This window comes from Lolium perenne, chromosome 4, assembly GCF_019359855.2.
Source record: "Lolium perenne isolate Kyuss_39 chromosome 4, Kyuss_2.0, whole genome shotgun sequence".
Taxonomy (NCBI): domain Eukaryota; kingdom Viridiplantae; phylum Streptophyta; class Magnoliopsida; order Poales; family Poaceae; genus Lolium; species Lolium perenne.
Genome location: NC_067247.2, coordinates 49991595 through 50062061, shown reverse-complemented (window position 1 = coordinate 50062061; position 70467 = coordinate 49991595). Strand labels below are relative to the sequence as shown.

At 43.8% G+C, this 70467-nt stretch overlaps 6 protein-coding genes and 1 non-coding gene across 8 annotated transcripts; 3 read left to right on the top strand and 4 right to left on the bottom strand.

Annotated features, from left to right (window-relative positions):
- The first annotated feature begins 32025 nt into the window (after window positions 1-32025).
- On the top strand, window positions 32026-35068 carry LOC127292474 (zinc finger A20 and AN1 domain-containing stress-associated protein 6-like). The gene is made up of 2 exons (XM_051321878.1): window positions 32026-32194; window positions 34276-35068. Exon 2 carries the CDS (start codon window positions 34277-34279, stop codon window positions 34751-34753), a length of 477 nt encoding a protein of 158 aa, XP_051177838.1. The 5' UTR covers window positions 32026-32194; window position 34276; the 3' UTR covers window positions 34754-35068.
- A 969-nt stretch (window positions 35069-36037) lies between these two features.
- LOC127292473 (glucan endo-1,3-beta-glucosidase 8) lies at window positions 36038-37903 on the bottom strand. The gene is made up of 2 exons (XM_051321877.2): window positions 37425-37903; window positions 36038-37329 (listed from the first exon to the last, which is right to left on the bottom strand). Exons 1-2 carry the CDS (start codon window positions 37760-37762, stop codon window positions 36201-36203), a joined length of 1467 nt encoding a protein of 488 aa, XP_051177837.1. The 5' UTR covers window positions 37763-37903; the 3' UTR covers window positions 36038-36200.
- A 4840-nt stretch (window positions 37904-42743) lies between these two features.
- Window positions 42744-43749, top strand: LOC139830840 (uncharacterized). The gene is made up of 4 exons (XM_071819642.1): window positions 42744-42847; window positions 42929-43027; window positions 43099-43188; window positions 43267-43749. Exons 2-4 carry the CDS (start codon window positions 42968-42970, stop codon window positions 43660-43662), a joined length of 546 nt encoding a protein of 181 aa, XP_071675743.1. The 5' UTR covers window positions 42744-42847; window positions 42929-42967; the 3' UTR covers window positions 43663-43749.
- A 1561-nt stretch (window positions 43750-45310) lies between these two features.
- TRNAG-GCC (transfer RNA glycine (anticodon GCC)) lies at window positions 45311-45381 on the bottom strand. The gene has a single exon. It is a non-coding gene; the product is annotated as a tRNA-Gly (tRNA).
- Window positions 45382-46839: 1458 nt separating this feature from the next.
- LOC127292472 (replication factor C subunit 5) lies at window positions 46840-51580 on the top strand. The gene is made up of 11 exons (XM_051321876.2): window positions 46840-47088; window positions 47186-47296; window positions 47414-47446; window positions 47791-47959; window positions 48758-48939; window positions 49320-49456; window positions 49612-49710; window positions 50254-50323; window positions 50413-50487; window positions 50713-50758; window positions 51379-51580. The coding sequence occupies exons 1-11, from the start codon at window positions 47005-47007 to the stop codon at window positions 51435-51437; spliced, it is 1065 nt and encodes a 354-aa protein (XP_051177836.1). The 5' UTR covers window positions 46840-47004; the 3' UTR covers window positions 51438-51580.
- A 1404-nt stretch (window positions 51581-52984) lies between these two features.
- LOC127292471 (BTB/POZ and MATH domain-containing protein 5) lies at window positions 52985-57401 on the bottom strand. 2 transcript variants are annotated; one of them, XM_051321873.2, is made up of 4 exons: window positions 56772-57397; window positions 54223-54598; window positions 53852-54125; window positions 52985-53280 (listed from the first exon to the last, which is right to left on the bottom strand). In XM_051321873.2, the coding sequence occupies exons 1-4, from the start codon at window positions 57242-57244 to the stop codon at window positions 53096-53098; spliced, it is 1308 nt and encodes a 435-aa protein (XP_051177833.1). In that variant the 5' UTR covers window positions 57245-57397; the 3' UTR covers window positions 52985-53095. The 2 variants fall into 2 exon arrangements, with proteins under 2 accessions (XP_051177833.1, XP_051177834.1); XM_051321874.2 differs by having other exon boundaries at window positions 53139-53300; window positions 56772-57401.
- Window positions 57402-57769: 368 nt separating this feature from the next.
- LOC127292470 (probable zinc metalloprotease EGY1, chloroplastic) lies at window positions 57770-65826 on the bottom strand. The gene is made up of 10 exons (XM_051321872.2): window positions 65368-65826; window positions 63693-64163; window positions 63465-63608; window positions 62827-62928; window positions 62105-62316; window positions 61300-61350; window positions 61148-61217; window positions 59050-59118; window positions 58375-58425; window positions 57770-58272 (listed from the first exon to the last, which is right to left on the bottom strand). The coding sequence occupies exons 1-10, from the start codon at window positions 65713-65715 to the stop codon at window positions 58114-58116; spliced, it is 1677 nt and encodes a 558-aa protein (XP_051177832.1). The 5' UTR covers window positions 65716-65826; the 3' UTR covers window positions 57770-58113.
- Window positions 65827-70467: the final 4641 nt, after the last annotated feature.

Below are 70467 nucleotides of genomic sequence, written 5' to 3'. Positions count from 1 at the left end.
AGTTTAAGCTTGAGGATGCCCCCGTGGTTCATCCCTGCATATTTCAAGAAGACTCAAGCATCTAAGCTTGGGGATGCCCAAGGCATCCCCTTCTTCATCGACAACTTATCAGGTTTCTTCTCTTGAAACTATATTTTTATTCGGTCACATCTTATGTACTTTACTTGGAGCGTCTGTTTGTTTTTGTTTCTGTTTTTGTTTGAATAAATGCTTGTGTGGGAGAGATACACGCTCCGCTGGTTCGTATGAACACATGTGTTCTTAGCTTTTAATGTTCATGGCGAAGGTTGAAACTGCTTCGTTAATTGTTATATGGTTGGAAACAGAAAATGCTGCATGTGGTAATTGGTATAATGTCTTGAATAATTTGATACTTGGCAATTGTTGTGCTCATATAGATCATGTTTAAGCTCTTCCATCATGTACTTTGTACCCATTAATGAAGAACTACATAGAGCTTGTTAAAATTTGGTTTGCATGATTGTTCTCTAGAGTCTAGATATTTTCTGGTTAAGGTGTTTGAACAACAAGGAAGACGATGTAAAGTCTTATAATGCTTACAATATGTTCATATGTGAGTCTTGCTGCACCGTTTTATACTTGAGTTTGCTTCAAACAACCTTGCTAGCCTAGCCTTGTATTGAGAGGAATTCTTCTCATGCATCCAAATCCTTGAGCCAAAAACTATGCCATTTGTGTCCACCATACCTACATACCACATGGTATTTCTCTGCCATTCCAAGCAAATACTTCATGTGCTACCTTTAAACAATTCAAAAGCTATTATCTCGTATTTGTGTCAATGTTTTATAGCTCATGAGGAAGTATGTGGTGTTTTATCTTTCGATCTTGTCATTTACTTTTGACAGACTTTCACAATGGACTAGTGGCTCATCCGCTTATCCAATAATTTTGCAAAAAGAGCTGGCAATGGGGTTCCCAGCCCCAATTAATTAACTTGCATTAATAATTATCTTCACATGTTTTGCTCTGATTCATCAGTAAGCAACTTAATTTTGCAAATAGACACTCCTCCATGGTATGTGATTGATTGGAAGGCACCCGAGGATTCGGTTAGCCATGGTTTGAGAAAGCAAAGGTTGGGAGGAGTGTCATCTAAAAAATAAAAAATGTATAAACTAAACTAAAGTACATGTGTAAACAAAAGAGAAGAGGGATGATCTACCTTGCTGGTAGAGATAACGTCCTTCATGGGAGCCGCTCTTGAAAGTCTGGTTGATAAGGTAGTTAGAGTACCCATTACCATTCGTTGACAACAACAAACACCTCTCAAAACTTTACTTTTATGCTCTCTATATGATTTCAAAACTTGAAAAGCTCTAGCACATGATTTAATCCCTGCTTCCTGATACGTCTCCAACGTATCGATAATTTCTTATGTTCCATGCCACATTATTGATGTTATCTACATGTTTTATGCACACTTTATGTCATATTCGTGCATTTTCTGGAACTAACCTATTAACAAGATGCCGAAGTGCCGATTCTTTGTTTTGCTGTTTTTGGTTTCAGAAATCCTAGTAACGAAATATTCTCGGAATTGGACGAAATCAACGCCCAGGGTCCTATTTCGCCATGAAGCTTCCAGAAGACCGAAGAGGAGACGAAGTGGGGCCACGAGGTGGCCACACCCTAGGGCGGCGCGGCCCCCCCTTAGCCGCGCGGCCCTGTGGTGTGGGCCCCTCGTGCCGCCTCCTGACCTGCCCTTCCGCCTACTTAAAGCCTCCGTCGCGAAACCCCCAGTACCGAGAGCCACGATACGGAAAACCTTACTGAGACGCCGCCGCCGCCAATCCCATCTCGGGGGATTCAGGAGATCGCCTCCGGCACCCTGCCGGAGAGGGGATCCCGGAGGACTCTACGCCGCCATGGTCGCCTCCGGAGTGATGTATGAGTAGTCTACCCCTGGACTATGGGTCCATAGCAGTAGCTAGATGGTTGTCTTCTCCCCATTGTGCTTAATTGTCGGATCTTGTGAGCTGCCTAACATGATCAAGATCATCTATCTGTAATTCTATATGTTGCGTTTGTTGGGATCCGATGAATAGAGAATACTTGTTATGTTGATTATCAAAGTTATGTCTATGTGTTGTTTATGATCTTGCATGCTCTCCGTTATTAGTAGATGCTCTGGCCAAGTTGATGCTAGTAACTCCAAGAGGGGGTATTTATGCTCGATAGTGGGTTCATGTCTCCGTGAATGCGGAGGGTGACAAGAACCTCTAAGGTTATGGATGTGCTTTGTTGCCACTAGGGATAAAACATTGGTGCTATGTTCAAGGATGTAGTCACTGATTACATTTCGCGCAATACTTAATGCAATTGTCATTGTTAGCAACTTAATACCGGAGGGTTCGGATGATAACCTGAAGGTGGACTTTTTAGGCATAGATGCATGCTGGATAGCGGTCTATGTACTTTGTCGTAATGCCCAATTAAATCTCACTATACTCATCATAATATGTATGTGCATGGTCATGCCCTCTCTATTTGTCAATTGCCCAACTGTAATTTGTTCACCCAACATGCTGTTTATCTTATGGGAGAGACACCTCTAGTGAACTGTGGACCCGGTCCAATTCTCTATACTGAAATACAATCTACTGCAATATTGTTCTACTGTTTTCTGCAAACAATCATCTTCCACATAATACGGTTAATCCTTTGTTACAGCAAGCCGGTGAGATTGACAACCTCACTGTTTCGTTGGGGCAAAGTACTTTGGTTGTGTTGTGCAGGTTCCACGTTGGCGCCGGAATCTCTGGTGTTGCGCCGCACTACATCCCGCCGCCATCAACCTTCAACGTGCTTCTTGGCTCCTACTGGTTCGATAAACCTTGGTTTCATACTGAGGGAAAACTTGCCGCTATACGCATCACACCTTCCTCTTGGGGTTCCCAACGGACGCGTGTTGTACGCGTATCAAGCAACTTTTTCTGGCGCCGTTGCCGGGGAGATCAAGACACGCTGCAAGGGGAGTCTCCACTTCCCAGTCTCTTTACTTTGTTTTTGTCTTGCTTAGTTTTATTTACTACTTTGTTTGCTGCACTAAATCAAAATACAAAAAAATTAGTTGCTAGTTTTACTTTATTTGCTATCTTGTTTGCTATATCAAAAACACAAAAAAATTAGTTACTTGCATTTACTTTATCTAGTTTGCTTTATTTACTGTTGCTAAAATGGCCACCCCTGAAAATACTAAGTTGTGTGACTTCACAACCACAAATAATAATGATTTCTTATGCACACCTATTGCTCCACCTGCTACTACAGCAGAATTCTTTGAAATTAAACCTGCTTTACTGAATCTTGTTATGCGAGAGCAATTTTCAGTGTTAGTTAGATGATGCTGCTGCCCATCTTAATAATTTTGTTGAATTGTGTGAGATGCAAAAGTATAAAGATGTAGATGGTGACATTATAAAATTAAAATTGTTCCCTTTCTCATTAAGAGGAAGAGCTAAAGATTGGTTGCTATCTCTGCCTAAGAATAGTATTGATTCATGGACTAAATGCAAGGATGCTTTTATTGGTAGATATTATCCCCCTGCTAAAATTATATCTTTGAGAAGTAGCATAATGAATTTTAAACAATTAGATACTGAACATGTTGCACAAGCATGGGAAAGAATGAAATCTCTGGTTAAAAATTGCCCAACCCATGGGTGACTACTTGGATGATCATCCAAACCTTCTATGCAGGACTAAATTTTTCTTCGCGGAATTTATTGGATTCAGCTGCTGGAGGTACCTTTATGTCCATCACTCTTGGTGAAGCAACAAAGCTTCTTGATAATATGATGATCAACTACTCTGAATGGCACACGGAAAGAGCTCCACAAGGTAAGAAGGTAAATTCTGTCGAAGAAACCTCTTCCTTGAGTGATAAGATTGATGCTATTATGTCTATGCTTGTGAATGATAGGACTAATGTTGATCCTAATAATGTTCCGTTAGCTTCATTGGTTGCACAAGAAGAACATGTTGATGAAAACTTCATTAAAAATAATAATTTCAACAACAATGCTTACCGGAACAATTCTAGTAACAACTATAGGCCATATCCTTATAATAATGGCAACGGCTATGGTAATTCTTATGGGAATTCTTACAACAATAATAGGAACACACCCCCTGGACTTGAAGCCATGCTTAAAGAATTTATTAGTACACAAACTGCTTTTAACAAATCTGTTGAAGAAAAGCTTGGGAAAATTGATATACTTGCTTCTAAAGTCGATAGTCTTGCTGCTGATGTAGATCTTTTGAAATCGAAAGTTATGCCTAATAGGGATATTGAAAATAAAATTACTACTACAGCAAATGCCATCCAAGTTAGAATTAATGAGAATATAAGATTGATGGCTGAACTGCGTGCTAGGTGGGATAGAGAAGAAAATGAAAAACTAGCTAAAGAGAAGAATGTAGCTAAAGTTTGGACTATTACCACGACTAGTAATGCTAATGCTACACATGTTGCTGCACCTCCTACTATTAATAATAAAAGAATTGGTGTTAGCAATGTTTCCACTTCTAATGCAAAGCGAGAAAGCACTGAAATTGCTAAAGCTGCTTGAAACACGTGATAAAACTGCTGAAATTTTTTTCCAACATTGGGGATGATGATCCCATTGCTTTAGATTATAATGGTTTGAATTTTGATGATTGCCACATCTCTGAAGTTATAAAGTTCTTGCAAAAACTTGCTAAAAGTCCTAATGCTAGTGCTATAAATTTGGCTTTCACGCAACATATTACAAATGCTCTCATAAAAGCTAGAGAAGAGAAACTAGAGCGCAAAGCCTCTATTCCTAGAAAGCTAGAGGATGGTTGGGAGCCCATCATTAAGATGAAGGTTAAAGATTTTGATTGTAATGCTTTATGTGATCTTGGTGCAAGTATTTCTGTTATGCCTAAGAAAATTTATAATATGCTTGACTTGCCATCGCTGAAAAATTGTTATTTGGATGTTAATCTTGCTGATCATTCTACAAAGAAACCTTTGGGGAAAGTTGATAATGTTCGCATTACCGTTAACAATAACCTTGTCCCCGTTGATTTTGTTGTCTTGGATATTGAATGCAATGCATCTTGTCCCATTATATTGGGAAGACCTTTTCTTCGAACTGTTGGTGCCACTATTGATATGAAGGAAGGTAATATAAAATATCAATTTCCTCTCAAGAAAGGTATGGAACACTTCCCTAGAAAGAGAATGAAGTTACCTTTTGATTCTATTATTAGAACAAATTATGATGTTGACACTTCGTCTCTTGATAATACTTGATACACACTTTCTGCGCCTAGCTGAAAGGCGATAAAGAAAAGCGCTTATGGGAGACAACCCATGTTTTTACCTACAGTACTTTGTTTTTATTTTGTGTCTTGGAAGTTGTTTACTACTGTAGCAACCTCTCCTTATCTTAGTTTAGTGTTTTATTGTGCCAAGTAAAGTCGTTGATAGTAAAGTTCATACTAGATTTGGATTACTGCGCAGAAACAGATTTCTTTGCTGTCACGAATCTGGGCTGTTTTCTCTGTAGGTAACTCAGAAAATTATGCCAATTTACGTGAGTGATCCTAAGATATGTACGCAACTTTCATTCAGTTTGAGCATTTTCATTTGAGCAAGTCTGGTGCCTCGATAAAATTCGTCAATACGAACTGTTCTGTTTTGACAGATTCTGCCTTTTATTTCGCATTGCCTCTTTTGCTATGTTGGATGAATTTCTTTGATCCATTAATGTCCAGTAGCTTTATGCAATGTCCAGAAGTGTTAAGAATGATTGAGTCACCTCTGAACATGTTAATTTTTATTGTCGCTAACCCTCTAATGAGTTGTTCTAAGTTTGGTGTGGAGGAAGTTTTCAAGGATCAAGAGAGGAGTATGATGCAACATGATCAAGGAGAGTGAAAGCTCTAAGCTTGGGGATGCCCCGGTGGTTCACCCCTGCATATTCTAAGAAGACTCAAGCATCTAAGCTTGGGGATGCCCAAGGCATCCCCTTCTTCATCGACAACATTATCAGGTTCCTCCCCTGAAACTATATTTTTATTCCATCACTTCTTATGTGCTTTGCTTGGAGCGTCGGTTTGTTTTTGTTTTTGTTTTGTTTGAATAAAATGGATCCTAGCATTCACTTTATGGGAGAGAGACACGCTCCGCTGTAGCATATGGACAAGTATGTCCTTAGTTTCTACTCATAGTATTCATGGCGAAGTTTCTTCTTCGTTAAATTGTTATATGGTTGGAATTGGAAAATGATACATGTAGTAAATTGCTATAATGTCTTGGGTAATGTGATACTTGGCAATTGTTGTGCTCATGTTTAAGCTCTTGCATCATATGCTTTGCACCTATTAATGAAGAAATACATAGAGCATGCTAAAATTTGGTTTGCATATTTGGTCTCTCTAAGGTCTAGATAATTCTAGTATTGAGTTTGAACAACAAGGAAGACGGTGTAGAGTCGTATAATGTTTTCAATATGTCTTTTATGTGAGTTTTGCTGCACCGGTTCATCCTTGTGTTTGTTTCAAATAAGCCTTGCTAGCCTAAGCCTTGTATCGAGAGGGATTACCTCTCATGCATCCAAAATACTTGAGCCAACCACTATGCCATTTGTGTCCACCATACCTACCTACTACATGGTATTTTCCGCCATTCCAAAGTAAATTGCTTGAGTGCTACCTTTAAAATTCCATCATTCACCTTTGCAATATATATCTCATGGGACAAATAGCTTAAAAACTATTGTGGTATTGAATATGTACTTATGCACTTTATCTCTTATTAAGTTGCTTGTTGTGCGATAACCATGTTCACTGGGGACGCCATCAACTACTCTTTGTTGAATTTCATGTGAGTTGCTATGCATGTTCGTCTTGTCTGAAGTAAGAGAGATCTACCACCTTATGGTTAAGCATGCATATTGTTAGAGAAGAACATTGGGCCGCTAACTAAAGCCATGATCCATGGTGGAAGTTTCAGTTTTGGACAATATCCTCAATCTCATATGAGAAAATTATTAATTGTTGTTACATGCTTATGCATAAAAGAGGAGTCCATTATCTGTTGTCTATGTTGTCCCGGTATGGATGTCTAAGTTGAGAATAATCAATAGCGAGAAATCCAATGCGAGCTTTCTCCTTAGACCTTTGTACAAAGTGACATAGAGGTACCCCTTTGTGACACTTGGTTAAAACATGTGCATTGTGATGATCCGGTAGTCCAAGCTAATTAGGACAAGGTGCGGGCACTATTAGTATACTATGCATGAGGCTTGCAACTTGTAAGATATAATTTACATGATACATATGCTTTATTACTACCGTTGACAAAATTGTTTCATGTTTTCAAAATCAAAGCTCTAGCACAAATATAGCAATCGATGCTTTTCCTCTATGGAGGACCATTCTTTTACTTTCAATGTTGAGTCAGTTCACCTATTTCTCTCCACCTCAAGAAGCAAACACTTGTGTGAACTGTGCATTGATTCCTACATACTTGCATATTGCACTTATTATATTACTCTATGTTGACAATATCCATGAGATATACATGTTACAAGTTGAAAGCAACCGCTGAAACTTAATCTTCCTTTGTGTTGCTTCAATGCCTTTACTTTGATTTATTGCTTTATGAGTTAACTCTTATGCAAGACTTATTAATGCTTGTCTTGAAGTACTATTCATGAAAAGTCTTTGCTATATGATTCACTTGTTTACTCATGTCATATACATTGTTTTGATCGCTGCATTCACTACATATGCTTTACAAATAGTATGATCAAGGTTATGATGGCATGTCACTCCAGAAATTATCTTTGTTATCGTTTTACCTGCTCGGAATGACGAGAACTAAACAGGGATGCTGATACGTCTCCGACGTATCGATAATTTCTTATGTTCCATGCCACATTATTGATGTTATCTACATGTTTTATGCACATTTTATGTCATATTCGTGCATTTTACGGAACTAACCTATTAACAAGATGCCGAAGTGCCGATTCTTTGTTCTGCTGTTTTTGGTTTCAGAAATCCTAGTAAGGAAATATTCTCGGAATTGGACGAAATCAACGCCCGGGGTCCTATTTTTCCACGAAGCTTCCGAAGTGCGAAGACGAAACGAGGTGGGGCCACAGGGTGCCCAACCCCTAGGGCGGCGCGGCCCCCCCTGGCCGCGCCGGCCTATGGTGTGGGGCCCCTGTGCCCCCTCCTGACTTGCCCTTCCGCCTACTTAAAGCCTCCGTGATGAAACCCCCAGTACCGAGAGCCACGATACGGAAAACCTTCCAGAGACGCCGCCAACGCCGATCCCATCTCGGGGGATCCAGGAGATCACCTCCGGCACCCTGCCGGAGAGGGGAATCATCTCCCGGAGGACTCTACGCCGCCATGGTCGCCTCCGGTGTGATGTGTGAGTAGTCTACCCCTGGACTATGGGTCCATAGCAGTAGCTAGATGGTTGTCTTCTCCCCATTGTGCTATCATTGTCGGATCTTGTGAGCTGCCTAACATGATCAAGATCATCTATCTGTAATTCTATATGTTGCGTTTGTTGGGATCCGATGAATAGAGAATACTTATTATGTTGATTATCAAAGTTATGTCTATGTGTTGTTTATGATCTTGCATGCTCTCCGTTATTAGTAGATGCTCTGGCCAAGTTGATGCTAGTAACTCCAAAAGGGAGTATTTATGCTCGATAGTGGGTTCATGTCTCCGTGAATCTGGAGGGGTGACAAGAACCTCTAAGGTTATGGATGTCTTTGTTGCCACTAGGGATAAAACATTGGTGCTATGTTCAAGGATGTAGTCACTGATTACATTACGCGCAATACTTAATGCAATTGTACATGTTGTTAGCAACTTAATACGGAGGGTTCGGATGATAACCTGAAGGTGGACTTTTTAGGCATAGATGCATGCTGGATAGCGGTCTATGTACTTTGTCGTAATGCCCAATTAAATCTCACTATACTCATCATAATATGTATGTGCATGGTCATGCCCTCTCTATTTGTCAATTGCCCAACTGTAATTTGTTCACCCAACATGCTGTTTATCTTATGGGAGAGACACCTCTAGTGAACTGTGGACCTCGGTCCAATTCTCTATACTGAAATACAATCTCTTGCCATCTTGTTCTCTTGTTTTCTGCAAACAATCATCTTCCACACAATACGGTTAATCCTTTGTTACAGCAAGCCGGTGAGATTGACAACCTCACTGTTTCGTTGGGGCAAAGTACTTTGGTTGTGTTGTGCAGGTTCCACGTTGGCGCCGGAATCTCTGGTGTTGCGCCGCACTACATCCCGCCGCCATCAACCTTCAACGTGCTTCTTGGCTCCTACTGGTTCGAAACCTTGGTTTCATACTGAGGGAAAACTTGCCACTGTATGCATCACACCTTCCTCTTAGGGTTCCCAACGGACGCGTGTTGTACGGGTATCAAGCACTTCCCCTTGCGAAGGGCCATTCTTTTACTTTATTGTTGAGTCAGTTTACCTATTCTTTCTATCTTAGAAGCAAACACTTGTGTCAACTGTGTGCATTGATTCTTACATATCTACCTATTGCACTTGTTATATTGCTTTATGTTGACAACTATCCATGAGATATACATGTTACAAGTTGAAAGCAATTGCTGAAACTTAATCATCCTTTGTGTTGCTTCAATGCCTTCTACTTTGAATCTATTGCTTTATGAGTAACTCCTATGCAAGTCTTATTGATGCTTGTCTTGAAAGTACTATTCATGAAAAGTCTTTGCTATATGATTCAGTTGTTTACTCATTGTCTTTACCATTGCTTTGAATCGCTGCATTCATCTCATATGCTTTACAATAATGTTGATCAAGATTATGCTGGTAGCATGTCACTTAAGAAATTATCATTGTTATCGTTTACCTACTCGAGGGCGAGTAGGAACTAAGCTTGGGGATGCTTGATACGTCTCAAACGTATCTATAATTTCTTATGTTCCATGCTAGTTTTATGACAATACCTACATGTTTTGTTCACACTTTATATCATTTTGATGCGTTTTCCGGAACTAACCTATTGACGAGATGCCGAAGTGCCAGTTCCTGTTTTCTGCTGTTTTTGGTTTCAGAAATCCTAGTAAGGAAATATTCTCGGAATCGGACGAAATCAATGCCCAGCATCCTATTTTTCCACGAAGCTTACAGAACACCCGAGAGCCGCCAGAGAGGAGCCCTGGGGGGGCCACACGCCAGGCCGGCGCGGCCCAGGCCATGGCCGCGCCGCCCTACTGTGTGGTGGCCCCGTCAGCCTTCCGACTCCATCTCTTCGCCTATAAGAAGGTCCCTGACCTAAATCTTCGAGACGGAAAAGCCACGGTACGAGAAACCTTCCAGAGTCACCGCCATCGCGAAGCCAAGATCTGGGGGATAGGAGTCTCTGTTCCGGCACGCCGCCAGGACGGGGAAGTGCCCCCGGAAGGCTTCTCCATCGACACCACCGCCATCTTCATCAACGCTGCTGTCTCCCATGAGGAGGGAGTAGTTCTCCATCGAGGCTCGGGGCTGTACCGGTAGCTATGTGGTTCATCTCTCTCCTATGTACTTCAATACAATAATCTCATGAGCTGCCTTACATGATTGAGATTCATATGATGATGCTTGTAATCTAGATGTCATTATGCTAGTCAAGTGGATTTTACTTATGTGATCTCCGGAGACTCCTTGTCCCACGTGTGTAAAGGTGACAGTGTGTGCACCGTGTGGGTCTCTTAGGCTATATTTCACAGAATACTTATTCACTGTTATGAATGGCATAGTGAAGTGCTTATTTATATCCCTTTATGATTGCAATGTGTTTTGTATCACTATTCATCTATGTGCTACTCTAGTGATGTTATTAAAGTAGTCTATTCCTCCTGCACGGTGTAATGGTGACAGTGTGTGCATCGTGTAGTACTTGGCGTAGGTTATGATTGTGATCTCTTGTAGATTATGAAGTTAACTATTGCTATGATAGTATTGATGTGATCTATGCCTCCTTCATAGTGTGATGGTGATAGTGTGCATGCTATGTTAGTACTTGGTTTGGTTATGTTGATCTGTTATGCACTCTAAGGTTATTTAAATATGAACATTGAATATTGTGGAGCTTGTTAACTCCGGCATTGAGGGTTCGTGTAATCCTACACAATTAGTGGTGTTCATCATCCAACAAGTGGGTGTAGAGTCTAGCATCTATCTATTTATTCTGTAATGTGATCAATGTTGAGAGTGTCCACTAGTGAAAGTATGATCCCTAGGCCTTGTTCCTAAATATCGCTATCGCTGCTTGTTTCTTGTTTCTTGCATTTATACCGCTGCAATATTACTACCATCAACTGCACGCCTTGACAAGCACTTTTGGCGCCGTACTCTCTGCTCATATTCATTCATACCACTTGTATTTCACTATCTCTTCGCCGAACTAGTGCACCTATTAGGTGTGTTGGGGACACAAGAGACTTCTTGCTTTGTGGTTGCAGGGTTGCATGAGAGGGATATCTTTGACCTCTTCCTCCCTGAGTTCGATAAACCTTGGGTGATCCACTTAAGGGAAACTTGCTGCTGTTCTACAAACCTCTGCTCTTGGAGGCCCAACACTGTCTACAAGAATAGAAGCACCCGTAGACATCAAGCACTTTTACGGCGCCGTTGCGGGAGGAAAGGTAAACGGCACTCACACACCGGACCCCGGCAACGAAGCACTTTTACGGCGCCGTTGCCGGGAGAAAGGTAAAAGGCATTCATACTTCGGTCCCAGGTAATAAGTACTTTTACATTTGCCGTTGTGTGTGTGCTCGAAGCTATTTCCTTTAGATTCTGCAATTGCATCTTTTTGTCTCTTGTTTTACACTAGTAAGGCTTAATGGAAGACAACAACAAAATGAGAGATCTTTATGAACTTTATCTTGAATTAGGACATGATGTGTTTGAAGAAAAAATTAAAAAACCCATGGAACTTATGCATGCTAATGGGAATGTTATTAGTATGAATGCTTTGAACACCATTGTTGCTAATGCTATGGAAGAATTTAAGCTTGGGGAGGTCGGTTTTGATGAAAATGATCTCTTTAGTCCTCCGGGTATTGAGGAGAAAGTTTATGTTGATTATGATATGCCTCCCATATATGATGATTATAATGATAGTGGTCTTTTGGTGCCGCCTACTATGGAGAGTAAATTTTACTATGATTATACTATGCCTCCTACACTTGATGAGAATAATAATGATAGCTACTTTGTTCAATTTGCTCCCACTACAACTAATAAAATTGATTATGCTTATGTGGAGAGTAATGATACTTTTATGCATGTGAATAAGAATGCTTTATGTGATACTTATATTGTTGAGTTTGTTCATGATGCTACTGAAAGTTATTATGAGAGAGGAAAATATGGTTGTAGAAATTTTCATGTTACTAAAACACCTCTCTATATGCTCAAATTTTTGAAGTTACACTGGTTTTATCTTCCTATGCTTGTTACTTTGCTCTTCATAAACTTGTTTATTTACAAGATTCCTATGCATAGGAAGCATGTTAGACTTAAATGTGTTTTGAATTTGCTTTTTGATGCTCTCTTTTGCTTCAACTCTTATTTCTTGCGAGTGCATCATTGAAACTGCTGAGCCCATCTTAATGGCTATAAAGAAAGAACTTCTTGGGAGATAACCCATGTGTTTATTTTGATACTGTTTTGTTGTGTCTTGGAAGTTATTACTACTGTAGCAACCTCTCCTTATCTTATTTTATTGCATTGTTGTGCCAAGTAAAGTCTTTGATAGTAAGGTTGATACTAGATTTGGATTACTGCGCAGAAACAGATTTCTGTCTGTCACAAATTTGGGCAGGGTTCTCTGTAGGTAACTCAGAAAAATCTGCCAATTTACGTGCGTGATCCTCAGATATGTACGCAACTTTCATTCAATTTGGGCATTTTCATTTGAGCAAGTCTGGTGCCACTTTAAAATTCGTCTTTACGAACTGTTCTGTTTTGACAGATTCTGCCTTTTATTTCGCATTGCCTCTTTTGCTATGTTGGATGAATTTCTTTGTTCCATTAATGTCCAGTAGCTTTGGGCAATGTCCAGAAGTGTTAAGAATGATTGTGTTATCTCTGAACATGTGAATTTTTGATTATGCACTAACCCTCTAATGAGTTTGTTTCGAGTTTGGTGTGGAGGAAGTTTTCAAGGGTCAAGAGAGGAGGATGATATACTATGATCAAGAAGAGTGAAAAGTTTAAGCTTGGGGATGCCCCCGTGGTTCATCCCTGCATATTTCAAGAAGACTCAAGCATCTAAGCTTGGGGATGCCCAAGGCATCCCCTTCTTCATCGACAACTTATCAGGTTTCTTCTCTTGAAACTATATTTTTATTCGGTCACATCTTATGTACTTTATTTGGAGCGTCTGTTTGTTTTTGTTTCTGTTTTTGTTTGAATAAATGCTTGTGTGGGAGAGATACACGCTCCGCTGGTTCGTATGAACACATGTGTTCTTAGCTTTTAATGTTCATGGCGAAGGTTGAAACTGCTTCGTTAATTATTATATGGTTGGAAACAGAAAATGCTGCATGTGGTAATTGGTATAATGTCTTGAATAATTTGATACTTGGCAATTGTTGTGCTCATATAGATCATGTTTAAGCTCTTGCATCATGTACTTTGTACCCATTAATGAAGAACTACATAGAGCTTGTTAAAATTTGGTTTGCATGATTGTTCTCTAGAGTCTAGATATTTTCTGGTTAAGGTGTTTGAACAACAAGGAAGACGATGTAAAGTCTTATAATGCTTACAATATGTTCATATGTGAGTCTTGCTGCACCGTTTTATACTTGAGTTTGCTTCAAACAATCTTGCTAGCCTAGCCTTGTATTGAGAGGAATTCTTCTCATGCATCCAAATCCTTGAGCCAAAAACTATGCCATTTGTGTCCACCATACCTACCTACCACATGGTATTTCTCTGCCATTCCAAGCAAATACTTCATGTGCTACCTTTAAACAATTCAAAAGCTATTATCTCTTATTTGTGTCAATGTTTTATAGCTCATGAGGAAGTATGTGGTGTTTTATCTTTCGATCTTGTCATTTACTTTTGACAGACTTTCACAATGGACTAGTGGCTCATCCGCTTATCCAATAATTTTGCAAAAAGAGCTGGCAATGGGGTTCCCAGCCCCAATTAATTAACTTGCATTAATAATTATCTTCACATGTTTTGCTCTGATTCATCAGTAAGTAACTTAATTTTGCAAATAGACACTCCTCCATGGTATGTGATTGATTGGAAGGCACCCGAGGATTCGGTTAGCCATGGTTTGAGAAAGCAAAGGTTGGGAGGAGTGTCATCTAAAAAATAAAAAATATATAAACTAAACTAAAGTACATGTGTAAACAAAAGAGAAGAGGGATGATCTACCTTGATGGTAGAGATAACGTCCTTCATGGGAGCCGCTCTTGAAAGTCTGGTTGATAAGGTAGTTAGAGTACCCATTACCATTCGTTGACAACAACAAACACCTCTCAAAACTTTACTTTTATGCTCTCTATATGATTTCAAAACTTGAAAAGCTCTAGCACATGATTTAATCCCTGCTTCCCCTTGCAAAGGGCCATTCTTTTACTTTATTGTTGAGTCAGTTTACCTATTCTTTCTATCTTAGAAGCAAACACTTGTGTCAACTGTGTGCATTGATTCTTACATATCTACCTATTGCACTTGTTATATTGCTTTATGTTGACAACTATCCATGAGATATACATGTTACAAGTTGAAAGCAATTGCTGAAACTTAATCATCCTTTGTGTTGCTTCAATGCCTTCTACTTTGAATCTATTGCTTTATGAGTAACTCCTATGCAAGTCTTATTGATGCTTGTCTTGAAAGTACTATTCATGAAAAGTCTTTGCTATATGATTCAGTTGTTTACTCATTGTCTTTACCATTGCTTTGAATCGCTGCATTCATCTCATATGCTTTACAATAATGTTGATCAAGATTATGCTGGTAGCATGTCACTTAAGAAATTATCATTGTTATCGTTTACCTACTCGAGGGCGAGTAGGAACTAAGCTTGGGGATGCTTGATACGTCTCAAACGTATCTATAATTTCTTATGTTCCATGCTAGTTTTATGACAATACCTACATGTTTTGTTCACACTTTATATCATTTTGATGCGTTTTCCGGAACTAACCTATTGACGAGATGCCGAAGTGCCAGTTCCTGTTTTCTGCTGTTTTTGGTTTCAGAAATCCTAGTAAGGAAATATTCTCGGAATCGTACGAAATCAATGCCCAGCATCCTATTTTTCCACGAAGCTTCCAGAACACCCGAGAGCCGCCAGAGAGGAGCCCTGGGGGGGCCACACGCCAGGCCGGCGCGGCACAGGCCCTGGCCGCGCCGCCCTACTGTGTGGTGGCCCCGTTAGCCTTCCGACTCCGCCTCTTCGCCTATAAGAAGGTCCCTGACCTAAATCTTCGAGACGGAAAAGCCACGGTACGAGAAACCTTCCAGAGCCGCCGCCATCGCGAAGCCAAGATCTGGGGGATAGGAGTCTCTGTTCCGGCACGCCGCCGGGACGGGGAAGTGCCCCCGAAAGGCTTCTCCATCGACACCACCGCCATCTTCATCAACGCTGCTGTCTCCCATGAGGAGGGAGTAGTTCTCCATCGAGGCTCGGGGCTGTACCGGTAGCTATGTGGTTCATCTCTCTCCTATGTACTTCAATACAATAATCTCATGAGCTGCCTTACATGATTGAGATTCATATGATGATGCTTGTAATCTAGATGTCATTATGCTAGTCAAGTGGATTTTACTTATGTGATCTCCGGAGACTCCTTGTCCCACGTGTGTAAAGGTGACAGTGTGTGCACCGTGTGGGTCTCTTAGGCTATATTTCACAGAATACTTATTCACTGTTATGAATGGCATAGTAAAGTGCTTATTTATATCCTTTATGATTGCAATGTGTTTTGTATCACTATTCATCTATGTGCTACTCTAGTGATGTTATTAAAGTAGTCTATTCCTCCTGCACGGTGTAATGGTGACAGTGTGTGCATCGTGTAGTACTTGGCGTAGGTTATGATTGTGATCTCTTGTAGATTATGAAGTTAACTATTGCTATGATAGTATTGATGTGATCTATGCCTCCTTCATAGTGTGATGGTGACAGTGTGCATGCTATGTTAGTACTTGGTTTGGTTATGTTGATCTGTTATGCACTCTAAGGTTATTTAAATATGAACATTGAATATTGTGGAGCTTGTTAACTCCGGCATTGAGGGTTCGTGTAATCCTACACAGTTAGTGGTGTTCATCATCCAACAAGAGGGTGTAGAGTCTAGCATCTATCTATTTATTCTGTTATGTGATCAATGTTGAGAGTGTCCACTAGTGAAAGTATGATCCCTAGGCCTTGTTCCTAAATACTGTTATCGCTGCTTGTTTCTTGTTTCTTTGCATTTATCTCGCTGCAATATTACTACCATCAACTGCACGCCAGCAAGCACTTTTCTGACGCCGTACTACTGCTCATATTCATTCATACCACTTGTATTTCACTATCTCTTCGCCGAACTAGTGCACCTATTAGGTGTGTTGGGGACACAAGAGACTTCTTGCTTTGTGGTTGCAGGGTTGCATGAGAGGGATATCTTTGACCTCTTCCTCCCTGAGTTCGATAAACCTTGGGTGATCCACTTAAGGGAAACTTGCTGCTGTTCTACAAACCTCTCCTCTTGGAGGCCCAACACTGTCTACAAGAATAGAAAGCACCCGTAGACATCACCCGTAGACATCAACGCGCCCCGCCGCCGTTGGACCACCACGCTGCCCGCAACTCGGTGCCCGGCAAGACGTGCCTCAGCTCCAGACTGGCGGCTAGACGCGCGTCAGCTCCAGACCGGCGCGCGTCGGTCCTTCCTCCTCCCACGGGCAGCAGGCCCCGCCGCCAAGATCCAGCGCCCATGGCCCTCCCCTCGCCGCCGAAGAGCCCCACGGCCCTCCTCCCGCCACCGCCGGTGCCCCATGTCCCTCCTCCCATCACCGCCGGTGCCCCACGGCCCTCCATCGCCGGTGATCTGCTCCCAGCATGGCAGAGGGCATGATTTCTTTTTAGCTATTTTGTTTAAGGTCCTTTGACGTGGGCATTACCCTTCGGGTAACCAATGTTGCTCTACCCTGCACGGTCCAACTGGAGGCCCATGAAGGTACCCGATGGCAAGATGGGCCACTAGGACGGTATGGCGGAAGATTACTTGGAGTACAAGACACGGAAGAAGCCGAACAAGGAAAGATTGGAGATAGATCTACTGTAAACCTACTCGTACTCGAATAGACCTCTCGGGACCTGGCCACCTATATAAAGGCCAGGAGAGGGGCTATCGAGGGACACAATCAACCTTAGCAATATTAGCCATCAGAAGCTTAGAACTAGGTTACCCTAGCAACTAGCATCTCGACGAGATTACAGCCGAACTATTCGGCACCCCATTGTAACCTGTTTTCATCATAATCAAGAACAGACAGGCAGGACGTAAGGGTTTTACCTCATCGAGGGCCCCGAACCTGGGTAAATCGCTCTCCCCGCTTGTCTGTGTACCGATGTCTCGTGTCAGCTTGCAGGATTCCATCAACCCTAAGCCCCTGTCGGAGGGCATTGCCGAGGAGCACCCTCGACAATTGGCGCCGTCCGTGGGATCCCTGTCGGCACAAGGCAGGGCATCGGTAGATCCGATCATGACACCGGCGGCTTCGCCGGCAACTTCATCAGCAACTTCGTCGACACCATCGTCACCAATCCTGGGAAGCCCGATTCGATTCGGTTCCTACGAGTTTACTCCACACAGCGATTCCTCGCGCTCGAACTTTTCAGATCTACAAGGGAACATGGAGATGACCTTCGGCAGCGTCCACTACAACGTCAACGCAGAGGGAATCCTTCGATTGCTGGAATCCCCCACTTCCGGATCGACGAGTTCAAGCGCATCATCGTCACTCGATCTGTCGGCTGGTCTGACGGGATCGACGTGCTCCCCCGTGCCCTCGACTCCCCGCTCGGTGTCCTCCATGTCGGTAGGGTCGGATGATTCCTCATCTTCGAAACTAACTTCGTACTACTGCCTGAACTGCGACACCAGGCACGGGCTGGGATCTAGCGACACGCCGTTCATCTGCAACGCCCAGTATTCATCGGGAGAGGATAGTATCGACAGCACCACCCAGGGAACCACCCGAAGAACGGCACACCATCGGGTTTATGTTGCCAATAACACGGGAAACACAAGGCGCAGAGGAGACGAGGACCATACCCCCCGTTCCAGTAGAAGGGCGAGTTTTGAAAATAGCACCAGCAACCGCGACAGCGATTACACCATCGCGGATGAGGAGTGGGCAGCAGCAAGGGCAACAATACTCAACAACACGCCGCTCCCCGCAGGAACTTCGGTTGGAACCCTCAATGCTTATCGCTCCATACTAGAGAAAAACCGGGAGCACCTGTCGAAAGAGCAAGCCACCCTCGAGAGACGCCTATCTGCTGCGGATCGATCCAGCGAACGGCGAAGGGGCTCGCAAGGGAGTGCCTCCCGAAACACTCAGGGAACAGGCAAGCATCGGTCGAGACTATCCAGGCTTTCAGAAGATGACGCCAGAGAAATAACGTCGAATCTGACCAAATCCTTCATGACTATGGATACCGCCGGCATGCCACGGCCGAAAACCGTTGCAGGAGCAACGGCCAACCTTGCCGCTTACCTCATCAACCAGCGCCCCGAAGGATCCATGGCTCAAGCTCATCGAGGTGCCCTGGAAAGTCTCGCAATATTGGGGAATAACCTAGTCCCGCCAAAGGAAAAGACCACCGTCCAAGGCAGTGGGTCGAAACATCATGCGAGAGATGCTCGGGACGAAATCACCCAGAGCAAGATCGACAAAGCAAGGCGACGACGCGCCGCTAGGAAGGACGACGACAGCGATTCTTCGGATGAAGACCAGGAGTACGACGGCGAACTCAGGGGAGCCGACTGTCTAAGTTACAAGATCCGCGAAGCAATGCCGCCCAAAAAAATTAAGCCTACCCCTACTGATGCTGCCAAGTACGATGGGAAGCAAGAACCAAGATCCTGGATAGACGACTACCTGCAGACTGTGATCCTGCACAAAGGAAACCAGATAGCAGCAATGCAATGCTTACAGCTTTACTTGAAGGATTCAGCACGGGCCTGGCTAAGGGGGCTGCCGAAAGGTTCTGTTAAATCATGGGACGACCTAGTAGATGCCTTCGTTGCCAACTTCCAAGCAACATACAAGAGGCCCGTCGGGATCGAAGAGCTGCGGAATTGCCGGCAGAAGCAGAAGGAGTCGATGCGTTCATACATCGGGAGATTCACAAAGCTCCTGAACGCTGCCGAAGACGTATCTATCGACAGAGCAATCGACGCTTTCAGCGACGGCGTTCAGCGGGAAAGCTACATAGAAGAACTTGGGCGCAAAAAGCCAAAAACCATAACCAAATTAATGGAAATCGCCAACAGTTGGGCTGATGGTGAGGACAACGTACGAAGGCCACGGCAACGCAGTGATGACGAAGACGACGACCAGCCGAAACACGACTCGAGTGGCCGAAGGGATCGTCACAAGAGAAGAAAGAACCGCAACTACGATGATAATAATCTGGTAGCCGCAGGATATTCCGATCGACAAGACGATCGAGACGATAGGCACGACGGTAACCGAAACAACTCTGGGAACCGTGGTAACTATAAACCACGACAGCAGAGGACTCCCGAATTACCCTACGCTGAGCAGATCAACGCCCCCTGTTACCTGCATTCGTATGTCGATTCCAAGGACGGCAAAACGAAGTCAAGTCACCTGCTCAGGGACTGTCGGCAGTTCCTTGACATGCACAAACTCATCCAGCAGTCAGGCCAGCAACAGCTACCACCACCACCCCCACCCCCACCGCATCATCAAGTCCAGCAGGCTCAACCCCATCAACCCAACGAGGCATTCCCACCACCACGTGGGCAGATGATCATGATCCATAGGACAGGTGTTTCGAAAAGGGAGATGAAGAAGCTCACCCGAGAAATCAACCTGGCAGAAAGCATCATGGCAAACATCCCCGAGTACGTCGAATGGTCTTCTCAGAACATTACGTTCAGTCGAGCAGATCACCCGATGACCATACCAAAACCGGGACACGCTGCCTTGGTAGTTGAAGCACAAATTGGGGGGTTCAAGATGAGCAAAGTCTTCATGGATGGTGGGAGCGGGCTAAACCTGATATTTGTCGACACAATTAGAAGTATGGGGATCACCATGAGCATGCTGGAAGAAACAGACACCTGCTTCCACGGGATCCTTCCAACCGCACCAGGCCACTCTCTTGGCAAAGTCTACCTGAATGTTATCTTCGGCAGGGCCGACAATTTCAGGAAGGAAAAGATCGAGTTCGAAGTGGTGAACTGGGAGTCACAGTATCACGCCATACTCGGGAGACCAGCGTATGCCAAGTTCACGGCCGTGCCGCATTATGCATACCTCAAGCTGAAAATGCCCGGGAACAACGGGACAAACATCACAGTCTATGGAAGTTTTTCACGCTCGGACAATTGTGATCGCGACTTTCAGAGGATCGCTGCAAAGTTCGGGTCACAGCAAGAAATCGTCGACCTTCCGCCCAAGCTATCTTTACGAGAGATCAAGGAAGAAAAAGATGGCAGGGAAACCAAGAAGAAGCCAGCCGCTCTCGCCCTTAAAGCTTCGGCAGCAAAAGCTTCGGCAGCAGAAGCCTCGATAGCAAAGGGTTCGGCAGTTGATGGCACAGAAGGCTTAGGAGATAGCAAGACGATGGCAACCACCGCCCAAACCCCTGATGAAACCAGCAACGCTGTAGCAATCACTAACGCGGTGAAGAAGCCAGAAGAAGAGAAGAACCCCTTCCTTGCCTAAGCAGTTTACTAGCCTTTATCTTCTTTTTCCTTTATTATAAACAGGGCCTTCCCTTTTTCGCCCTCTAGCATCATGCTTACCTTATTAATAAGAACTTAAGCTTCAATTCTTTGTTAAGCATTGCAGTAATTACAAACTTCTAAGCCCCATCACTATGCAAACATAGTACAAGGCAGAAGATCGCGCTTCAAAAAAGCCTCTACGAGTGCTAAAAGACGTTCACCTTTCCCTCCGCTATAGATGCCTCTACGAGCGCCGTAAATAGCAAGAGTTTGGAAATACATATAAACAACAACCCACGTTCGATATTTTACTTATGGAAATATCAAGGAACAATGGGCTCATCGGCAGAACCACTACACCCGAAATATTCGGGAGTGCCTGTCGAAATTTAAAACGGTTGAAAGCAAAGTTGCGCATACAACAGGTTTAGCAAAACCTGCAACACGAGCTGATCACTCAAAAGATTTTCTAACCAACCAATATGCATACATCTGAACGAGCAACTAAGATTCGCTCAAAACTTGCCAACGGCAATAATATGGTAAAAGTACATATGCATGTATCTACCGAATAAGAAGGCATCATTACATAATCCAAGCACTTGGATAAAGTAGCCAAATTATCTATTTACAAAACGGACATTAAATCCCTGAAATCACCCTTGCGGAGTTCCTCTTTCTTCAGGTACCCTTGAGTCCTCCTCGAGTCTGTCGACAACTATGTTGGCAGGCAACAATACCCTCGGATACAGCGCCTCCAAGTCTCCAGTCGCATTGGCAATCGACAACAAACTTGCCGAAGGATAACGGGCAAGTACAAGGGCAAGTGTAAACCTGGCCCCTGCAAAAACCTGCGCACGTACCAAGTCTCGAATCTTCTTGGCATTACTAAATTCAGACATCAAAGCAAGGAGCGTCGGGGGAACTGCGTTCAAAGGGAACATTGTCTTCCAAACCACCCTCATAGCCTTGTAGCACTTGTCAAAAAAGTGGTGGACCTGCTGGACCCGATCCTGAAATTGTGCTACAGCCGAAGCCTTCGAGTGCTCCCGCCAGAAAATCTCTTCGGCTGAGGACAGCTGAGTTAATGCATTCACACGCTCGTGAATCCGTTTGTTCTCTTCTGCGCGGTTTAAAGCTATGACTGGCACGGAAATAAACAAAGGTTCAGACAAGATACTATCGACAAAAAGGCGCAGAGATCAAGGAACTCACAGTTCAAGCTCTCGGTAGCTTTATGTAGCTCAGTAAGAGCGTACCGCTCCACGTCGGCTGCAATCTCGCTCTTCTTATTGACAATCACAGCTAAGGCATAATTGCTGCGCAGGTCCTTTTCCATCTGGGTGACCCGATCCTTCATCCGTTGGATTCGATCACCTTCGGGAAGAACGCCCGAAGAGTCATCAACAAACGAGGGCACCGGGAAAACCTGCAGGCAACAGCGTTAAAAGGATGATAGATATGGACAAATTAAGCGTCCAACGTAACTCCCATCGGGAGAAATACAAGAAATTCCTATCAGGAGAAGTACAAATGAAGATATTATGACAAAAGTGTGTTGGCAACATTGCCATCACAGTGTTCATTACAAACTTAAGTTCTCACAATAGAATAATGTTTTGTACTAAGCCCAAGGATAAAATCGTTACAACAGTCAAGGAGCCTGAGTTTGAGTCGACAGGCTGGGGCCAGCCGATGTCTTTCCTGACGAAACTAGTTCAAGAAGCTGGCGAGCACAAGTACGGGCAGACGCTGTAAAGGCGCTCAAGTCAACAAATCGCCCATCGTTTTCTTTCGGCAGCTCCTTAGTCATTTCTTCGATGTCAGCCTTAAAGCCGTAACCCATCATAAGTTGGAAGGCAAGGAGGGCACCATAGGTACGCGAGGTACGCTTGAATACCTCAATAACTTCTTTGGTGTCGATGGCAAAGACATCAATCAGCTGCCCCAGAGTCTTCTCCTGCTTGATCTTGGGGAATATCATCGAATGCATCCGCGCCAGAGCACCCTTTCCCTTGTCAAGAAGCTCCCGGGTAAGCTGGTGGGTGGCAAGAACCATCGACACACCATTCGCCGGGGAGTTGCTCGGAACTTTGTCCAAAGCAGTAGCAGGGATGCTGGCGACTTCTGCAAGAAATTCAATTGGAGGAAACTATTGATGAAGAAACGGATCCATAAAAAGTAATAATCTACAAGAGATGTGTGAAAAAGCTTACCAAGTAGAGCCAAGGCAGATTGACGAAGGAGCTCATCCTTCTCTGCTACTCGAGCTTCCTCCTCCTTCAGCCTCTCTTTCAGCTTGGTCAGCTCATCTTTTAGGGAGTCGACCTCCTGGCGAGCTATGGCAACCTTTTTGATGGCACCATCTAACTTTGAAGAGGAAGACTTGGCTTCCTCCTGCAGTCGAACCTTGTCCGCCTCCAGGGAGGTAAATTGAGAGGCGAAGGCTTCTAAAGAGGATATCACACCTCGTAGATCCTTGAAGAAAGGGAATGTTTTACAAAGATCATTAGGCAAAGACACATTTCAAAAGATTTCTGTTAGACCCGATAAATACTTACAGAAGGAGGAGCTGTGGCAGCAGCAGGAGCATCTTTCCCTTTGGAAAGGGAGGAGGCAGTCGATGCCTGCGCCACGGGAGCCGCTTTAGGAGCCGAAGCTTCGGAAGCTGCGGTGGCTGGCGAGACAGCATCAGATCTGACCCTCTTAGGTGGAGGCTCAATGAAAGCATCGTCACTACAAGAAGGATTTGATCGACCAAGCTATGAGAAAAATGTGAGAAGACCAAGAAGCTGAAAATAGTAAAAAGAAGAAAAAACACTTACATATCAAGGATATCGTCTTCGTCGGCAAAGCCGCCGATTGATCTCTTCGTAGGTGGAGCCCTGGTATCCTCCGCAGCTGCATTAACAAAGGCATTGTGATCAGCGTCATCATCGCGCACTGATCCCTCTGTGTCGCAAGTGTCATCGGCTGATGGGGGGAGATTGGTATGAGCAGTTTCAGAATCTATCAGGTCATCGTGATCGCTTGTTGGGTTTGTATGCTCAACAGTACGAGAGTCAACGGGTTCTGAAGAGCCTCTTCCTTTGGAAGTATCATTTGGCAAGTTATGTAAGTCCCCGGAGGCTACGAGGGTCTGTCGAAGAAAAGACAAATGAGAACAACAGTAATTATGTCGATTAAGTAAATAGCAGCTTAACAAGAATTTGAGGAGGGAAATTACCTATGGTGGTGGATGATCGGCATCAAAAGGAGTATACGGAGACATCAATGGGATCGAGTCTTCTTGGCTGAAGAAAGTGAGGCGACGGACTTCGTCGAGCAGTTCTTTTTCCGACAGTTCGGCAGCGTTAATTCTGGTCTGATCCTTTGGACCCGAATACAACCACATTGGGCGAATTCTAGCCATAACTGGTTGGACTCGACGTTTCAGAAACACTGCCGCTACCTCAGTACCAACCATGGTTTGGCCATCAGCTTCTTTAATCCGAAGAAATCTGGCAAATAATTAGGTAAATTTGCTACTTTTTTGTCGGGAGAAAGAATATTTTTCCAGGAATTCTTAGGTTTGGCTTCAAGGACGTCGACAAAGCGAGGAAGTTGAGATTCGGGTGACAAGGAATCCTTGGCGTAAAACCACTTCAATCTCCACCCTTGCACAGACTCTCTCATTGGGAAATTGAAGTAGTTGACATCCGAACGGGCTACAAATCCCACTCCTCCGGTGACAAAAGACCCGTTACTGCTGCTGTATCTCTTCACATAGAAAATCTTTTTCCACAACCCGAAATGAGGCTCAACGCCCAAATATGCTTCGCAGAGGGTGATAAACACCGCAACGTGGAGGATTGAGTTGGGAGTAAGTTGCCATAGTTGGATTTCATAAGTTCGCAAGAGATGAAGGAGGAATTCGTGAACGGGAAGCGAGAGACCTCGATATAAGAACGACAAGAACATCACGGTAAAACCAGCAGGGGGATTAGGTCGGGAAATCGCACCTGGAAAGATCACATTCCCCTCATCGGAGGAGATCAATCCCAGACTTCGGGATCTCTTCTCGTCACGCCTAGTGACGGTCGAAGCTATCCAATCTCCAGGCCTGGCTACTGAGCATGGCGGCGCCGGAGTTGGGGGAGGAGCGCTTGGAGCGCCCTCCTTCGGAGGAATCAAGGAAGATTTGGCGGCGGTGCCTCCGCTCGTAGAGCTGGCGGCGGCGCTAGGGTTCTTCTTCTTCACCATCGCAAGATCCGGGAAAAGCTAGGAAGCAGTGGTGGCGGCGCAAGCAGTTGTGAACGGGGGAAGAGGAAGAACAGCGAAGGGATGAATGAAGGAAAAGATTAGGGATTCTATCTCTTGGGAAACTTAAGGAAGGCCTCGTATTGTCAGTGGGCCTTTTCTCCAGTTAATGGTTGCGGAAATCGAGGAGGTGCCTCGCTAACCGTGTAAGAGGAGCAGGAATTGCTCGAAAACAGGGTCGGCAGGTCGTGTCTTATCAGTCAAAATCAAGGGGACAGAAAAACGTCATCAATGACGTCACAAGGAATGATTGCATACGAAGAGATAAGAAAGTATCGAGTGATCAACTTGAGCCTACGCACGGATTGCGAGCATCCGCGCCTAGGCTCGGGGGCTACACCCATCGGGAGCGCTGGCGCGCACCCGATAGAATAAAGATTCGAAGGAAAAACTTGACTCGAGTCCGCGCCCAGACATAAGCGTCCGTGCCCAGACTCGGGGGCTACTCCCATCGGGAGCGTTGAACGCACACCCGATAAAACTTTTTTCGCACTCCAGGATCATGCCCGGGGACTTGATTCTGTGTAGGGTAACGTTGTTTTGCCATCGGCAGTTAACCAACAAAAGTTGGGCACGTTATTCGTTATCCCTTGCATAAAAGAAAATGTATCGGATGGTCTACAAAGACTTGCAGGAAAAAGCTTCGGCAGAAGAAGATGCTTGAGTGGTACAACTTGAGTCTACGCACGGATTGCAAGCATCCGTACCTAGACTCGGGGGCTACTCCCATCGGGAGCGCTGAAGCGCACCCGATAGAAGATAGAAGAAAGGCAAGAATGATCGAGGAGAAGAACTTCGGAAGAAGACATGCTTTAGTCTCTACCCGAACTATGTTCGGCTAGACACTCGGGGGCTACTGACGTGGGCATTACCCTTCGGGTAACCAATGTTGCTCTACCCTGCACGGTCCAACTGGAGGCCCATGAAGGTACCCGATGGCAAGATGGGCCACTAGGACGGTATGGCGGAAGATTACTTGGAGTACAAGACACGGAAGAAGCCGAACAAGGAAAGATTGGAGATAGATCTACTGTAAACCTACTCGTACTCGAATAGACCTCTCGGGACCTGGCCACCTATATAAAGGCCAGGAGAGGGGCTATCGAGGGACACAATCAACCTTAGCAATATTAGCCATCAGAAGCTTAGAACTAGGTTACCCTAGCAACTAGCATCTCGACGAGATTACAGCCGAACTATTCGGCACCCCATTGTAACCTGTTTTCATCATAATCAAGAACAGACAGGCAGGACGTAAGGGTTTTACCTCATCGAGGGCCCCGAACCTGGGTAAATCGCTCTCCCCGCTTGTCTGTGTACCGATGTCTCGTGTCAGCTTGCATGATTCCATCAACCCTAAGCCCCTATCGGAGGGTATTGCCGAGGAGCACCCTCGACATCCTTTGTGCAAGATTTTAAACCTCTTTGTTATTTCTTAAGTTTTGGGAAAATCTCCACCCATACAGCTGCCAAACAAAGTATCACTTCAAACTCTCTCAACACATACGAGCTAACAAACACACCACAAAGTTTCAAGTCAGCTTGTATGAGGTGATATATCTCAAGTGGGAAAGTGAATCTCAAGTGGCACGGGCTACCAAACACACCCTAATAGTTTTCGTTGTGATTTTGAAAATTGTAGTTTTAGCGGCCCTCTATCTGGTTTGTTTGATTTGTACATATTTAAAGAACAAATTGATGATTATTTTTTCTGTTCTGGCTTGTTATTCCATTGCCTTGTTATTCCAAAGCCCAAACTAATAGCGAGTGCGAATATTCAACAACTAGTTGCGCCACACCCTGTTGTCGGATGTCTCACTTTCGAGTTTCCCAAAAATATGAAATAAATCATGAACATGGGGAAAAGACTCCTTTATGTTGTATCTTGTGCACATACAAAATTTTATTCCAAAATATAAACATATGCGATCTGCGGAGAAAAGAAAAGACCAAAGTGAAAAGTATTCCATAACTATTCACATGTCATTTGTCTTTCCTGTGCAGGCCAGATATTTTCAAATTTTGGATGAAACTTTGCATATGCATAATACACACCATAATATATGTCTCAGATTTATTTCATATTTTTTAAAAATTGAAAGTGTGACATCCGATAACATGGTGCAGGCACAACTAGTTGCAAACGGTAGTTTCCCCTAGCCGTGCTATTTATTCCTTTTTATGAAAGAAAGATTAGGGGCAAAATAAAGTTTTTTTAAAAAAACAAGCATACTCAATAAGAAAGAGAGAGAGAGAGGGATTCAAGCATTATTATTGATAGATCGATAGTAATTATCTTTCCATTGGATTTGGTTGTTGCACGTGTTGTACATTACCATATTGCAATGGGTCCTCGATGAGACCCATTTTGTTTGGTTTCTTGTAGTGGAATATGTATATTAATAAGAATAAAGTATTAGAATATGGATAGGGTGTTTCTGCACCCGGATGCATATTCACCCTTTATTTAAAATGCATATAAATATATTTACAAATATCAAAAATACAAAGAAAATGTCTCCTATATATATTGACATGTTACATGCCCACAAAGTTGTTTCAGGAAAAACCGACATGTTTTGTGCCCTGTGTAAAAAAGGACAAATTGTGGTGCTTCAATAATCCATTTCTCGAGATATTTTTTTTGTATTTTTACAAAGGGCAAAAAAAAGTCGGTTTTATGTGAAACTTTACATGCGCATATAGAACATATCCCTCTATATGCGAAAAAATGCTATTTTTAATTTTTTAAAAATATATTTTGTACATACCAGGTGCATATGCACCTGGGATTAGTTTTGAGTTTCCGTTAGAATATTGGGTAATGAAACTGATGTCAGATTATGATACATATTACTATGATAGACCTTATTGTCATTAATATGTGGAGCCAATCCAGCATCCCTAAGTTGTTGACTCGCTTCCCACTATTGTGTGGGTTCATCTCTGCAATCATCTAAATGCTGCTAAAAAATATTTCCATGCATTGTGAGGTTGCCACAGAACAATTTGCAAAACTCAAAACTTTGGATTGCTCTTCAGAATCATTGTTTGGGCTAGACGCTAACACCTCGGTGGCGGAGGTAAGGGTGATCTACACCATTATAAAACTTGTGTATGCAATCCTTATATATCCCAATATTCATGTTATCTACAAAATTGGCAGAGGCCCTGAGGAGATCCTGGTCAACAAAATGACTGACGGTTTACAATTTTTTTTACTGAAATGGTACCCTTTGTATGAAAATGATTTGATGGCTATATTAATACCTTTGTCTCTTGCTTCTATATCTCTTCCATCGTCTGCGCCACATCTGATATTGTCCATGTGTAGTTGTGCACTCACCTCACCTGTTTGTGAGAAGATAAGTTCCTTAGTATGTAGTTGTCACTATGAAAAAATGATATTAATTTTACAAGTGATAATGTTTAGCATATCAAGTTCATCGCGACTTGAACATCTAGCTCCCTCACCATCTATGTGTTCATGAACCTGGGAGGTATGTGTACAACCTGTGTTCTCATTCTCCATGTTCTCGTTGAGTTGTGTGGTAGAGTTAGTGATGGTATGATTGATCACGACATGTTCTTCGTCATTGATAGTTGTAACGTCGTGGGTCGATGTTGCTGCTTGCGGATCTACATTTGGAAGTTCAACAGTAAAATTAGAGGCAAGAAACTTCTTGAAGACTCATGGAATTGCTTTGACATCTGATATAATTTAATTGAATATGCAGCCGGAGAATGCTTAAATTTAGGAAACAAAGATACTGAAATTCACTTGTGAAAACTTTGGAATCAAACCCTCAAATTCACCTATGATGATTTGTGTAAGAGTAATGCGAGATGTACCTGCTAGCACATCGTGAGAGAAAGTAGGATGCTCTGCATTATGCTGGTGTTATGTGTCGGCGCCTAAAAATCTTGTCATAACGGGTGCGCATGGTCGTTCAGCAGTAGGAGAATAAGCGTGGCAAGAACTAGTAGGAATCAAATATTCTGAAGTTTGTATGATATCTTTAAGCTAAAGGGGCAGACATGGGCATGTTGAAACACAAGAACATTATTAATTCATTATCTCAGGGCAAAATGCTCTAATTGTTCCTTTCTAAAACTTGTAGAAAAATGTTTACCTGAACATCATCGATCACAAGAGAACTCCTATCAGTCGTCTGCATAAGGAAGATTGGTAGGTCCCTAGTCTCAAGAGCATCAAACTTTAGTCTGACCCGAAACCAAGTTATTTAATTTTTCATTGTTGTTACCTGATAAGGCACCCACGGCCTCAACAATCTAGTTAGGATTACACCTCATAGTAGGAGACTTCTTTTAAACCTTTTGGACGTGCTGAAATCAATAATAGTGAAAATGTACCTTTGAAAGGTCGTTTGTCATGGCACGTGTTAGAGCCCGACTAGCGATTTTTACCATCGGTTGCTTTTTATGGTTGTACTTTCCTGGAAGTGCGCCGAAGAAAAGTGGAGGGGAGCAGTGCCCCCCTAACTTGTGCATAGCTGCACCACTGAAATGCATGCAACACATAACACGTCTTGTAGCAAAAACTATGAGAAACAACGCTTACTATGTACGACAAAGTGCATCTATTCATGGACAGCGTAACACCAATCACTTTCTTCGAGTCATGTTTATAAGACTATCACGTCTACATCATCGACAACCAACTTACAGAATCAATGTATGGGATGTTTTTCAATGTGAGAAGTCCATGCATCATCCCTCCTTATGGCATATATACATGTGGTGTGGAATAGTAGACGGATGAAAAGAATAAGAAATAAACATCTAATCGACAATGGATCATCCTCCCCAATCTTGATGCGTTTGTGGAAGGTTTCAAAGTGGATGTCCCTTTTTTGTGTGGACACCAAACAATTGCTTAAGATTGGCAAGTTCCTCACTTTTTGCATTTAAGACATTATAGGTGGATCTCTTCCACCAATGGGAATGGCGAAAATGGACAGTGCACAACATGGGGTGTTACCTTGAAACCACCTTGTGTGCCAACATCGACTATCAGTGCTATGCATAAGTAACATTGGTTGGGCACATGCCCGAAACCAAGTGGCTTAATCTTTATATTTTGTTTATCAGATAACACGTACACGGCATCAACAATCAAGTTAGGATTACACCTCAGAGGAGGAGACTCCTTGTAAACCTTTTTACGCTACATATTGTACAAACTGTTAATTGCCATAAAAGATAGAATATTACGATATTGTAACATTAAAGCGGCACACAACTAACAATTGTATCTATTTATCATAAAAACATATATAAAAAAATCTTGGTCGTGCTGAAATCAGGAGTAATGAAAAAGTACCTTTGAAGTATCATCCATCGCGGCACGTGTTAAAGCCTGCCTCACAATTTTACCACCGGTTGCTTTATGGAAAGTCATGGCATAATTTGAAACAACTTCTGCAATAGGAACTTCGCATGATGATGACTTCCTCTAACATGCTAAACCTTTAGATCATCCAGCTGCAGAAGGATGAGGTTGAACCATCCGCCGGTTTGGAACATCTGATTAGTTACCATGGGGTGCTTGATTTTGCATGTCATGAGAGCCCTACATTCCGATGATTGAGGCGACAAACTTTTGACCAACACGTATTATTTTAATATGTGACGTAGGTGGTACAAAGTTACAATAATAACAATATACTTTTGAAACGCAACAGTGACACAAATTTCATGTCGAGCAACTCTTGGTTAAAGGTTTGTACGATTCGAAACAATATACTTTAAGTAATGAGAGAGTAACATAAGCTTTCACTAGTACTCTAACTCTATCAACAGAGAGTGGACAAACGGGGCTCTTAGTTTTTAAAATTGGAAGTCACATTAATAAGTTTGAAAAAATTCTGAGAGGAAGTATGCATTTATTCCAAAAGCGTGCAAAATCATAATCCAAATTTCTTTATATTTTGGTCTACACAAAAAATGATAAATTTGATAAATTTTGTAGTTTTAAAATGAGCACTATTCACTATACTCAGACCCATTCTTATTATTTTCATGTAGTCTAAAATATAGAGATTTTTGCATTGGGATTTTACATGATCTAGTATACCTCCTTGGCTACCTCTAGTTTTTTCCCATAATTTTCAAATTTTAAAAATAATGAGTTCCCTATAGCTTAACCTCCGTTTAGAGTTCTTGTATATGAACAAGCCTTTGTTTACCTTCAAAACAACTTCGTTTAGGATGATACCCTAACCGTATTTCCTGCACATGTTTTTTCAGTATCTCGGAACAACTTTATCTGTTTCATAATTCTTGTCTTGATCAAAATCAATGACAAAAATTATGAAAATAATCACAGTGCAGTTCCAAAGCTCATCACAACCTTTTCTTCACGGGTCCAAATTCACAATTAAACCATCTTTCAGAACAAGGAAATAAAAGGGTACCTGACTCAGTGGGCCCGGTGTGCAGCGGCGTAGGTAGGAGCAAATTGGCCTCGTGTGCCGTGTATGCCGCGCATCTAGAAGCATCTCCGCCCTTTAATCTAACCCAAAACGGAGCCCAACCACCCCGTAATCCGAACACCAACTTTTACATTTAAAAAATTCTGAAATACAAATTCAGACGGAAAGCGACGCCGCAGTCCAATTCGGAAAGGCGTCTCCGGCCTTTACACAAATTCCTACGAATAAATATATTTGTAGGCCGACGCCACCACCCCACCCAAAAGAGAGAGAAAAGAAAGAAAAGCAAGAACGCGAGCAAAAATACAAGAACCGAATTCTATCCAGGCGGAGAAGAGGAGCGAGGAGAGACGAGAGAAGGAGAACCCGGAGGCCCCCCTACCGCGGATCAGATCGATCGAGTCCCCGGCCAGGCTAGGTAAACGACGACGGCTCTTTGTTACTTTTGGATTCTTTGTACCCATGTTGATGGTTATCGATGGATTGGTGGATTCTTCGCAGAAAAAATGTTGTTTTGCTTGATTTGGCCGACGAGGTCTGGCTGTTTTGTCTGTTCAATCGGCGGATGCGTTGTTCTTGGCTGCTAGTATTGATCTAGGATCGATTTATTCCGTCGGATCAATAGTCTTTGTCTGACGCTCGACGACGAGGGATTACCATGCCTGAATTCGTGGTGGTTACGGGCGAGCGATTACGGTTGGGTGGTTGCTTTTGACTTCGGTGATACTGCTAAAAGGAGGATTAGTGTTCAGACTTCAGGCGAGGGAATTCATGTAGCCCTGGACCGTACGCCATGATTTTGCTTCTACCGTGTGGCCTGCCTTGTTGCCGAGGTTTCTTGACCATCGTTGCAAGCTGGACGAGGATTGCTTTCCTTGCGGGTGGGTACGATTGTTTCCTATACTCAAGGGGTTAGTATGTCATAGATGGCGAAGTCGATTGCGTTAGAAATTTTTCTAAGGGCGTGAAAATTAACCTTTCTGTTGTGTACATAGGTTTCCTACACATAAGATTATAGGATGGTGCCAAGGCGGCGACATAATTTACAAAAAATTGAACTCGTCTCTATGCTGCTTGATAAGCATAGCAAATTGGCCAACGAGAAAATTCCGCAAGGTTTAGCGAATACGTGTCTAGGGATACGAATTTAATGGTGACTTGATTGCTTTATTCCTATTCTTGGTTTACCTTGCGGACATGACATTATGTCCAATTTGCTGTGCTGGTTTGATACTATTTTCTCCAGCAAGCTAGCTAAATTATGTGTATTATGCGGTATTTAAGTCTCTAGGGAATAACTGCTGAAAAGGAAAAGGGGAATGCCCAATCAGGAAAATAATGAAGAAGTCAGTGTCAAGGTTTGATCATGCCCATGGGCCGTGGGGACTTGAGTGGGAAGGGGTTCCACTTTCCACAAATATGGTGCTTGTTTCATGATGTTCAGACTTCAGATGAGGGAATTCATGTAGCCCTGGACTGTACGCCATGATTTTTCTTCTGCCGTGTGGCCTTGGTGCCGAGGTTTCTCTTAGAGGATTGCTTTCCTTGCAGGTGTTGCTGCTCTAGGTACGATTGGTTCCTATACTCAAGGGGTTAGTATGTCATCTAGATGGCGACATTGATTTCGTTAAATTTTTTTTTAAGTGCGTGAAAATCCACCTTTCTGTTGTGTACATAGGTTTTCTTCCTTTAAGCAAGGAAGCTAGGATGGTGCCAAGGCGGCGAGATAATTTACAAAAAAATGAACTCGTCTCTATGCTGCTTGATAAGCATAGCAATTGGCCAACGAGAAAAATCCACAATGTTTATCGATGATTATACGTGTGTAGGGAAATAAGGATACGAAATTAATGGTGACTTGATTGCTTCATTCCTTTTCTTGGTTTACCTTACAGCCATGACACTAGTCCAGTTTAGTGGGCTGGTTTCATTCTATTTTTCTCCAACAAGCTATCTGAATTATGTGCATTTCGAGCTTCTCTCACATTTATGCGGTATTTAAGTATATAGGGAATAACTGCTGAAAGGGGGAATGCCCAATCAGGAAAATAATAATGAAGAAGTCTGTGTCAAGGTTTGTCATGTGCATGGGCCATGGGGACTTGAGTGTGAAGGGGTCCTCTTTCCAAAAATATGGTGCTTGTTTCATGATGTTAGGTGCCTGTCCAGATGATGGCAATCAACAACTAAATCGTTTTTTCTATAGGTTATAGGATGAGCGCTCATGATAGTCAGGACAGTTTATTTTGTTACCGGGCTCGGTTGATGAAATGCTACAGAGTTTGATCATCATGTTTGAGATGCGTTCTTGTAATTGTCAGACCAATTCCGTCTTGCAAATCATGTTTATGTTCCACAGTAGCAGGGCAAGCATTGATTTGTGATGCCCTTCTGACTCTTACATGCCTTCTTTGCATCAGTCGTACTGACGGTTATGTTTCAAACCTTTTTGATCAGCGATTGTTCATTCTTGATATTGATGCTGTTGGTGTTCTGTAGAATGGCGCAAGAGAGTTGGAACGAGGCAGATGAGACTGTCCACGCACCTGAGGCTCCAATATTGTGCGTAAATAACTGTGGCTTCTTCGGCAACCGGATGACGGAGAACATGTGCTCGAAGTGTTATAGAGACACTGTTAAGGCCAAGACAGTGTCCATTGTGGTGGAGAAGAAACCTATTGTTGTATCCTCGCCGGCGCCTTTGGTGGCAGAAATCAAGGCTGAAGCATCTGCTTCAGTCAAAGATGGGAAGCAAGTAGTCAAGGAGGAGGCACCGAAGCCACCCAGCAACCGTTGCTTGTTATGCCGGAAGAAGGTTGGGCTGACAGGATTCAAGTGCCGCTGCGGAGATACCTTCTGCTCGATGCACCGTTACGCTGATGCTCACAAGTGCACGTTCGATTACAAGGAAGCTGGCAGGGAGCAGATAGCCAAACAGAACCCTGTAGTCAAAGCTGACAAGATCACCAAAATCTGAATTCCCTCGTGATGCTGCTTGATCTGTGAAGTTTACATCAGAATTATGTGTCTGAGGATTGAATTGTGTCTACCATTCTTCTGGAATTTGCTTTGCGAATGAACTGCTCTTGGACAAACACCAGCAACTGATATCTGTCACCGGTGCTCAATCAACGGGCTACTACACCGAGTTGGCAACGCCTTAGGGCAATACTATCATGTTGGTGTTTTGTGGGGAGCATTCATTGGCACAAGTGAACATATATTTATTTGTGATATGAATAATGTAAATGTAAATATTTATCCTGAAAAGTATGCAGTTCTGCTGATCAAATTATCTTTGCTCTAGGCTTGTCAGATTTCCATGGTGACATGTTAATGTAAATCACTGTACATATTTGTCTGTTTTGTGTTCACATGCTTCGCTTGGAGAATTATTTTGGATTGAAGATGCGGTATGAAGTTTCACTAATAGTTTGCTGCACAGAATGATATAACAGTATAATAGCATGCTGTGTATTTGTTCAGAGTGATGTAGATTATCCATGTCACTTTCTCCACTGCTCCACATTAGTGCTTGTTCAAAATGTTAAACCACCAAGATCAGAGTTTAGTGATCCTGTGATGCAGATTATCCATGTCTCCACTGCTCCACATTTTGAGCAACAGCAGAGCAGATATTGCACCTCCACATGCCTGGTTGCATCAGATCGAGAGACTAGTTATTGGGTCACCTCACACCTGCATTGGAAGCATTTATTTTCTCCCTTTTTTGCCGACTTGCATTGGAAGAAAAGTTGTGCATCTAGATCATGTTATGGTGGATCCGGGAATCATGTGCTGCGGTAGTACTATATTGCCAATCCAATCTCGTTCCTCACTTGTGTGTTGTACTACCCATGCTGTGAGATCTGGGATTCTGAATGAACTGTACTGTAATTTAATCATCAAGCTCTGCTATTTTGTACTCTGTCAGCAGTTCAGCACATCAAATGTTTGAGAGTCAATTTCAACATATATGTCCCGAAGTATACATATGATACCTGCGATTCTGAAAACTGTACTGTAATTTAATCATCAAGATCAGGTATTTTGTACTCTGTCAACAGTTCAGCACATCAAGTGTTTGAGTATCAATTTCAGCATATATGTCCTGAACTCCAGAAGTATACATATGTATTGGTTCAAGACTTTTACTAATTACCCATTGCTGTGGATCTGGGATTCTGAATGAAGTGTACTGTAATTTAACCATCAAGCTCTGGTAATTTGTAGTACTCTGTTAGCAGTTGAGCACATCAAGTGTTTGAATATCATGTGAAATATCAATTTCAGCATATATGTCCTGAAGTATACATGAAGTCTCAGTGCAAGACTTGTACTGCTAATTACTTCTAATCCCCCCCAAAAAATGAAGCAACAAATGATCAAGTGTCGTAGTAAATGAAGAAGACTCTCTGAACTTCCTAATGCAAAACGAAGAAGAGGTGGAGCAGAGCCAGCACGAGCAGAGCCCCGAACGGCCCGGCTTGCGTCCGCCTGTGGGCTGCCGATGTCGACGAGTCGGCGGCGATCTGTATGGTGAAGTTGCAGGTGGCGGTTGACGGGTCAGTCTGGGTGGGCACGGCGAGCGCCTGGAAGTCGCAGGCCTCGTCCCTCTGGTTCTGCACCTGGAAGTAGGCGTTGAACGCGTATGACGCGTTGCCGATGGCGTCCATGCCGGCGCAGGTGGAGCCGTAGCCGAGCGCGGTGCAGTCGGCGAAGGTGCACGCGAAGTTGACGTTCTCGGCGAGCTTGCTGGTGTCCTTGGCGTTGCCGTTGTAGACGCACCAGGTCCTGGGCAGGTAGTCGACGCCCTTGGCGGGCACGAGCATGGTGTTCTGCCCCTGTCCGGTGAGGTCGATGGGGAACTTGGGCTGGCCGTCGAAGCGGAGGATGCCCCAGTGCCGCTCGAAGGCCCCCGGCGCGACGCTCTTGACGTCCTCGTCGAGGAGGCCGAACAGGTAGACCTCCATGTAATGGTTGGGCCGGAGCGGCGTGCCGGTGTTGGCGGCGAGGCGCTTGAGGAGCCCGTTGTAGAAGCGCTCGGCGAGGGCGTTGGTGGCGCGCCTGTCGCCGTCGGTGGGCCAGCCGACCTCCCCGATGAAGATGGGCAGGTCGCCGTGGCCGACGGCCTTGAGGGCCGACACGAGCGTGTCGAAGTTGGCGTCGAAGACGTTGGTGTAGGAGATGCCGCCGTCGAGCACCGGCGCGGCCTGGCCCTCGAAGAAGGCGAAGTCGACGGGGAAGTCGTCGCTGAGGTAGAGGCTGAGGTAGGGGTAGATGTTGACGGTGAAGGGCGCGCTGTTGTTGGCGAGGAAGGAGACCATCTCCGTCATGAGCGCCGTGATGTCGGCCCGGAAGCGGCCGGCGGACGGCACCGGGTTGCTGGTGGGCGAGTTGTAGACGTCGGCGTTGAGCGGCACGGTGGCCTTGACGTCGCCGAGGCCGGCGTCGTTGAGCGCGTTCTGGATGTTCCGCAGCGCCGGGAAGGTGACCTTGTCGAAGGTGCCGTTGTAGGAGGCCAGAAACGGCTCGTTGCCGACGGCCACGTACCTGCAAGAAGCGATGAGCACGTCACACCATTATACCGCATCGACGAGAAGGGCGAGGAGCAGGGGAAGGATGAGAGATACAGTACGAGTGCTTACTTGATCTTGACTCCGCCCTCGAAGTGGTAGCGCGAGACGTTGTGCCTGACCCAGTCGCGCGCGTTGTCGTAGTCGGTCATGAGGTCGAGCAGGACGTTGGGGATGGCGACCATGACCTCGATGTCGGTGCCGGCGAGCGCGTTGAGCGTGCCGTGGTCGGCGTCGAAGAGCTTGACCTTCTTGATGCCGTTGTCCCTGAGCATCTGCACGACGATCTTGGGCTGCAGCGCGTGCGTGGCCTGCGTGCCCCAGTTCATCCCCAGCGCCTCCGCCGCCGGGGCGGCCGCCGCCAGCAGCACCAGCAAGCAGAGCCACGCGCCGAGGTTGGGCGGCGACATTATGGGAGCGGCGAACCGACGAACGAAGATCTCCTGGCCGACTGCTGGATGCGTCGGTTCGGGAATCGTGGGACAGGAATCCGATGGACCAGGAAAAAGGCCGGGGATTTTTTTGGTCTGAACGGAGGCACGGATCGAGATTCAGACGGGCAGGACCGCGCAATGTCGGCGCGCGAGCTCTGGGAAGAATAAATCGGAGGCTGGATGGTAGAAGCTGCAAGAAACGGCAATGAGGGGGGAGTGGAGACGAAACACGGTTCCTTCTCGGCCTGGGGTTTCCTATCCGGCGAGATCCTCGTGAAAACAACAGCTCGGATTCACGCCCGAAAATTCCAAGAACGGAGTATGTATGGAAGGAGAGAAACCCACACCGGCACAGAAAGAAAGAAAGAAAGAAACAGAGCAAGGGAGGAAATCGAAGGTGCAGGGACCCCTGATAATGGCAAAAAGCGTGGGCGCTTTCGAACCAAGGAATGAAATCCGGCGAGCGCTTTGTCGAGGGAGAGGGAAATCAGCGGGGATCGAGATGGGTCAGAGAGAAGAAAGCGGCAGCATTTAACTCGGAGACCGGCGACGCGGTGGTGTGTTTGGGGAAGAAAAGGAGGCAGAATTTATGAGCGCCGGCAGAGGTGGATACTTTTGCAACGGAACGGATGGGATCGTGGTGGACTCTAGAGTGGAGCGTACCGGGAACGGGGAAGCAGAGGTGGAGGGAGTGGTCAGTGGTGGACGACTGGTAGTGGAGAGGGAGGGGCGTTTTGGTCATTGCGAACCGCGCGTCTCGGTGCGCGACGTGGCGCGTAGCACGCGCTTCCACCCGCGGTTGACTGGTGGTAGTATCCCATGTGGGCCGCCTCCCCTTCTGTTTTACCGCGCACGTCACCCAAGACCACTACCCATAGCGCCACGGTAAAAATTTGTTTTGGTGCCAAGACACAAAAATTTCATGTAAGCTTCGTTTGCTTTTTTTTACAGATGAGAGAGAACTTAGAATTGGTTTTCCTCCAAAATAATTTCGTCTAAATGCATCACACCGACTTGACTCAACTTAATCCTCGTGTCGCCCGATCATTTTCTTGGACTCATTTATGGGAGCGTTTGGTTGACGTTTCCGTGGAGTTAGGCCCCAAAACAACGCACAATTCTTGGTCCAGTGAAGCCTGTCCCATCGAAATGGTGCAAAACACGTTGTTTCCACTTTGTTTGGTAGTCTCCCTTTGTTAGAAGAAAGCGGGTTGTTGTTTTCGAGGATATGGTTATAGTTCTTTAGGAAGAAGACAGCTCACTTCCCATCATCATATTCGAATTCGGGACTAAAATTTCAGACATGTGAAGAGATTTTGGGCTGCTTGTTTGGTTGTTGCTCCGTCATGCATGCATGTGAGGCTGTCATGTGAGGGACTAACAATCTGGCACTGAAAACCAAGGGTAGCTCCACTCGGTTTTGTTTGCAACGGGCCTAGCCCAGGAGAATCGCCACATTCGGGCGTAGCTGTGGAGCCTGGCCGGAGGCCCTTTTCGACTGCTTTAAGATCCGTGTTGTGCAGACAGTTTTGGACCTTGTTATTTGGTTGTCCATGAAAAAGGAATCTTTTTTAGCCATGCAGTCTACCAACTTTCATAGTCCTAATTATTCTTCCTGATTTGGTACATATTCAACTCGTTGGTTGATGTAAAATTTTTTTTGGAGCAACTCGCAAGAGCTCTTCCTTTTCATTAAGAACAAGGAAATAGGATGGTTAAACTTTGAGTAAGAGCAACTGCGCACCACACGAGCCAACTACTCTACCGCCCTAGCGAGGCCGACAACTCTGCCACCCAAGTAGCCACAACCAAACGCCTAACAACAACATGGCGACGAAGGCCACAGGAGCAACATTGTCGTAATTCGGAGCCGCCGCTCCGGCAATCCACGCAAATCCCGAGATCGCGCACCCGTCTGGCTAACGACAAAGCTGACAAGCAAGCAAACGAACACTATCTGGCGTAGTACAAACCTCCAAGGCAATGCCGCCAAGGGGGAAGCAGCAATGACGCCACCTACGTCCGCTTCGACAAAAGCTAAAGCTTGGGTTTTCACCCGGAGAATCCGATGCTAAAACCACGAGGGAGGTGAAGGATCTTCTCGACCATGTCAAGTTAGGGTAAACCAATCTGCATTTCACAAGCACGATTACTAAGTCGAGTCAATGGCTCAAGTGCAGTGACCTTAGATACATTTCACTTTATTTTATCATGGAGCGTTAAGGCGATTTGCACAAAAATAACCCAAAAGTGAAAGAAAAGCACAGAATGACCCTCCGGCGAAACTATTTCACCAATCTAACCCTTTTGTGTGGCGCCCCTTCCACGGGCGCCACACATGCCCATGTGGCTCCCCTCCTGCCGGCGCCACTGACCCAGCCGACGTGGCCCCCTCGCCGCTGAGCTGGTGCGCCCATCCGACGTGGCAGCATGTGTGGCGCCCCTCCCAACGGCGCCACACATGCCAACTTATATCAAGTTTTGGGTCGAAAACATCCAGGGGCTCCGGAACCTCTGGGACTTAGCCGTTTTGCGAGGCTCGATGTGTGGCGCCGATGCCACGGGCGCCACACTAGCATGTGTGGCGCCGATGCCACGGGCGCCACACATGCACTTAAGTGTGGCGCCCGCGCCCGCGCCCAGCCCGACCCAGCCAGTTCTTCTCTCTGTTTCTTCTCTTCTCCCAGGAAACCGCCGCCGCCGCCCGACTCCCCTTCGTCCCCCCCACCAAATCGACCAAGCAATCATCAGATCAGGCCGGCCAAGTCCTTCCTCCTCCATTCCTCAAGGTATTCCCCTTCGATTCCCTCTGATTCGTCCACTATTGTTGGTGGATTTGGTAGATTTGGGTATGAACCCTAGACATGGAAATTGATGTTGGTGGATTTAGATATGAACCATTGATATGTTAGTGCAAGATTTTGGTGGATTTGGATATGAACCATTGATTTGGTGGAACCCTAGATATGTACCATTGATATGTTGGTGCAAGATTTTGGTGGATTTAGATATGAACCATTGATATGTTGTTCTTGACTATATTATGAAATTTTACATGTATGTGTTGAAATGGCTATGTATGTGTTGAAATGGATATGTAAGTGTTGAATGTGTATGTGTAGGAACCCTAGATATGTTAGTTGATTTGGATATGAACCCTAGATTTGGATATGTTGGTGGATTTGGATATGAACCCTAGATTTGGCTATGTAGATATAAAATGGTTATGTATGTGTTCAAATTCTATGTATGTATGTATTGAAATGTCTATTATTTGTGATGGAATAACTCATATTTTTGCTCATAATATGTTGATATAGAATGGCTCATAATATGTTGTATGTGTTGCTCATACATGTAGGATGGTGTGGCTTCTGGATGAAGAGTACGACAAAGTTGCACCGGGCTGTTCATATGACGGAGAAGGGAACGGATCTTCAACCTTTGAAGATTCGTTACCATGGCACATCGGATATACCGTATGACGAGAGGTACACGGAGTTCATCCGGCCTACCGGTCTTCTCCCGTTCATATCCCTTGTAAGCCGTGGGGGCCACTCATGAACCCTCGGCACTCACCGCCCTTGTCGACCGGTGGAGGCCGGAGACTCACACCTTCCACTTGAGGGCCGGCGAGATGGCCCCTACTCTCAGTGATGTTTCCATGATCCTTGGACTACCTATTCAGGGCGAGCCGCCGTGTATGAACACAAACTTACGATGGGTGGCGCGAGCAGATGCATGTGCTTATTGGCATGGCTCCTCCGCTGCCACCGTAACCAAAGAAGAGAGCTCCCGCCGGCGCGTCTTTCGAATGGATCAGGACTAACTTTGGAGAATGCCGGAAGAGGCCGACGAGGACACTCGGAGGACGTACGCCCGCGTGTACTTATGGTACATGATTTCGAGGACTCTCTTTCCCCGATGGTGGGGGAAGCCGGCCCATTGGTGTTGGTGAAGGCGCTAACGGTGTTGGATAACCGTTGGAGTTGGGGAACAGCGGCACTTGCCTACCTCTACCGGCAGGTGATGATTTGCTCTATGTACTATTTTCCTATAGTAGTGTGCTAGACAGTACTAACCAAATGTCTTACGTGCGCAGCTTGGACGAAGCTTGTCGCAGAACCGGGAGCAGGACTGGAGCGGCGGTATTGGTGGATGCATGCTCCTACTTTCCGTATGGAGCTGGGACCGCCTATCGGTTGGGCGGCCTAGGGTACTGAACGAGAGGCCATGGCCTCATTACCCTCACTTTCCCGATCGGGAGCCCACTTGGGCATACCTTTGGGACAATGTGTCGGAGATGCTCGGGCGATCCAAAGATCATGTACATGCGTACACTGCGGAGTTGGACACTCTTACCGCTGAGCAGGTAACCGATCACTCTTTTGCAATCCTAGTTTTCATTGATTCTACCGGCATGTTCTAAATTCCGAGATGTTTGTATCTGCAGGTGGAATGGGAGCCATATGGTAGCTACTACCGTATTGGCGCGTCGATGACCGACCTCAACCACAAGTGCACGGAGGAGGCGCGGTTACGGCGTATGCGCTGCCCACTCATATGCATGTGGCTTGTTGAACACCACCAGCCGCAAAGAGTGATGAGACAGTTTGGGATGTATCAGAGTGCCCACCAAAGTGTGGCAAGACACGGACAAGGTGCTTCATAGGTAAACTTCACGGAATCATGCGATGGAAGATTCTTGATAGAAGAGGTACAAACTAACTTGTTGATTCTTGCAGGCTTGATAGGCAGCGGCAGAGGAAGATCACAAATTGGCCAGTCCATCATAGCGGCCACATCGCAACGTTGCCCAACAAGGTGTTTGGCAAATGCACGGAATGTCGGCCCCGAGCGATTGTGCCTCACAACTTCGCCGCTTTCAACAACTACCTCGAGTGGTTCCATGAGAACACGCGTATCGAGTTAGTTAAGCACGCGTATCCCGAGGAGATCTTGGACGACCCCATCCAGTTCGATGAGGTTGGGCAAAGCCAGCACGACAGATTTGCTCGCAGAGGGAGATCGACTTCTATTGCTTCCGAGCTGAACTTCGTGGTATTCTATTCTCTCACTAAGTAGTACATCATCTACATTGCCATGTGAACGCTTCAATTGTGTATGCTATATTTGTCACAGCGGAAGGAGATCGAAAAAACAGCTGAGGAGTGCGAGGTTATGTGGGAGCAGAGCGGGAGAGATGACAAGCCTGTCCGACCGTTGCGGTATTTCATTAAGGTATGATCACCAACTTTGAATGTACGATACTATGATGTGGTGGATTTGTAACCATGAACGGGATGACGCAGAACACTGCACGAAAGATGCGGCGGTTAGCCAGCTTGCTAGGTTGCCGGGAAGCCGAAATCGCTACATCTTCCTCTTCAGAAGAGCGGGAGGTATGGACTATTTTGTTGCTGTCAAACATGTTCTTACTAATTTCAACTTTGTAATCTCATGTGTTCGTGTTTGTGAAGATTCCTGAGGACGAGCTAATTCTGAGTCAAGGCATACTTCCAAAGCGTACCTCGAAGCAAGCCTCACGGTCAGCTTACCAGTTCAAGCCAAGGGGCAAGGATCCAAACCGGTACACTCCGGAAGATTATGTCAACCGAGGAAAGAAGGTTGTCACTGAGGAGGATGAGGGGCCGCGGCGGAGATCAGCTTTGTCGAAGATGAGGAACGACGAGCCGTTCTCTTCAGAGGAGGAGGAGGAGGAGGAGGAGGAGGAGGAGGAGGAGGAGGAGCAGCAGCAGGAGGAGCAGCAGCAGGAGCAGCAGCAGGAGCAGCAGCAGGAGCAGCCACGGCAGCGGACGAAGAGGATGGCCGTCCGGAAGCAGCCCGCGAGGACGGCACGTCGAGGACGCTACTAGGATGTGCCCACGTGTTGTTGTGAACCCTATGTCATGTCGAACCATGGTCTGTAATGCTACTTGTTGTTTGAATCTACGTGCTCCAATGTGACCTATGAAGTGTTATATGTGTATGTCATGAAATGTGACCTATGAAATGTTGTACTCGTAACTGTTGGAGTTTGGTAGGATTTTTCATGTTTTTAACAAAAGTCACTGTGTGGCGCCCTTCCAACTGGCGCCACAAGTGCTTGTGTGGCGCCCGTGGCATCGGCGCCACACATGCCAACTTATATCAAACATTGGGTCGAAAACATCCAGGGGCTCCGGACGATAAGTCCTTAGCCGTTTTCGCGAGCCTCTATGTGTGGCGCCCGTGGCATCGGCGCCACACATGCTAGTGTGGCGCCCGTGGAGTCGGCGCCACACATCGAGCCTCGCAAAACGGCTAAGTCCCAGAGCATTTGTCTCACAGTATGTTTGAGCAATTCCAAGTGCATGTGTTGCGCCGTTGGGAGGGGCGCCACACATGCTGCCACGTCGGATGGGCGCACCAGCTCAGCGGCGAGGGGGCCACGTCGGCTGGGTCAGTGGCGCCGGCAGGAGGAGAGCCACATGGGCATGTGTGACGCCCGTGGAAGGGGCGCCACACAAAATGGTTAGATTGGTGAAATAGTTTCGCCGGAGGGTTAGTCTGTGCTTTTCTTTCACTTTTGGGTTATTTTTGTGCAAATCGCCGAGCGTTAACTACGTTCTGTAATTTTTTTTTCTTCTAAAATGATAAGAAAAGGAATGGAGAGACAGGACAGGGGATGTACTCGCATGAAACGGCGGGAATGGCCGGCGTCTGCACTGACACCCACGTCCCGGCCGTACACCCGGGGTCTGATTCGCCCGTTACGTCCGACACGGCACGGCTACCCAAAACGCCCCTGCCAGATTCAAATATATCAGGAATTCAGGACCCAGGCACAAGCGGACAGAAAACATCCACACCGCGTCGCACATGCCGTCGGTGCGCACCGCACCGCCGCGTCGTGTTGCTACGGCGCTACGCTCCTCCTCCATCTCCATGGACCGTCGACAGGCGACAGCCATATCTCACCAACCCGAGTGACACTGTACCGGTACTGTGGTGCTGTTGAAGCTCAGACCCGCACGTGGCACCGTCGATCGGATCTGCTTATCATCGGCTGTTGGGCGCGGCTCGGAGCTGGCCGTCCTGCCGTATCAAGCTTGCGTTCGTCCTACCAGACCAAAACAGAAAAATTGTTGGCCGTCCTGCTGCTATGACCAGCTGCTGTTTTTTGAACCAACCAACGGTACCACAAAACAGCAGGTGTGTACTCTGCAGGTGGTTGGGTATCGAACTGCCGATCCAAGTACACCACGCCAGCTTCAAGCACAAGCAAAGTATGGTGGGAAACCGAAGCCGCCGTGCCGTGCCGTGCATTTTGGTGTCTCTTCAGAGCTGGCGTGCGTGACGATCTACTGTGGGAAAGGAGACTTCTCAATCGAAATCGCAATTAAGCGGTGACTCTGCATACGATCATTGCTTCTGCGCGGCGATTGCAAAAAGGCCAGCTGCTGCCTTCATTGCTGGTAAAATTTCAGAATTCAGGCACCTGTCGAACGAACAAGACACGAAGTTATGAAGGGCAAAAAAGGTTGCACCAGCCGGGAATCGAACCCGGGTCTGTACCGTGGCAGGGTACTATTCTACCACTAGACCACTGGTGCTTCTTGTGATTTTCAGGCCTATTTCATTATTGACCAGGCCTACGCTCCCGTGTCTACAATGCGTTTTATGTATGTTCATCTCGCGCGATCTCTGTGGTTTTCCCGTGCCTCTCGGTTGGCATGTCTGCCGTCTTAAACATGTATTGCCACATCCACGTGCATTATTCGGCGTCACTAACACAGAATGCATGCTTATACCGTTTGGTGTACTAGACTTAGGTATTTATTTATATGCCATTTGGTGTATTTTATTTTGCTATGACTGCTTGATGAAAACCCGCATAGCTAAATAGAGTACTCTTTCTGTTGCAATGGCTACTAAGTCTTCTGCGGATTGTCGTGCACTTGAAGTCAACAATTTTTTTTATGCCAAAACCAGTAAACTACAATGGATCTTTTTCGTAGTTCAATCCAATTGGGTAGCTTACCTCCTTTCAGTTCCTAGCCTCTTTCTTCCTCCACCACTATTTCCGCCACCTTGATCCAATCTAACCTTTTTTTTTGTCGTCACTTCTGACTAGTCATGTTCGATGATGGCCAACACTCATTTAAGCCTTTATTAGAACCCTCACTACTTCCTCTTCTAACTCCCATGCACGCTCCTAACATCAAATTTCACGTGGGTGCATCGGGCCGGGACATCAAATTTCATGTTCATAAACTTCAGAAAGTAATCTAAAAATATAGAGTGCATTGAAATTTAAGTTATATATTCAAAACATTATTACCTGGGAAACAAAAGTGATAAATTTTGTGTTAGTAGTGCTAAAGGGCCAAATTCATAGCCCAATGTAGATCGCTACTATTGTCATAAATATTTCCGAGTTGTGTTTGATATATCACTAAGATTTTAGTTTATTTGCTAATAGTTTTCTTCCAATTGTTTGTGGACAAGGTATGGAGGTCTCGTGTCTCGAGTGCACCACAAGCCACTGTGCACGAGATAAGATCCCGCATCAGATCCACCACTATTGTTGCTTTTACCCCAGCCTCACAATTGTTACATTCTCAACAATATGTACTCCCCTAGCATATTGATCTCCCTAGTTGTTGTATGACTGAAGCTTTTGCCTAATATTCCAGTGCCATCCGCCCAACACAATGTACAATTTTTTTACTTCGAAACCTTTTATACGTGCCCAATTCATACAGTTTTGTATATATATTAATGGTCAATGATTGTGTTAATCACCCTTCAAAGTCCAACCCGGCTTATATTTTGAGAAGTGCTAGCAAATTTGTAGCTTTCCAAATGTCATCTAGTATTTGGGAAAATAGGTACTAGTAGTACTTATTTATAGTGAATGACCTGAGGTTCGCCAAAAAGGAGAAAATTAAAGTGGATCAGCCAGAAATCAAGAGCTTTTTTTGCAAATCGAAAGCAAAGAGTATAGGATCCTCATATTTCTGCAGAAGTGCAGAAGACACTAGGGTTGGGCGACAGATAAGCGCTTACCGCTCGGCAAAAACCTCATAACCCTCCTCCCCCACTGCCCTGGCGCGAGAGTCCGCCCCCAATCCCCCAATTTCCCGCCACTCTCCTCCATTCCCCTCGCCTCCTCTCCCAAATCCAATCCCCAAATCTGCCCCCTTTCTCCCACTCCCCCTCTCCCGGCGGCGAGGATGCTGTGGGTGGACAAGCACCGGCCGAAAACCCTAGACAAGGTCATCGTCCATGAGCAGGTCGCGCAGAACCTCAAGAAGTTCGTAAGTACCCCCGACCCTTTCACCCTCAGATGAGTCTTCTAGGGTTTCGCCCGCCCCCTCGTGCTGATCTGTTTCCAACGGTGTTTCTTTGGTTCAGGTGGCGGAGCAGGACTGCCCGCACCTGCTCTTCTACGGGCCGCCGGGGTCCGGCAAGAAAACCCTAATCATGGCGCTCATCAAGCAGATGTTCGGCGCCGGTGCCGAGAAGGTAGCGTATTCTGTGCTTCATAGATTTATGGAGATCTCTATTTTATTTTGTTATTTGGGCCGTCGAGGGGTGGATTTTGTTGGTGACATTTTTCTGTGTCTTGGTGTTTCATTGCAGGTGAAGATGGAGAACAAGACCTGGAAGATAGATGTGAGTTATAACCCCTCGTTTTTTCTCTGTTCTTTCTTATCATGGTTACCTTCGCAAATTGCAATGTCATTGAAGAATTGTCATAGAGTGTATGCAAAATAAGTGTTTCCATTGCGAGTAAACCTGCGGTGTAGATAATGAATGTCCCTTTTTCATTTTGTGCTCTTGTTGAACACAGCAACGATGCACCCTGGTAGGACAATATCCCATTTTAGATATTTTGTGTGGGCAAGTGGTAGCATTTCTGTTTAACTTGCTAGCTGAGTGCTCTGTGATTATCTTAGTGGCCAATTTGGTTTAGCCATAAAAATTTGTGAGATTAAGTTGCTGATTCCTCTGCACAGACTGGGACGAGGACATTTGATCTGGAGCTGGCGATGCTGTCAAGCTCCCACCACGTGGAAATGAACCCCAGCGATGCGGGGTTTCAGGACAGATATGTTGTTCAGGAGGTCATTAAAGAGATGGCGAAGAGCAGGCCAATTGATGCAAAGGGCAAGAGAGCATTCAAAGGTTGAGACTTCTCCTTTCTTGACTTCTTGGACACTGATTATGTTGTTATGCTCCAGTAGGTTCTTCGTTGTCTTGCAAAGAAAGTGCTGCTAAATTCTCTCCCCTGATGTTATTGTTTTTTTTAAACAAGGCAAAAGCTTTGCCTTATCCATTAATTAAGAAGAAATTGCTGAGTTAATTAACGGAAAACCGGGCTAAAACCATACAACAACAATGCAAACACCATGGTCTATGCCCACAACACCACGGGGCCAAGCCCACTCATAACCCGAGAACACCAAGGACCAAGCTCAAAACACACTCCACCAAGACAAGACGGCCTCCCACCACCGTCGGAGAGAAAACACCATGACTGCTATGAGAGGAGCAGACATGGGACGCTCCAACATCGATGAAAAAACCAAACCTCCGAGGGCAAGGTTGCTCTCAAAATGCTGGTTGCCGTCGTCGCGGTGGCGTGTCACGGCCTCCCACCAACATTTTGAGGGCAACCTTGTCGTCCGCACGACCAGAGATCAACGCCCTCAACACTGTCAAAACTTTCGGGGCCCCCTGACATTATTGTTAATGAATCATGAAACAAAGACTCGTCTCTACATAGCATGCAGTTGTCTTAAACAATGCCTGTACATCTGCTAAGTAGAGGATGCATTTTTCCATCACTGTACGTACTAATAAGAGCCTAAACAGAGGGTTCTATTGAAACTGAGCATGCAACTTGTTCAGGCCGAATGCCTTGCTTTATTTAACAAATTCTTCTTTCAACATAAACTTGACCTAGTTTGTGTAAACTTGCAGTGCTTGTCCTGAATGAAGTTGATAAGCTCTCACGAGAAGCACAGCATTCTCTCCGTAGGACAATGGAGAAGTACAGTGCATCTTGTAGGCTGATATTATGCTGTAATAGCTCCTCAAAGGTGACAGAAGCTGTAAGATCCCGTTGCCTGAATGTGCGAGTGAATGCACCTAGCGAAGATCAGGTTAGTGTGGATATTTGATGTCTGATGTGCCATCTTTTAGTGCCACTAGTTGTAGTACATCATTGGCTTGACTTGGTGGGTGGTACTATTATGTCTAATAAGGTTTTAAGAATTTGCATGTTTTTGTATTTGCTTCTGTTTTTGCCAACTAGTTCATTTATCTAATTTGAAATTTATATCTTCCTATTAAGTGCCATGAATTGCATCTTAACACTAGGGGTTATTTGAACTACTCTGTCTGGGGTTTGATTCTATGCTTATATCAATTGGCTGGGACCATGTTCACAGTAAACGAAAATTGTAGTGAAGTTTTAGCTCAGTACCATATGCCTAATCAAAGAACTTTGCACCATACATCCCTAAAAGTCGCTCATTTGCAGATTGTACAAGTTCTGGAGTTCATTGGGAAGAAAGAAAACCTGCAACTTCCATTTGGATTTGCTGCTCGGATAGCAGCTCAGTCAAACCGCAACTTGAGGCGAGCAATATTATTTTTCGAGACATGCAAAGTCCAACAGTAAGCGTGAATTCTACCTTTAATTGTTACTGGAGTTATATTATTACTGGTTTGCCGTATCCCTGTTTTAAAATGCATAATGCATCCCACTCTTTACGCCCTTCAGTATTTACATTTGTTTGTTTTCCTGAAAATTTTCTGCCTCTGGATTACAGATATCCGTTTTCACCGAATCAAGTGCCACCTCCTCTTGACTGGGAGCAGTATGTGTCTGAAATTGCGACTGATATCTTGAGTGAACAAAGCCCTAAAAGGTTTGTCATGTTTCTTCCCAACTTCTGTTGAGCCATTTCTCTTTCTATTTCCTGTATATGCTTTTTTTTCATTCTTCATCTTCAATTAGGAAGACTGAAGGAACTATTTTGTTATGCAGTATTGCATTAGTTTTACATTGATTTTCTTATATGCTTGCTGCAAGTACAGCACACATCAATGATTTGAATGTAAGGGGTTGCAACAATGTTTAACTGACAAGATGCAATGAATCCTTGACAATATCTTGTTGCAGTATGTGATTCTCCAAACAATAACTGTATTTTGTGACAAATTTGCTATATTTTGTCTGGAGTTGCACCTTTCTTATTTTAATATCTAAGAGTGGTGATGCATATGCTAAGAATTTTATATCCCTTGTGGCAAACAATATGCAAATTAGATCAGCAATTTTCCCCATCCTATAGACACACATTAATCCTTAACCACAAATTTGTTTTTTTTACTGTGTCGCATAGTGAGACACAAGGGAGATTCTATGGGTTTTCTTTGGTTTGACTTTGAGCTGTAAATCAATATTTCAGGCTATACTCTGTGCGCCAGAAATTCTACGAGTTACTTGTCAATTGTATCCCACCTGAAAGCATTTTGAAGGTGATAAGATGCTTCTGTCACTGCTTTTAACTTTATATTTACATGTCTTTTAATGTTGGTGTAAGTTAACTTGTTCTTGAGTATTGCAGAAGTTGTTGACTGAGTTAATGAAGAAGTTAGATGCAGATCTGAAACATGAAGTTTGTCGCTGGGCTGCGCACTATGTAAGTAACATAGTTTTATGCTAACATTTCTGCCATTTGACACTGGCAGTTCAGTTCCATTTGCTCTCTTTTTTAAGTAGGCGCACACTAGATTTTAAATGTTCTATCTCAGCTGATTTCACTTAGCACTAATTGTACGGCCTTAATTTGCCGTTTCTTCCCCATTTACTTTCATTCCTGCTATAAATCTTACTTATTAAGCTCCGAGTTCATGTCTTTTTATAGGAACACAAGATGCGCCTAGGGTCCAAGGCCATTTTTCATCTGGAAGGTACATCTCATACCCTTTTAATGAACTGACTTGTGTTGTGCATAACATTGTCATGTCGGTTGTGCATGCTGTACTCTAGACAATTTGACTTGGTACTCTGGTTATCATCGGTATTACTGGACCAAGCTATACTTTGCTGTCTTCCTCATATAAGGCCTCCCTGATCCACTAGATCCTTAACATGCATGAATAGAAAATCCTCAGTATTACAATGTAATGTCTTCTTACCGTATGATTTGACTGCACCGTATGAAAATTTTACGATTAGAATGTAGTGTTACCATTTGCATTTGATTGCGACATCGGATTTGTCCCATGAGATATGAGTTCATGGAAAAATTCCTTTGAAATAGAGATTCCATCGGAATACAACCCTACAAATCGGACAAACAACATAGGATTTTTTTTCTTCTAGAAGTTATGATCTTCCATATTTCTTATGAAAATTCTTGAATGAAAGAGGCCTTAAACCTGGGCATACCTTGACGAAACATTCCACAAGATATCCCTGCATTCTATTTTGGTAGAGGCTAGGGTACCCAAGAGGGTTACTTGTATAGTTGTATGCGGATGCTGATACCTGACTAGTGTGCACCCACTTTTTGCTACTTTTTGTGCAGCTTTCGTTGCCAAGTTCATGAGCATTTACAAGGAGTTCTTGGTCGCCACATTTGGTTGATGAAATATGAATTACATGGCAGCTTTCTGGTGGCGCAAATTTGCCTATCCATGCGTGGGTGTTTCCATTTTGTATGTACTTGGTGTAGCTTGTCTTGAACTTATTTGAGCTGGTCTTCGTTTATTTGAACCCTTTAGATATTATCATTTGGAGTCGCCCTTCTGTGGTTCTATCTGTTTTGCCTTCTACGTGAGTAGTAGCTATTACTTCTGTTCTAGCTTTCTAAAAAAGCTTATATTTTTGGAACAGAGGTAGAGTAGTAGATTGGGCCGCATGACCTCTGTTTTGCCTTACCAGCTGATGCCAAGGGAATATAAAGATTAAAAATGTTAAATAATTTACCATCTTAACATTTCAATGTTGAGATATGGAGGTCCTTCAATCCTTGTGTTTCCACATTTGTGCAATTACAAAATGGCAAATCTGCTCCAACAAATTTGGAAAGGAGGGAGTAATAATTATCAAGCAATTCATGATATTAATAACCTAAATCATACATACTCCCTCCATCTCAGTTTACTAGTTTTCCCCGTATCCTTAGGTCACCAATTTGACCTATATAATTTAAATTATATAATACAAAAATTATATCATCAGAAAATATAACATCCAAACTTTCTAATGATATAATTTTTATAACATATAACTAATGCTAACTTGATCAAATTTGCAATCTAGGGATACGTGCACGCCTAATAAACTGTGAGAGAGGGAGTACACACAATTGCCAGAATTAATGTTTTGATGATATTGATGCATGCTGTTGTGTCACATGTTCAAAATCACCTTGAAAGTGCTCTCAAAAGAGAGAAAGATGCTGTTTTGTCACATGTTCAAAATCACCTTGAAAGTGCTCTCAAAAGAGAGAAAGATGAAGTATTGGTGAAAAAGGATATCATCAAGGCATGGATATGCTGGCACGAGCAGAGGATGAGACTCATTATATATTTTTTGAAACATATGAGACTCATTATATTAACTTTTAAACAAACATGGTAGCTGGTAGCTTAGTTGGTTCCACCTGGTACAGCATCCACAACACCAACATCACTGCCGCCACCAACCGAACTAACAGGGGAACGCAAACATAATGCCATGCATTTGTACGTAACCTAAATCATACGTACACACATTTGCCAGAATTTACGTTATCATGTCTTTGCAAGCTGAAAGAGAAGAAAACATAATTCATGCATTTGTACATTTTACCTAAAAAACCTTTACATCACACATTACGTTAGCTTGTACCAAGCCCAGTATACACATTCTCAAGGCCGCCTATGCTCTGCTTGACATAATAAGTGGCAAGCCCCGCAAAAAAAAAAAGACTTATTAAGTGGCAAAAAATACTCCGTTTTTTACGAAAAGATCTGTTGAGTAGCACAAATATGAGCTGATCTTTTTAGCTTTTCACTTCACATTATTTCTCCGCTTGTCATGAAAAGATCTGTAGACAAGTCTCGTGTTTTTTTGCAGGACTGGTTATAAAGCTTGTAAACGATTTTAACTGGCGGTACATATGCAACTAACACTTATGAACAAAACAGTGCAACAAAATCAGATGATATTATTCGAAGAGTTGTCAAAATTCAAATGCTGTCCTGATTTACACGGCAGCGGCAGCTTGCTTAGACAGTCAGTGCTCACACTGGCGGCTGTCAGACCCTCGGTCTCACTCTGCGCCCGCTGGTGTCGCCGCCGTCCGAGATCTGCCCCCACACGCTCTGGCTCTTCCCGCCGCTGCTGCATTCTTCCTCGCACCCTGCCACTGTCCTCAGTATCTCCGACTGCAGCGACGGGCAGTTGTCTTTGAGGTAACTGAATCCTTCGGTCCGGATTACAGCTGCAGATACATAAGGGCATCTGGAATGTTATACAGTTCAGAACACTCATTTGGGCACCTTCAAGAAACAAACGGTATATGCAAGCTGTATGCAAACAAAGTAGAGTAGTTTTCTAGCAGTAACAAACAATTAAACAAACGAATGTAAAATTACTAAGATGTCTCATATGACAGTGTTAAGATGATCTGTAAGATGGTGAAACTAAGAAGCATGAAATAAATTAAAATTTGGAGACTGGCTTGCAATCTGACCACACATTAAGATTCAAAACATTGCAGAATTGCACTCATAACTTGAGTCTGTCCACTAAGCCCTTGGCAAAGATGTGAGTATCAATATTACTAGGTGGCAATGTGGTACACCTCCCCGCAAAAAAAAGTGGCACACCTTTTGTTCCCCACTACTGCGATAAACAAAGGCATCATATGTGTTTCTATTACATTCAGTGAGTTGTATATACTTGCAATAAGCTGGAAACTACAAATCAGAGTTTTAAAGCTGATATGCCTACAGTAGCAAATTTAGGTATCTACATGCGTAAAGATAGAATTGCATTGTCGGATCTTATACCTGAAAGGTTCTCAGCAGCAAATTTTAGGCAAACAGACTTAAGCTCCATAGCATGATACTGATCAGCCAGAGCTAGAGTAGTTGCCACAGAGTTCACGGAAATCTGCTTGCACAAGTAAGATTCACATAGCACTCTTAGCCTTGGCAACTCATATTTGTCTGCTGCAGCCAACAACTTCCCAGCCAAAGTATCAAAGATAGAACAATCTGAGCTTGAAGCAGACAATTCCTCATCACTAACAAGATTGTCCCTGTACATAAAATGAAGCACAGCCTACAACAAACGTAGTGTTCACATAGGACAGATGCAAGTTTCTGAGTATGTTGAACTGAGAAATCCAAAGAATAAGATTGGCATAGTAGAAACAAACCTCAAACACTTTTGGCTCCATGTCATCGATGACAATCTCTCTGATTTCGTCACTTGTGTCAGACTCATTCTTCTCTTCATCTGATTCAGGATCAAAAAATTCAGATCTAAAAAAAGAAGACCGGGCGGCCAACACTAACTTATGAGCATGAAACTTCTGTCCTGCTACACTGAAAATAACATCTGCACCCTCCTGACTGTCCAAAAGTGTCCCAAAATGGTAGCCTATGTCAGAATCCGGAACCTCTAATGAATGTGGCCTAGAGTAATCCATGGTTGATGTCACAACGCCCACAGTGCAATTTATCTTCAAGCAATCATCTTTAAGAAAGTCCGATGTCTCAAGGGCAGTACGCCGGAAAAACCTTTTATAACCCCTGAAAATAGAAATCAGAATGAAAAACCAAATTCAGGAAAGGATTTAGTACTTCTTTTACTAGCAGCCCTTACGCAGGAGTTAAAATCAATTAATAAGCAACAAGTAAAATGTCCGGCTGTCTTCGCACAGAATATTCCAATCAATTTACCAGGTGTGCAAAATGTTGCTGATCTCCCACTCTTTTGCGCTGTCGAGGTCATACCTATATCAACATTAATTACATATATTCTCTACCCGCTTGCACCTTAACCGGAAGTTACTATCAGTTTCCTGTTTAATCCAAAGAACACGATTGGATGGATAATTCATTGGACCAAATACCTAAATAACTACTCTCTAGTAAACTGGTGTTAGCATGAAAAATCATGAGTTTATTTACTGCCAACCGTTGACATGAACATGCCCACATTTAATAGGATTTCGGAGTTAAAAGTTTGCATATGTGTTAATCTCCGCTTCCCTCTGCAAAGAGCATTACAACCACTACCTGAGTTGGTAGCAAATTTATCAATTGCAGATATTCTATAAAATGTTGCAAACATTTTCTTAAGACAGTGAATATCTCCCATTAATTAAGTTTCCAAAACAAGCAGAGAAACCAGTTAAATTCCTCTTCCATAGGATTCTGTTGAGGATACCATGAAAAATGGAAATCCAAACTAAAAATTCGGCCTATATAATGTGTTGGCAATTGAACATGATTAATTCGGGGATGCAGTCCGATGGGTTGACAACTAGTTAACACAAATCCGTACTACATCAAGCAGACAACAACGGAACCAAGTCTTAATCCGTGCAGTGCCAAGAAAAACAGGCCCACAACACAACTTAAATTACGTCTAACCATAGCCAATTCGCCAATTTGTAGTATTTGTGCAGTGCCAAATTCACCGCCTAGGCGAGAACCATACAAACACGCCCAAATCGAATAAAATCAAATTGTGTAATTATGGTCAAGTGACATTGTTGAGGATATCATGAAAAATGGAAATCCAAACTAAAACTCCGGCCTATATAACGTGTTCGGCAATTGAACATGATTAATTTGGGGATGAGGTCCAATGGGTTGACAACTAGTTAACACAAATGTGTACTACATCAAGCAAACAACAACGGAACCAAGTCTTAATCCGTGCAATGCCAAGAAAAACAGGCCCACAACACAACTTAAATTGCGTCTAACCATAACCAATTTGCCGGTTTGTAGTATGTGTGCAGTGCCAAATTCACCGCCTAGGCAAGAACCATACTGAATAAAATCAAATTGAGTAGTTACGATCAAGTGACATCATATATACTAAGGCGTACGAATACTAGCTGCTGAAAATCAGCTCGCCGCAACTACCAGCTGCGTCCAAGTGAGGCGTGCTCGTCTTGAGGGCAATTGAACATGAATTAATTTGGGGATGCAGTCCAGTGGGCTGACAACTAGTTAATACTAATTCGTACTACATCAAGCAGACAACAATGGAACCAAATCTTAATCCGTGCAGTTAGAAGGAAAAACAGGCCCACATCACAACTTGAAATAAGTCTAACCATAGCCGATTCGCCCCGATTTGTAGTATGTGTGCAGTGCCAAATTCTCCGCCTAGGCGAGAACCATACTGAATAAAATCAAGTTTTTCTCAAAAATAAAAAATAAATAAAATAAAATCAAGTTGAGTAGTTACGATCAAGTGACATCATATATACTAAGGCGTAAGTACTAGTTACTGGAAATCAGCTCGCCGCAACTACCAGCTGCGTCCAAATGAGGCGTGCTCGTCTTGAGGGCAATTGAACATGAATTAATTTGGGGATGCAGTCCAGTGGGCTGACAACTAGTTAACACTGCTTCGTACATCTAGCAGACATAGACAACAACTTAGCCAGGTCTTAATCAGTGCAGTGCCAATGAAAAACAGGCCCACAGCACAACTTAAATTAAGAGTCTAACCATAGCCGATTCACCGGTTTGTAGTATTTGTGCAGTGCCAAATTCACCGCCTAGGCGCGAACCATACCGACACACCCAAATCGAATAAAATCAATTAAGTGACATCATATAGACTAAGGCGTACGAATACTAGCTGCTGAAAATCAGCTCGCCGCAACTAGTCCAAATAAGCCGTGTTCGTCTTGAGGGCGCCGAACTAACTGATTGTGCCGAGGAAGGGTAGGAGATTTACCACATGGATCCGCGGTACTTGAGCGTGTATGGGCCTGACTCGAGGGAGCGGTCGAAGTGGGAGTGCACCTTGTGCTTGCCCCTGCCGCTCTGGTCCTGGAGGGTGAGCTCGAAGAGGGCGCGGACGTCGGTGCCCTCTGACGCGAGCGCGATGAAGACGGAGACGTAGGCGGAGTTGTCCTCGGGGTTCTTCCCGTCCGGGTAGAAGTAGATCGCCCACTGGTAGCCGCCGACGGTGAAGGTCTCGCTGGCGATGTGCTTGCCCACGCCCATGCCCTTGGCCAGCGAGTAGCCCTGGATCACGAAGCGGTGCGACCCGTTCACCGTCTCCGTCACGGACCGCGAGCTCGTCGGCGAGGACGCGATGTCTCGCGGCGCCAGCGCCCCCGCCCCGCCGCGCTCCGCCTCCACCGCCCCGTCGCCCGCGTGCTGCGGCGACGCGTCGCCCCCGCCGCCCACGTCGTCCTCGTCCATGCGGCCGGCGAGGTGGGGTAGGGTGAGGAGTGGAGGAGGGGGATCGGGGATTTGGTGGCGTGGCGATGAGGTGCGGTGCGGTGCTACAGCTCGGGAGAAACCAAGGAGGAAAGGGGATGCGGTGGTGGTGGGGTGTGGAAGAGAGAGCGAAACAGAGAGGGAGACGCCGGGAAGGTAACAGTAAACTGGTTTTGATTGGCCTACGATTTGGTTGATAATTGACGCCTGTTTTTCTTTTTGTTTTCCGGTTTCTCCTATGCAGTCTTTCAAGAACTAGGTTCAGGATCAGGCTTTGCAGATTGGGAATTGGTGTTGCAGCACATTTAGCAGGACGATAACACATTTTCATGTTCAAAAAACCTTAACATTGCCTAACATGTAAAGCAATTTCCAGATCTGAACAAGAATTTACACCATTTCATGCGAAACTCGCCGTTATATTGATATGGTTTGATGACTGTTACTACAACATTTTACATGAAAACAGGCTGCACGAAAACAAGAGCAGAAGTTAGGCAGGTCAAAGATCCGGCAAAATACTTCAGCATTAAACTTGTATACCCAACATTTAATCATTGCACATCAACAACCCTCTGTAGTCTGTACCACCTCGCAGCACATTTTACTGTGCAACCAGGACAATGATTTCAACCGATGGTCACAGCTCAGATGTGGGCGACGCCTCTGTCCTGACCTCACTGGACCAATTCAATTTCTGTCCCCGCGGCAAAATTTTGCTTACACTCAACACAAGGAGTAGTAGTAAACTAATGTTTCACCTCCGCGGGCCTTTACAGCAATTTCCGCTATCACCGCTAAATTCGGATACAAAATCGACTCGTGTGGCCTAGCTCTACTTGGTAAGTATCTCAGAACGTGTTCACAAGCCCTACGCCTAGGTCCTCCGCGAGTTCATCCCACACAGGGATGAGGATCAGTACGACGAGAAACACCGAAACTATCAAGGCGGACCTCCTCCAGGTGCCGACGTCACTCACGTCGTCCAAGCATGGTTTTTCAGGTGTTCTCTGGTACACAAATCGAAAGGAAGATATAATTAGTTGGTGTACGTAACATGGATCCTCCTCCCTAGCGTGTCTCCTAAACATTGATCTGTTTTTTCTGTTTACCTGACATAGTAGCACATATAGCCCCCAGGGAAGAGATAATGGCCCTCCAAGCTGGAGCAAACAAGAGGGAATAACATTAGAAGTTAAAAGATGTACCTATGAGCTAAGAAGGTTAAGCAAGACTCGGAGACAATTGTCTTCTGGAAAAGGCTTCATGTACAGCCAACATCTGCTGTTTTACAGTTTTAGCAGAATAGATCTCTCATTTTAACAGAAAAAAAAAGGAATGACTCCTGTTTTCTTTCCACAGATGCTTCTCCTAACTCTAGCTTCTTAGAAGTTTCCAGAACTACAAAAAAAAGCTGATATCCGCGGCCTACTAGCCCACCCCAACTTGCTTGCGAAAAAGGCTTTGATGTTGTTGTTGTTGTTGATCCGCGGCCTACTAGGTAGTGTAGTGTTGGTTTCTATCAAGTCCAGCATTTTTCTTTACTATAACTGTATAAAATGATTATAATCAACACTGTGTTCATATAAAATCACGAATACCATTTTGCATGTTGTTTAGTGGAGACTTGTAATGTAATTAGCCGGGACAACAAATGTATGTTCCCCTTTCCAGAGATAAGAAGCAAACTGTACCACTATAGAAATTCTGAAACTAAAGATGCAAGGCTAGGTATAAGATGTTGTTTGGAGAATAAATAAATCCAAGAGTAAGATAGACTGGCATACCACTCCAAGTCCAAGCAACGAATACGTTGTCAAACCAAATCCAAACAAAGCGCTTTTGCCGAATGCACCCTGTCAAACATATCAGAGAACTTTAGAATTGGTACAGAAGCTCTGAATTTTGCTGCTAAAAACATGTTATTTCCAAGTTACAATGTTAAGCACCAGAAGTTCTAGATATTATCTACTGTGAAGTTTTAAACTGGAAGATTGACAAAAGAAGCAATCAAAATTTCAATATCTCATCAACAAAGTGTAAAAGGAACACTTGTCATGAGAAAAGACTACATCATTTGTTTCCATGCAAATGAAGCCTCCTTATGGGCATCCACAAGGTAATGTTGTCAAATTTTGCCATCTGTACATTATTTGGAACTAGTGCTAAAATTTCTCTGCAGTGTAGGTGTTTCCAAATCCTTATAGAAAAGTGGGATCACAGTACCTATGAAGAACAAAATTTTAAAACACTCCCTCCTTCACCTCATCAATCTACCGTATAACCTTTGCACCACTGCATCCTTCTCCCCAAATCCTCCTTCCAGGTCCAGCCACCCTCAAACCTTTCTCCGGCCACGTTCAATTCTCTCCCCTGTCCACCCTCCAATTCCCCCCACATGGCCACCATCAAATCTGAAGCTCCCTTCTCAGGGACGAAAGTAGCAGAGTGCTCCTGTCTCGTCCCTCCAGAGCCGGTGGCATGTTCCAGAACAGGTGAGCACATATCCTTGATTTCCTACTACTTATTTTTCTGTAATTGACCTTTTGTTTTCTTGCTCATTTTTCTTGCCTTGTCTTCTATAAACCCATAACCCCAATCCCCACTATTCCTTTGTTGATCATATGAGAACCAGCACGTCGACAGGGATGTCTATACAATGGAGAGGAGTTGGAGGCAGCGACATTGTGCAACACCGGTACCAAAGCCAAAAGATTAAATCTGACCATGCCTTTTGGGTACATTGTGGATGCCCTAATGGTCAGTCGGCAAAATCATACATGATAAAAAATGATCAATGTTAGGCCCGGGGATTTTTCACGACAGGAGATACCCTGTTTTGTAATGGGGTTGCAAAGGATTTGCATTGATCCAACAGTGCACTCAGTTCCTAGTTGTATTTTTAATGCTAAACATGTACAAACTCCAGGACCAATAATAAAAATACGTAATGGGTGATATTTTCCACTCAAAGATTCACAAAGTAGCGCATCACGGTGTTCTCCGATCACTGACAGCTACATGCATATACTAGTGTCTTGATCATAATCTTTTGAAAAAAGTGCATGACTGCATGCTACTGACAGGCAATAGCAAAAATAAATCACACATCAAGGATATGTGACAAGTAAAGATATCCATATGAGATGGAAGACAATTTATTTTATTTTTGGCATAGCATCATCGGTCAAACCTAAACCACTAAGAAACTCATAGGGCATGGGCGCATGGATGGTGAATGCAAAAAATAGTCCTATTAAGTGACCGGAAATACTTTTGTACACCCATGCATGAGTGTGGGTGTTTCCGTCACCGTCCATTTATTTCTCGAGATTCGTGCCCACCATGGTAGATGGAAAGATTCCTTTCTCTCTCCTCTTTTTATCAGAATCTCAAAGCACAATGGACGGTAACGGAAACACTCACACCCATGCGTGGGTGTACAAAATCCACTCTCGTTAAGTGACAAGGGCAACTGAGAGCCATTCTTACGACGATTGCCTACTGCCACATACTCCTGTCCACAAATATTTGTCATTTTAGCATGGGTGCAAGAATCAAGACATAGCCATCATGCTATTCTCTTACTAGCCTCAAATTATGCTCTCAATTCCTGAGTTCTCTCTCCAAAGAGGAGCACTGAGAAGGAGATTTATTTGTTCATAAGAGTACTTGTTGTGGGTGTTATAAAAAGAATGGTGGAAAGAGTGCCTAGTTGCAAAATGGACAAACAAGATGGCTAAAAGCCTAAAACTGCATATTTATGGATGGACAGAAAAAAGAGTTGGCTAAAACCAGATATATTTCTGGACAGACAGAGCACATGCATATGGTCCAGCATTATTATTTGGTTGTATCCCATAAAATTTATGGGGGCACTTTTACCTGTAAAGCTCTTCCACCATCAAGACATCCAACAGGAAGCATATTAAAGGCTGTAGTCGTTAAACCACACCTACAGAATTTGCAGAAACAATAAGACAAACAAATACTTGTTTGGTTACAAGAGATCAAGCAATTAGTGAACGATACTTCACCAGCCGGCAATCACAAGAGGGTGGATCAAAACTGTAGCAGCATGCAGAGCACTGAAAAATCAATTAGAGTACATTAATAGAAATATAGGGTTACAACCTAAACTATAAAAATACATAGAGTTGAGCAGTTGATGAGGTTGTATTCCAGATGTTGGGTAGACTAGTACGTCCATAGAAGCATGGTTTTAAAGGCAGTAAGGGGACGTGGGTGCCCGAATCCCGCCTTAACTGTCAAGCATTTAAGGCAAGGCGATAAGGTGATGCCTTAGAACATTGTAGAAACAGAACAAGAGATGTGCTACAAGAGAAAATTATAAGTATTGAGATGGGCCGCTATCCACACAACTCATAACTTCCTCATGGCCTAAAGGTCCATCTAATGATCAATCTACTCCCCTGTGACCTAATCTCCACAATATCTCCCCTGTCTACCTTGCCATCCTAGGGCACTTTAGTGCTGAAGTGATGCTTAAGTGACGCTTAGGCAAGCCCTTAAAAATCTTGGTACTAACAGGACGTGTAATAGTTTTTAAGGCCTAATATCCACTCATAGTGTCCATAGAAGATCCCATCACATGTAAATATCCATCAAATATATGTATAAGTTGGGAGCGCGGAAAACTATTTATATTGCCCTTGAGTTGATCAAGCAAAAAATCCTTCTGAACCAAGAAGAGTTTCTGCTAATTAGTACACTTCTTAGAGATTGAACTAGTTACGAGGGAACTTAAAGAACAGTCTAAGGAAATTTAGGACTAGCTTTAATGGCAAAAGGTAAATGTCCAAGATGTCAGGTAGCAGTCACCTGTAGCCAAGTATTGCTCTGCTAAGAAGTCCAAGCAATAAAGAACCTTGGAATAGATTGCTGGGTACTTGAACTAAATCACTTGTCGCAGCAGGGTTTGAGGAGAGCCACAAGCCTACAGAGAACATTGAGAAAGAAAGTGCAGCCCCAGCCAAAGGACCAGCCATTGATATGTCATACATGGTCTTTCGATCTGGTAGAATGGATTTGAACTGCAGAAGTGGATGATGAAAAATAAGAAAATCTCCAAGTAGTGGTTGAAAAGAAATATGCACAATTCTACCAGGCTCTTACAGTGCAGTGCGCAAAACTAGTGATTTCACGGAAAATACAAGTGATAAGAAAAAACAAGCGTTTCCATAATTTAGACTCTTGGAATGCAACTCCGGTGAATGATGACACCAGAAGTAGCAAAAACACTATCATTACTCAAGCATGTTTCAACGAATACACATCTTATATGTAGAGAAAGAAAGAGAGATCTTATAAAACTAAAAAGAAGGTATATGGTTTTGATGCTATTATTATATCTGAAGGCAGGAAATAAGTTAATACAGATAAAGTGCAATGCATTATCAACAAAAGCAAGATTTTGTCAAACTCTTCATCACCATGGATGCCTGGCATGTGAATCAATGATCAACTATTTGATACATAATAAGGCAATAGCAGCACAACATATTCCTATATGATGCAATCTACGTCTTTTATTAAATACTAACCTGAGTAATTGAACCAAAAGTTCCAAGAGTGAAGTTCGGAATGAAGAAAGGAATGCTCAGTTTCACATCCTTTGCATATGCTGCCAAAAAGTGTCCAACTTCCTGCGTACAGAAATAGACACGGTAGGTCAGGTTAAAACAACCACAAACAAAGGGACTTCATGAATAGCAGCTCAAGCGATACAATAAATCGCCACTTAATTAAAGGATCTGCCATATCATTGTCTGCTAGTAAATGCCAACTTTCAATTGCTCAGAACATAACTTATCTATTGATTAGTGTGCTTTAGTTACCAACTATACTGAGCCATAAAGGATACGTCAATTATGCAGATTTGAGTCTCTACGCATACCTTCATGTAACAATTATGTTAACACTGACCAAGGAAATTCAATAAGAGAGATGCACTTACCCCTAGCCCCACACTTCATAAGTTTATATGGCAGAAAAATACCGCGAAGAGCATTTACCTCGTGTTACTATTAAAACTAATTGGAGCACAACACGGAAAGTTAATAAGACAGTTGACATTGCATTTCCTAAATACTTGGACTGGTATAGAAGGTGCACTATTGGTGAAATAATGATTAAGACTATAGAAAAAATAAATGCTGAATAGATCTATGATGCGACTTACATGAAACAGTTGGATGGCCAGTACACCATAAGCCACTGGAAGAGCTGATTCCACGAATGGAAGTAAAAGTTGCATGTCGGGCGGCGGTCCAGTAGCATTTGGGTCAGTGAAATATGAAACAATATCTGGGGGAAGACTGCTGATCTGCAAAGAGCTTTGAATTTGTTAGCAACCTAGCATAGAGGGGTATTAACTTCTGTTATCATATAACAGATGAGGCAAATATACCTTTGATGCAATTCCTAACTCAATACAGGAGAACACAGTGAGAAGGAAAAGTAGCATGGAAATAACGTATTGCCAGAGGGTAGTAGGTCCAGGCTCGGAAACTTCTCTTCTAAGCAAACCAAAACTAACACGGGGTCCCCCACGTGGGTCATCCTCTTCTGAATTGGGCTCCTCCACCATGAAAAGATTGTATTTGTCACCTGTAAGTTCACGTAGCTGCCGTTGAAGTTTTCCAAAGATTTCCTCTTTATTCCCTCGGAGATTCCCAACAAAAAGGACTCCTTCCCCAAGATCGCCAAAAGGCTCTTCCCTTGTCAACCAAAACGTTGTGTAGCCAAAAAACTTCTCCTTAATAGCCTTGACATCATCTGGATCAACCTTTTCCGGGCCTAGGAGCTCCAATAGCTTAACTGTATCGATGCTATCCACACTGAAGCTCAAAAGTGAAGGCTCGCTCGATACACCAGGAGTCTGAGCAAATGGAGGTGTTAATAGAAATATGTTTGAAAAAAGAAGCAGCCATTTTCATAATATTAAAACAAGTAGGCTTTGCAGCTAAACAAAATTTCGATATACGAATTATTAAGCAGTATCATGTTATTTCCTATTTCTTACAAAAAAAAAAACTTAGCAGCTAGTCAAAGATTGGCAATTAAGTTCTAACAGGTTTATTCCCTTACAATTGCATACACCTTTATTTGGACCTTGCAGCCAAAAAAAGAATAGGAAAAACTAGTAGCTATACTGATATGGTACAATCATTATTGAATACTACCTCCGATTCAAGGAATAAGGCGTCCTCGTTTTACGTGTTTTTTGTTTGACTAAGTATTACTTCAAATATATAAATATTGTTTGTATAAAATTAACATCATTAGAAAGTGTTTTTCAATATGAATCCAACGATACTAATTACATATAATATAACCAAGATTTTGTTGCTCAATTTTTATGGTCAAAGTTCGTCTTGGAATACGCGTGCGCCTTATCCCTTGGGACGGAGGTAGTATAGAAGAGAGACAGGACGTGATTCATCATGTAGGTATAATTTAATTTATCTACCCAACATGCAGTATATATTAGCATTAGGCTGTGACAACAACAAGCACAATGTGGTACCCTCATTTCTAGCAACTGAGTGTTGTGTCTGCCATATCTACATTGAGATAGTTCTCATAGGACGTTTTAAACACCGCCAGTCTCGAACATGTACCTTTGACCATTTTTTAATGAATAGGGTAGCCAAGGGCCCAAGTTCATTTCTCTTGACGAGACTACTGATGTCATTTCAATATAATCAAATTAAATTGTCCTTATATATCATCGTTGTCAAAATTATAGAAGTTTGACCGCACTGGATGCTCTCTAAAACGTCGCACATGTCTGACTGGAGAGATTATGCCACTAGTATAGTCATATACTCACACTACAATGTAATGATAGGTCGCAAGGTTAGATTGCACACAGAGACACACTCAGTCCAGCAGAAGGGCTAGAAAATACTCCTAAATCAGCAAGCCATCCAGTCCAGCTATGTTCAACACAAAATCTCATGCATAAAACAAGGCGCCCACTCAGCACAACTACATCTGTTACTCCAGTACTCCATCGAAATGGCAAATTGTCTACCTATGGACGACAAATGAACATGCAATTCAGCAGCCGTACACCTTACCACGGACGAAGGGGATGACGAGGAAGAGAAGCTCCCCGACCGGCTCCTCTCCGAGGCTACCTCCTCCGCGGCCCCCGCCTTGGTTTCCACCGCCGCTGCCGCCGGCTCCTCGTCGCTCCGCTTCTCCCCGTCCGCCTCCCCGCCGCCCCCGCCCTCGTCGACGGAGAAGCGCCGCATCCGGTCGCACCGCCTCAGCGGCCTCCAGTCCAAGTAGGCGCCTCTGGGGCTCCCCCAACGCGAGCAGCCCGAGGAAGCCGCAGAGGTCCTGGGCTTGGGGAAGCGGAGGCGGGCCGCGGCGGTGAGGTGGACGAGGGGCGAGCTCGCGAGCGCCGCGGCGGCGGCCGCCATGGCGGGGCGCGCAGTACGGCGGTACGGTGGTTGTCGGAGGCGGGGCGGGGCGGGAGAACCCGCGGAGTGAGATGAAAGAACAGCGAGGATAGGGTGCGCGGTGGAGAGAGAGAGAGCCGCTCAGCTGGAGTCGGATTTGGTTTTGGACGTAGCGAGCTTTGGGACCCTTTCCTGAACCGGACCGGCAAGAGTTCGCCGTGAAAAGATCGGGCAACAATGTCCGGTTGTACAGTACTCCCGTCCAATTTTGACACACAAAAATTCATTTCATTTTTTCCACACTAAAATCAACCCCAAAACATTCCTAACAGAAGAGTTTCTCAAAACACTCGGATATGATTTCTTAATGCTAGCTACCAGATTCACTTAAAGCTACAGAGTCTAGAGTTGAAAGTTCATAATATAAAAATATAAAACTTCTTGTTTTTTTTTGAAATAAATACACCATTCAATTTGGTAGATACTAGAGTACTAAACATTTCATGAAAACTTACAGCAGCTTGCCAAATGAAGGCTAATAGCAAATAAAATAGAGGTATGACAAGCATGACATCTACGATGTGGTTGAAAATTGCACAAGCTTCGAGCAATTTGGCAAAGAAATCAGTGCAAAATCATCTAACCAGATTTTTCACATAGACTACAAATATGATCTTTCTAACTCGTGAGCAAACAGTATTAGGCTCCCGCCGACCATGTTCAAGCAACAAGGTTCTTTGTAGTATCTAGGTGTCCTATTTGTAAGCTCTGTGTGTATGCTACCCGAGGCATGAAGAACTCGACCGAGGTAAACTGCATAGCTTTGTATGTGCGAAGGCGTTCCCGACCGTAGGATGGACGGCTGGAAATATCCGTCTAAACATCGCTCGTCAATGCTGAAGATAGCATAATGATGCATCCTCTTGTGAAGTTTCCACGAGAATTGACGGTTCGGGAAGAAACACACACGAATTAGAAAGTTGGTGCACATATGTACTAGGTTGTCCTCAAACACTTCAAGGGCACATCCTGACTCCTCTCATTCTCAACATGCATCTACTCGAGAGGTATGCACTCGTTTTAGAACTTTGTGCTTAAACACCAATTAGATCAATCATCAGGCAGGCGCAGCATACTTAAGTTTCAATTGGCGAAAACTTCTAGTTTTCGAGGGAGTTTTTGCTACTGTGTCTGGCAAGACATAGTAATGTGAATGTCACCCTTTTGTACCCGGTAGTTGGTATAAATAGTTATCCAGTTCATAACAACGCTTGTTTGCTCATGACGGGGTACTAGTGAGGTACATCGGCTTACCTACCATATCAAATTCTCATACTTTCAACTTATGACCATAGTTTAAAGTGCAAGCGAGCTCATATATATGCATGCTCGCCAAAACATACAAGCATGGATTTGTACTCTTGTGTCAAATCATCCATATTGATGGGTTATGATTGTGTTATGCGGTACATACATACGTCTTCAAGAAACCTACCATTGATCTACATATGTGAAGCATCGGAGATCGCATGGATATCATTGAAAATGGATGAGAGTAGCATATGCACTAGTATAGTAACCGCAATTGCACAAGGTGCAAAAGAGCAGGCATCACACATGATTGAAAAATTGTGTATGATGTGGTCTTCAATATATAGATGGATGAGAAAGTCACACTATGTGAGATGTGGACATCAGGTAAAAAAGAGGATATTTTATGACGTTCACAAATGTCGCTGGATCGTCCACTTGGGTTGATCTAACGACCACGGTGATGTATTACCATTGGGTAAGATCTTTATTTGAAATTGTCAACGGTAATGATGTCCTTGCACATAATCACCTCACTTGGTTGGTTGTACTTAAGTGTAATAGCTTTAGAGAAGGAAAGGAACATATTGCAAAATATCATGCCATAATATATATTGAAAGAGTTTCTCAAAACACTCGGATAAACATGAAAAGAGTTTCTCAAAACACTCGGATATGATTTCTTAATGCTAGCTACCAGATTCACTTAAAGCTACAGAGTCTAGAGTTGAAAGTTCATAATATAAAAATATAAAACTTCTCGTTTTTTATCTTTTTTTATTTTTTTGTGAAATGAATACACCATTCAATTTGGTAGATACTAGAGTACTAAATATTTCATCGAAAACTTACAGCAGCTTGCCAAATGAAGGCTAATAGCAAAAAAAAAAATAGAGGTATGACATGTATAACATCTACGATGGGGTTGAAAATTGCATAAGCTTCGGGCAATTTGGCAAAGAAATCAGTGCAAGATCATCTAAACAGATTTTTCACATGGACTACAGATATGATCTTCCTAACTCATGAGCAACAACATTAGGCTTCGGCCGAACCATATTCAAGCGACAATGTTCCTTGAAATCTCTATGTATCCTATTTGTAAGCTATGTCTGTATGTCCCAGAGGCACGAAGAACTGGATCGAGGTAAACCGCATAGCCATGTATGTGCGAGAGACCTTCCCGACCGTAGGATGGACGACTGGAGGTATCCGTCCAAACATCGCTCATCAAGGCTGAAGATAGCACAATGATGCATCCTCTTGTGAAGTTTCCAAGAGAATTGACGGTTCGGGAAGAAACACGCACGAATTAGAAACTTGGCGACACCACATATGTACTAGGTCCTCATCAAAAACTTCAAGGGCACATCCTGACTCCTCTCATTCTCAACATGCATCTACTCGAGGGGTATGCACTCGTTTTAGAACTTTGTGCTTAAACACCAATTAGATCAACCATCAGACTAGTGCAACACACTTAAGTTTCAATTGGTGAAAACTTCTAGTTTCCGAGGGAGTTTTTGCTACTGTGTCTGGCAAGATATAGTAATGTGAAAACACATGTGTGATGTGAAGGTCACTCTTTCGTACCCCATAGCTGGTATATATGGTTATCCAGTTCACAACAACACATGTTTGCTCATGATGAGGTACTAGTGAGGTACATCGGCTTACCTACCATATAAAATCTTCATACTTTCAACTTATGACCATGGTTTACATAATAGTGCAAGCGAGCTCATATACATGCATGCCCTCCGAAACTTAAAAGCATGGATTTGTACTCTTGTGTCAAATCATGCATATTGATGGGTTATGATTGTGTTATGCGGTACATACATACGTCTTCAAGAAACCTACCATTGATCTACATATATGAAGCATCGGAGATCGCATGGATATCATTGAAAATGGATAAGAGTAACATATGCACTAGTATAGTAACCGCAATTGCACAAGGTACAAAAGGCCATGCATCACACATGGTTGGAAAATTGTGTGTGATGTGGTCTTCAATACATGGATGGGAAAATCACACTATGTGAGATGTGGACATCAGGTAAAAAAAAGATATTTTATGCCGTTCCCAAATGTCGTTGGATCGTCCACTTGGGTTGATCTAACGACCACGGTGATGTATTATCATTGGGTAAGATCTTTATTTGAAATTGTCAAGGGTAATGATGTCCTTGCAAATAATCACCTCACTTGGTTGGCGATACTTAAATGTAATAGCTTTAGAGAAGGAAAGGAACATATGGCAAAATATCATGTCATAATCTAATAATCGTCACGTAGCTGCCATATTAACATCTAATAATTGCTTGAGATAAACTCTTATTTAAATTAAGAATGCATCTCAACTAATGATGCTTCTATATATAATGCTAAATTAATGTGTACTTAATATAGAATGGGTCTTAAGTGTTTATCTCAATAACTAAATAGTAGAATTGGAACGCTAGGATGCCACAAAACAAGATAATTTCAATATCAATTATAAGTAGCATTACATCAAAGTGTTCATATTTTCTAGGTTTGAGATATGCACATAGCATAGTACTATGTCACAATGTGATAATCCATAAATTTACTGCAAAAGGAAAATAAAAACTAACTACAGATAATTTATTGATTTTTTACAAGTTAAATTTCTTATGAGCTTGACATGTCACAGGTACCCAGGTACCCGTATCAAAGAATTTCTGGTTTATATCACAATATATATTGGTTTTTTTCAACTAGAGCTTTAATCGCAATATCTTACAATGATGTCAAACTAATTTTTATTGCCCAAGCACATATTTAGAACATCGGTGGGTATGTGTATTACACGCAATTTGTGGTAATAAGACAAAATGTTGTAATTCCAAGAGGTGGGTGGAGCTCGTCGTCCACCTACATCCTCGGTAGCATATGATACGGGTTGGTTGCCTGAACTTCACGATTCGACCAAGAACAAAGAGGGGGGAAACCCAAACACAAGGAAACAAATGAAAAATTCAAGGTAAGAGGATAAATAGAAAAATCGTATGAGGAATTCAAATCCAACACCGAGCAGAACAAAGAGACATCCCTGGATGTTTAGAATCCGATGGAATTTCTAATGGAAGAGTAAGTTGATTCCTATCTTGTGTTGCAAACCCTAAAATAGAGTGTATCTTCAGGGAGCTACTCCAATCTTTCTTTATTCATAGCTTATTGTCCAATTTAATTCCAAAAAGTGTTTGATGAGTGTTCTTCTTTCAACCAAACCTGAAAGAGCAAAAGCCCTTATTCTACCTCAAAGGAACATAAGCTAAAGGATCTATCACCCGTTTCTCCACGGTGGCTCAAGGAAGATCTGCATGTTTATCAACGACGGACAAAAGCGAGCACCCTCCTCCAGTCCTCCTCAGGCTCAACAACGATGAGCCTCATGGGTGGCAACGAGCTTGGGTGACGAGTGTCGTCCAATGC

Coding starts and splice junctions, on each gene's coding strand:
- LOC127292474 (XM_051321878.1), top strand. CDS start 34,277: ATGGCGCAAGAGAGTTGGAACGAGGCAGATGAGACTGTCCACGCACCT.
- LOC127292473 (XM_051321877.2), bottom strand. CDS start 37,762: ATGTCGCCGCCCAACCTCGGCGCGTGGCTCTGCTTGCTGGTGCTGCTG. Junction 37,330..37,424: donor GAGGGCGGAGTCAAGATCAA/GTAAGCACTCGT, acceptor CGCTTCTTGCAG/GTACGTGGCCGTCGGCAACG.
- LOC139830840 (XM_071819642.1), top strand. CDS start 42,968: ATGTGGGAGCAGAGCGGGAGAGATGACAAGCCTGTCCGACCGTTGCGG. Junction 43,028..43,098: donor CGTTGCGGTATTTCATTAAG/GTATGATCACCA, acceptor GGGATGACGCAG/AACACTGCACGAAAGATGCG. Junction 43,189..43,266: donor CCTCTTCAGAAGAGCGGGAG/GTATGGACTATT, acceptor GTGTTTGTGAAG/ATTCCTGAGGACGAGCTAAT.
- LOC127292472 (XM_051321876.2), top strand. CDS start 47,005: ATGCTGTGGGTGGACAAGCACCGGCCGAAAACCCTAGACAAGGTCATC. Junction 49,457..49,611: donor GAGACATGCAAAGTCCAACA/GTAAGCGTGAAT, acceptor TCTGGATTACAG/ATATCCGTTTTCACCGAATC. Junction 49,711..50,253: donor AGTGAACAAAGCCCTAAAAG/GTTTGTCATGTT, acceptor TCAATATTTCAG/GCTATACTCTGTGCGCCAGA.
- LOC127292471 (XM_051321873.2), bottom strand. CDS start 57,244: ATGGACGAGGACGACGTGGGCGGCGGGGGCGACGCGTCGCCGCAGCAC. Junction 54,126..54,222: donor TGGAGCCAAAAGTGTTTGAG/GTTTGTTTCTAC, acceptor CGTTTGTTGTAG/GCTGTGCTTCATTTTATGTA. Junction 53,281..53,851: donor TGCTGCTGAGAACCTTTCAG/GTATAAGATCCG, acceptor ATGTATCTGCAG/CTGTAATCCGGACCGAAGGA.
- LOC127292470 (XM_051321872.2), bottom strand. CDS start 65,715: ATGGCGGCCGCCGCCGCGGCGCTCGCGAGCTCGCCCCTCGTCCACCTC. Junction 64,164..65,367: donor CGTCATCCCCTTCGTCCGTG/GTAAGGTGTACG, acceptor CCATTTGCTCAG/ACTCCTGGTGTATCGAGCGA. Junction 61,218..61,299: donor CCTCTTGTGATTGCCGGCTG/GTGAAGTATCGT, acceptor CAAATTCTGTAG/GTGTGGTTTAACGACTACAG.